Source organism: Nannobrachium achirus (assembly GCF_963921795.1).
Source record: "Nannobrachium achirus genome assembly, chromosome: 7".
Taxonomy (NCBI): Eukaryota; Metazoa; Chordata; class Actinopteri; order Myctophiformes; family Myctophidae; genus Nannobrachium; species Nannobrachium achirus.
In genome coordinates this window covers 53,275,321-53,347,409 of record NC_137816.1, presented here as the reverse complement: position 1 = coordinate 53,347,409, position 72,089 = coordinate 53,275,321, and the positions used below count along the sequence as shown (strand labels likewise).

At 40.9% G+C, this 72,089-nt stretch overlaps 2 protein-coding genes across 2 annotated transcripts in view; one reads left to right on the top strand and one right to left on the bottom strand.

Moving 5' to 3' along the window:
- LOC308289153 (BTB/POZ domain-containing protein KCTD12-like) overlaps positions 1–1,267 on the top strand; it is a 1,823-nt gene extending 556 nt beyond the window's left edge. The window contains exon 2 of the mRNA XM_080730752.1: positions 524–1,267. Within this exon, the coding sequence (XP_080586878.1) occupies positions 524–940 (417 nt within the window). The 3' untranslated portion in view covers positions 941–1,267. The remainder of the gene's footprint in view (positions 1–523) is intronic.
- Positions 1,268–20,034: 18,767 nt separating this feature from the next.
- Positions 20,035–46,320, bottom strand: LOC308288834 (LIM domain only protein 7-like; the record flags this gene model as incomplete). Its single annotated transcript, XM_080730311.1, has 26 exons — positions 20,035–20,163; positions 20,570–20,678; positions 20,904–21,110; positions 21,398–21,575; positions 21,692–21,744; positions 22,307–22,497; positions 22,957–23,046; positions 23,293–23,397; positions 23,515–23,540; positions 27,508–27,669; positions 28,747–28,861; positions 29,801–30,388; positions 31,060–31,225; positions 31,519–31,533; positions 32,270–32,418; positions 32,511–32,679; positions 33,390–33,437; positions 34,904–35,215; positions 37,935–38,085; positions 39,069–39,240; positions 39,326–39,439; positions 40,386–40,416; positions 41,537–41,643; positions 43,077–43,146; positions 43,260–43,330; positions 46,252–46,320. The coding sequence occupies 26 exons, from the start codon at positions 46,318–46,320 to the stop codon at positions 20,035–20,037; spliced, it is 3,597 nt and encodes a 1,198-aa protein (XP_080586437.1).
- Between the last annotated feature and the right edge of the window lie 25,769 nt (positions 46,321–72,089).

Genomic DNA, 72,089 nt, shown 5'->3' with positions numbered 1-72,089 from the left:
GAAAAGACAAAAAAAAACGGCATAATTAGCCTACAAGTCAATATCACTCTTGATTTCAAGTGCTATTGGGTTCCTTCTGTTCCCAGTGAGGGAAGTTCCCACACTTGTTAAGTGTAGCAAAAGTGAAAACTAAGCATTCTTAAAGGGGAATACCACCCATGTTCAATATTGAACTATGTCATCATTAATAGGGTTAGGTCTATACCATAAAGGAGTTCTGTGGAAATATAAAACAAGTCCCATGATATGGGCGATATATTCTTATATGAGATACATGAAGTGGTTCCTGTGTAAATAAGCCGTAAAGCTTACTAGGATCTCCTTTTAGTTGACCTTGTACCAGTGATTTGTGCTGTCATGAAACTATACTCTTTTCTATTGCAAACTGCTAATAAGCTCTTCAACCAATCAATCAATCAATCAATCAATATATTGCTGCCTTTTGCGATACTGATATGGTGCATGGTCATACCACAATAACGATACCATAACGATATATTGTGCAATTTGTGCAACACCACAGGTCAGCACCACCATCACCACCACCACCGCCGGTTCTCCCCAGCCGTCACCGAAAGGCACGCCAGGCTATGTCACCATCGGCTACAGGGGCACCTACACCATCGGGAGGGATATCCAAACAGACGCCAAATTCCGCAGGGTCGCCAGAATAACTGTCTGCAGTAAGATATCGTTGGCAAAGGAGGTTTTTGGAGACACGCTGAACGAGAGTCGGGACCCTGACCGAACACCCGACAAGTACACGTCGAGGTATTACTTGAAGTATAACTTCTTGGAGCAGGCGTTCGACCGACTGGCGGAGAGTGGCTTCCGCATGGTGGCTTGCAGCTCCACAGGGACGTGCGCGTACAACAGCAATGACCCCAATGAGGACAAGATCTGGAGCAGCTACACAGAGTATGTTTTCGCCCGCCAGTGATAAACTATCTCTATTATCAGGCACGTGCACACATAGACATCAAAGGGGGCGTCAGCCCCCATGCCCTTTTATCGGTCTGTAAAAAGTGCCCTCTCCAGACCATGAATGCAAGTTTTTAGTTTTTACTAGCCTATGGTGAAAGAAATGCAAATGCCCTCTTTCCATGGCATAACTGAAGGCAGCATTCAAGAGAATTGCCTTGTCAAAACTCTCCTGAACTTGAATGCAGCATCCTATGTTGAAAGAATTGCCCTCTCTGTGTAGAAATCCATGCCGTTACGCCACATCTCCAGTATTGACTTGATTATGCTTAGTTCAGTGTGGTATCACGCACCAAACATAGCCGACCTCCAAGCTCACGAGTTGTGAGCTTGGAGGTCGGCTATTTTCGATATTTTCACCAAAAGGCCCCTTTAGAAATGTCAGCCCCTGCCTCTCTAACGTTCTCTGCACGCCCCTATCTATAATTTAATAATGTGTATCGATCGCGGGCGTAGCTTGGCAACCATGCAGGAATAATCTTTGATAAAGCTCTACGTGTCGAGATCGGTTCTTGTCGGTGAGCGACACCGTCATAGGCTACTATGCAATAACTGTGCATGAAGTCACAGCTGGCCCAATATATTTTTACGCCTAGAGAAAATTGGGTGTAATTCCATGCATTTTATTGAGAGACACTGATGGAATCTATAAATCATATTCCATATGGATAAACAGTTTTCCCCAATCATAATAAAATACTCCACTGTACAAGTACAGTAGAGAGCATTGTCACCCATAGTATCTCTGAGTACAAGGCATAATCATTTCACATATATAGTTGAATGTGTACAGCATAAAATACATTAGTCACATTATGATTGGACAATTAAGCATAACAGTGTGCATCAGATGTTTTCGTGTTGTGGGCCCCAGTAGCAAGGCCAGATATCATGGCTTGGTAATATCATTTTGTTATCCTGGATCCTGGGCATTGTGACCTGATTGGCATCTCTCAGCGTCATTCTCCTGCAGGCGTTAGTTATTTGTTCAAAACATCATGGCATTGACTTTTAACACTGAAAATGATATCTATACCATATTAAACATTTTAATCTTATCAGACACCCATAGGCCTAAACTGTGGGGATCCTTTGGGCTGAATTGCTTATTTTCTGTGAGCACTAGTGACATTTGCTTTGGTCTATTCCCTATTATTATTATTATTATTATTGTTGTTTTGTTGTTGTAGTTATTTCTTTGAATGTTTACAGATTTTTCTAAGACATTAATCATGAATTTCTCAAAATGAAAGGCTATCTGATGTTTTTATATCTGACATTAATCTTTTCTGTTAAATATTGATTGATTGATTATATAGCCTACCCTAGACCGGTCACAGTTTCACAATGTAGCCTATGTAATTTGCCACTTTTTATTGACTATGATTGTTTTTTATGATGATTATTATCACATTTCCTTTATACTTTAAGCTTAATCAAATAAAGTCTTGATTCCCAGAAAAAAAGGAACTAGCCGAGTCCCACAATTTTCACAATGGGCTGTATTTCACAAGACTGCCTACCAGGAGGAAGGAACAGGGAGGGAACAGCATTTTTGTAAACTGAATGTGTGCAAATGCGTTGGATTTAATTTGCAGACATTCAGAGGTGAAGTATTATATGAAGATAGGTTGAAAAGTGGTGAAGTTGTCCTTGGCTTGAAAAGTCATTAGGCTATTTTCTATGGCTACCATAACCGAGACTAAGGTCCAAATATTAGCTCGGTACATCAGTCAATTCTTTGAATGTGCTGTGTGTGCTATATATGAGTGTGCACTTGTCCTCAAAATTGCCACACATTGTTTAACATTGCATCTGAAAAATGTGTTGATTTCATTGAACATGAACTTATCTCACCTACCTACATTATGTGTACACAAACACACATTTGCTCTGGTGCATTTAGGCCTTTGTGTGTTTTAAAGGTTAGACGTGTTTATACAAAACAGTCAAAATATCTGGTGTCAACTGATGCTACCATCTGGACAGGAAGAGGAAAAGATGGAACTCTTCTCTTCCGCTATACTCTGTAGCCTCTATCTGTAATCGGCAGAAACAGGAAATGGTGTGTTTCTACTGTCTATGAGACAAAAGGACGGCAACATGACTGGAGCTCATTCTGAAGCTACACATTATTTGGCCCCATCCTATCTCTTCTATGCATACATACGGGGGAGACATGCATAGCAGAATGACTATGGATTCTGGAAAAGAGATAGTGTGTAATACCCCCTCACATGCATGTCGCACGCACGCACACATGCACACACGCACACACACACACGCACGCACACATTGTCTGATAACCTCACGCTGTGTTTAGAGAGCAGGAGTAGAAGATAAGGCAAAGGAAATAAAACAAAAAAGTTGAAAAAAGCCCTACTAGCCTGGAATCAGACGAATCCGCCGGTGAAAAAAAAAAAAAAAGAAGAAGTATCCACGCTGTGACTATGTGAGGCTACACCCCTCCACCCCTCAAATAAGCCTATGTTGTCTGTGAGCTAGATACCCGATGTCAAGCAATCTAAAAGGTCTGCAGGGAAGAATGGTATCTTTGCTTTGAGGTCCAATATCTGCAAAACTCAGAAATCCCCCAAACAGAAACAACAGGATCATTGTTGACTGAATGACCAAACTATACATTATGTGTGGACAATTACAGCTGAAAAGATGATTAAATATGGCTGATGCAATTTTCCTGCCAAATAGCTATTTCATATTCATTCCAAGTCATGGGTGGGTGGCAAGTCTAGACAGTCACACATGTGTACTCTGTGTGTGTGTGTGTGTGTGTGTGTGTGTGTGTGTGTGTGTGTGTGTGTGTGTGTGTGTGTGTGTGTGTGTGTGTGTGTGTGTGTGTGTGTGTGTGTGCGCGCGCGCGTGCGAGATGTTTGTTTGTGTGGCCGTTATTTGTGTGGGGATGTGATGAAAATACCCCAAAAACGGTTTCGTATTGTGACTTTCACAGTTGGCAGGAAACTGAGCATAATTCTCTCTCTCTCTCTCTCTCTCTCACACACACACACACACACACACACACACACACACACACACACACACACACACACACACACACACACACACACACACACACACACACACACACAGTCACTCACACAAAATGCCAAGATTAACCAAAGTGAAGTGGATATGAAGTGTCTTGATACTATACAAGGGAAAATAAAGTTATTAACATCAACTATTGATACATGACTGATTGGTGATGGGCTCTCTTTGTATCAATGTCTGTGCCCCTTTATCATGCGTTTCAAACTTCACTTGATACTTGAGGATCACAAGGAATGATTCACAGAGAACAAGTTAAAGGGAGTGTGTGCTGCAGACCCTATGTCTGTCTGAGGCAGAGCAAGTATGTGTACTATGGTACAATGTGAAGTACTGAAAGCTACTCCATAGTCCATAGTGGTCTATGAAGGGAAGTCCATATTTTTTAGAATGACTTGTCCATATTGGATCTGTAAAATCAAATGCTCTCCATCTGTATGATTACGTACAGTCATCTCATTAAGCCATTTCTTAAAACAAGGAGGAGAGGGTGACTTGCAGCCCAATAGAATGATTTTCTTAGCTGCAACCATTCCAAGCATCAAAGTATTTTGTTCTTCTTCTGTGTATCATGGTATTCTCAGAACATCCAAATAAAGCAATTTGAGGGTCAATAATTATATATATTTTTATAGACCCATGGTATTCTCAGAACATCCAAATAAAGCAATTTGAGGGTCAATAATTATATATTTTTTATAGACCCTAGAACAGTGGTTCCCAAACCTTTTAGCTTGTGACCCAAAAGAGAAATACGTTTTTTCCCGGGACCCAAACTAGTGCCGCTCTGACATCACGCTCTGGCTTCACTGTGATGTCACCCTAACAGAATCCCTTTTATGGCCATATATGGAGTTCCCTGATTTCATCAATATTAATGATGCCCTGTTAGAGAGATCCCTGTGATGCCTGGGGGTACACATCCCTTTTATGCCCATATATGGAGATATGTGATGCCAGGGGAACAAATCCCTTTCTTGCCCATATGGAAATCCCTGATGTCCACATCCCTGATGTCCACATCACTATGGCACGACCTCGCCCTGAGGCGTCTTACTAGTATAAGATAATAATAATAAACTCAGGCCAGTATGTTAGCAAAGATGCCAAATTCACAATACTCAAAATGAGATCTGTTTACAGTTGTCTTGCCAGGGTTCCTACACACTTTTAGCAATTTATTTCCAAAACTTTTCCAAAATATTTAACCCAATTTCCAGGACTATATAACAATAATTCAGCTCAATAACGAGTCACTTACTCCTATGCACAGTGCCCAAAGACAGGTAGTGTATGCCAGTGGTTCTCGACCTTTTCAGGCTGTGACCCCTGAAATCATATTTGAACTGGGGACCCCGGCACCCTGACGAGCACTAAGAGTTGAGGAATTTTGTATAACACGGTTTTATTGTGAAAATAGCCCATCTTCATGCTCAGTCACAACGCCTCATGTAGATCTGCTATTTTCACAATGTCTGCCTCTAATATTTGACAATTTGGCCAATGTTTAATTTGTCATTTCAGAGGTATTAACAAAATCAATAACCAAAGACAATACATAGCTATTCTTTCCAGGACCTTCCAGGACCCTTGATCAATTCCAAAACTTTTCCAGTACTGGAAAAATATTTTTCTAATTTCGAAATATTTCCAGGAATTTCATGACCGTGGGAACCCTGTCTTGCACTCCTTAGGAGTCCTGTTTTGCTCATTCATATACAATAGTGTTCCATTCAATTCACAAAGGATCAAAAATGTTAAATGTCCACTTCCACACAAACTGCAGCCAGGCCATAAAAAAACCTATCCTTAAATATCTGCATGGTTTCTGTTAAAATGTAACTTGGGTGGACAAAGTAAATAATTGCCTTATCTAATTACTCTCTTTACATTTCCCTGGTGCTTGCCTGTTATTTGAGCAAACACTTTCTTGTTTGAACAGACCAAGGCAAGCTTTGCAGGCCTCCACTTATTAAGTAAGGTGCTCATACTGTAGTACACATAAAGCTTGCAACCCCAGGGTGCTGCTGTTTGCTAACCATCTAAGCCTGTAATCGACCAATCCAGGAGTTTATGTTTCTACACAGAGTAACCATTAAGAGTTGGCGCTCCTCAAATAATTAACTCATGGGTCAAAGGAAAACCATCATCTCCTGCGTCATGGCAGCATTTAGGGCTTCTACTCACCTTGCTATGGGCTTTGCATGTCAACTGGAATGGATGTGTTTGTGAATTGTATAGTTCCTGCTCTTCTCTGCAATGTCATACCAGAACAAGCTAAGCTTGCACATCCTCTTTCACAAATCCCCTTCCCCAAGGCCTGCAGGCGAAGACGCAGTAGGAGAAGTCAACATTTTCAGGGTTTAAAGTCACGGCCGAGAGCACAGCTATGGTTTGAAAGCTGAATCTCTGATCCATAGGAATTTGACAGACATGTTTATCAGCAATTCTTTAAGCTTTTATTTTTGTTTTGATGGATTTCTGCTCCATTTTGCACCAATACGTAAATGGTAGAGCGTAATGGAGCAAAATGCCCTTTCTGATGTCAAAGCTTAGTCCCCCATGGAAACTAAGGTATACAGGAAATTAAATAAATAACACACTCTGTCTGGTTAGGACCTTACATCCTACGTTAAGAAATAGGAGGTCCTGTGTTATCTTGCCAAGTGATATCCAAGCAAGAAATGCAGCCAATTTTGTCCCCCGCTTTTCTCAACAAAGCAAGCCTCCTTTCTAATGCTCACAAAGATTCACTATAAAACATCAAGCATTGAAGAGCAGTGTTAATTACTTTAATAATGGCCTGTAATGCAGACATCAAGATACCGGACTGTTGCTTTGCTGATAAAAATTGGCTCCATGCATGTGAAATGCATTGTCAAACAATGGATCCAGCATGCATCCACCCAGTACTAAAACGGTTTGCATTACGTAAACACAGTTGAATACAAACAGCTGCAAGCAGCAGACAAGCACATGTTTTGACAGAATATAATAAATCTTTGGAAGGTTGTTAGAACCTCATCCTGGTTAAAGTGGCTTCATCTCATGTTTAAGTTAGTTACATCACTTTTTATTTTGATGTCTATGCCTTTGATATGATTATTTAAGATGCTACATCCAGTTCAGCATCAGCTGGCAAAAATAACATTTCATTCATACAGAGCATTTTATATTTTACGGAGCAAACACATAAAGATTTCTTATTTGAACGAGTTGTTTCTAACCATCTCTCTCTCTCTCTCTCCATCTCTCACAGAATAACTTTCTGGAGTAGTGCTGCCCAGGATACCCCTCTCTCACTCCTTAGTCCTCATCCTTCATTCTTTCTTTTTATTTGTTTCAAACACCATACAATAAAAAGTCACAATAAAACAAGAGCAAAAATACATAATAAAAACTATTCCAACTATCTAATTAAACAATAAATCATAAATGTGTTCGAAATAGGAGCAGGAAGAAGCTAATGCTTATAATATCCTACACCTTCATAACAATTTTATACAGTAACACAAAATCTTATGAGAAAAGATTAAAAAAAAAGGAATCAAATTTACACATACATTAGTACTTCAACATAACTTCTCAATTCTGTACCCTCATAACCTTTCCATCACCAACTATTTCAAATTCCCTCCTCATTTCTGTATTTATTAAAAAATGTTTTTTTCTTCTTTTTTCTTTTATATACCGGTATTTATGTTTAAACTGTGGCATACTATTTCTTTGTTTTATCTCCTCCTGTAGTTCATTCCACAGAGTAACCCTGCAGACTGAAATGCCTTCCTTCTTAGGTCATACTGTCCCTCTTCCTTATCCTTAAATATTGACCTACAGTATCTTCAGAATTTCTCCACCACCAGCTTCTCCAGAACACTCTATCTGACCTTGGTTTCACTGACCACTTCCCCTTTCCCCTTTCCACTAGATCCCTTGGCTGCAGTCACAAACTCTCCTCCTATCACATGACACTCAACAGTTTTTCTCCTACCCTTCCTCTGCCACACATGTTTATCGCTGCAAGTTTGGAGGACATCTTACTGTGGATGTCTTCCCACCAGCCTCAGACAAGACCCGGTTTATTTTCTCCCCTGTAAAGTCCTGCCCCCTGCTTGATCTTTCTATTTCCATTGACAACACCCTGTTCAAACTGCCAAGAAGCTGGGAGCAGGGGTGTCACACCAAATTCTGGGCCCTGGGTACAAGGATTCACTGCGGCCCCCAAGTAAACGTTCTTCATTTTGTCTTTGAATATTTCAAATCCTTCTAAGGTTTTTTTTTTAAAAACCTATATATGTTTCCCATCTCAAAATATTTAGTTCCAGGGACCCCCCCAGAAGCAAAATTTGAGTTACAAATATTTGCTTAAAAATACATATATTCAAAGATTTGCACACATTTTCACGACTTTTCAAAAATAGCAGATCTACAAGCTCGCAGCGCGGCACTCGGTATATCTGCTATTTTTCAATAGCTAAAGTATAAAATAATTAAGGCCCATCCACATTGGGCCCTAGTAACTCAGTCCCACTCCCCCCCCCCTTGTGACGCCCCTGGCTGGGAGTGGTGCTGGACAGTCAGCTGTCCTTCAATGCACATATTGCAGTAAACACTTGATCCGATGGGTTTGCACTGTACAACAGTCCCTTCCTCACCAAGGACTCTGTCCAGATCCTTATATGTACAGCAACTCCTTGCTGGTCTGCCAGCAACCTCACTCAATCTCCTACAGCTGATGGGGAATGCATGTCTGGTCTTCAACCTCCCTAGATTTTCACATGCATCTTCCCACTTCTGAGTTCCTTTCACAGGCTTCCGTTTGCTGCCCACTTCCAATTATAAACACTGGTCATGACATACATACCCGTAGAGAGAGAGAGACACACACACACACACACACACACACACACACACACACACACACACACACACACACACACACACACACACACACACACACACACACACACACACACACACACACACACACACACACACACACACACACACACACACACACACACAATATATAATTTGGTATATTTGTTTTCCGTTCCTCCTGGAGAGTTGTTCATGCTTGTGTTGGGGGGGGGGGGGGAGTAAATGTCGCCACTCTCTGCTGCACACCGGAGGCCAGTACACAGCTGAGCCATGGACCGCTCAGCTAATCCTAAAGGTAAAGGCTGAGAGAGAGAGAGAGAGAGAGAGAGAGAGAGAGAGAGAGAGAGAGAGAGAGAGAGAGTGAGAGAGAGAGAGATTGCCCCTGCTGAGGATGCCGTGGGGGGCATTTTAAACGGAAATACATCACTCTCTCCTCTCAGGTCTCTGTGAAAGGTCAAGAAAGAAAAAAGCTGGTTTCAAAGCCAATTTAGCCTTCTAATAGACTCATATCCTGTTGACTCATATTCTGGTGTGCGTGCGTGTGGTTCACTTGAGCTCAAGCTGTCATAATGATTCAGGACTAATAGTCCATGGGCCATATGAGATGTCGGTATCGGAAAGGTGGCAAAGGTTATCATGCATTTTTGAAAAGCTCTATATCTGTAGATTATATTTTGGTATGATGATAAACCTTTCTGAGACACAGCTAAATTGGTGTTATCAGCTGCTAGAGTTGGTGTCCCATTAACTTTACATTACAAGAGAAAAAGCTAAAAATTAATCTGCTTTAAGTAGCATAACTAGGGGTTTTTCATGATTCCAAATCCATTGCAAGCATCTGTTTTGCACAAAAAACATTCCTTGGGCCAAAAAACGGCCCACAAGAATATGGTTTAGTGATGAAAAGTGACGAGTCATCACTTTTCATCACTTTTGTGGGGGCCGTTTTAGCACAAGGAATGTTTTTTTATGCAAAACAGATGTTTGCAATGGATTTAGAATCATGAAACCCCTAGTTTGACCCCTCATATGTTACTTAAAGCGGCTGATAACACCAATTTAGCTGTGTCTCAGAAAGGTTTATCATACCAAAATATAATCTACAGATAAAGAGCTTTTCAAAAATGCATGATAACCTTTGCCACCTATCCGATACCGACATCTCATATGGCCCATGGACTATAACTAGTAAGATATACAGTAATTGTCTTCAACCATCCTCCACTTTATGTGATAATCTGATACACTGCAATAGAAGAGTAAAGACACCAACTTTACATCGTTCAAGACTATAAAACCTTTATATTAATTTAGCTCTGAGAATGTACAACTGAAACCAAATGGACCTGTAAGGGTCCAAATTGACTTACAGATGGATAAATGAACACTGAAGATTATGCAGTGTGTAGAGAAAAACAGACAAAATATAAGCTAATTACAATATATATAGAACATCCTTAAATTTACTTCCTTCCTGTCCATCACTCTGCCAAATGTTTTCTGGACAGCATTTCAGCAGTAATGCTCTGCAGAAAGAAGACATTCTCCAGATGTCAAGAAGGCAAAGTCACACCAACTTGTTCCTCCATGCTTCCTGCGTCATGTAGAGACTGTAAGAATCTCTTGGTAACTCTGGGTAACTGCACTTAAAGGACTACCCCAGAGAAAGGCACTGGAGCACATGGATCTTCTTTTAAATATTTAATCAAATTCAATCTAGCAAATAATCCCTTCATTTCTCAGTCAATTCAGTGGAAAGCAGCTGAATCATGGGGGTGCTGTTAGCAAGTTGTTACCATGGTAACAAGGGATGGACAGCCAGACAGATTGATACACTCCTACTGACACTTTGAGGTAGCATATCAATGTTGTTAAAGTTCTAGAGCAAGGGTTCTCAAACCTTTTTAGGCCGTGACCCCCAGAATAAACATAATAATTGAACTGGGGACCCCCACACTGACAAGCACTTGGAATTGTAGGTATACATTTAATGTGAATATCGGTTCCACAGATACAAATTTTGAAAATAGCAGATCTACATGCTCACAACGCCTTGCGTTCGCGTTGTGAGCATGTAGATCGTCTATTTTCACAATGTTCGCCTCTTGCTTACTTAATATTTGACAGTTTGGCCAGTTTGGTATTAAAACGGTCTTGAAAGTCCTTCAATTGTCACTTTATATATGTGCAGATACCCTGTATACACTTATACTGTGTTTTGGTTTGTTTACCATGAAAAAAAAGATACATTAAGCTAATCATCTGGGGACCCCACTTGGGGTCCTGACCCCAAGTTTGAGAACCACTGTTCTAGAGCGTTTAAGGACAGGGGGTGCTGTGTGTTTGTGTTTATAACAGTGATTAAGAGCTATATACGTAAATAAACTTGACCGGACTCTAAAGGAAGGAGCTTTATATACACACAAGGAAAGGTATTGAAACCTGATGAAATAATCAGGGAGTGTGATTTACATGCATACCAACATGCAATTATGAAAGCGGTTTACCCTCTGCACATTCTTGTGAAAAAGGTTGAACATGCACACCCACACACTGATACACAAGTGAGTATAGGTGCCAAACAGAAGCACGGGCTACTGAAAGAAAGATAGTCTACTCCACACAAGGTGGGGTTTTGTTTAACACCAAATATTGTATTGAACCTTTTCTAATGATAGGAAGCTATATTTTACTTTCTGTGAATTCCTCTCGCAGTTCTTGAATGCAACCTTGCCTCCGAGATTTGTCTTTAAGAAAACCAAATATCATATGTTGCATGACTGCTATGAAAAGCCAGCATGTGGAAATATGCACAATCTTTCTCCTTCTGTTTTGAATTATTGTGTATTCTTGCATGTGTTAAATTAAAATGATTGTTATACCAGGCCTCATGTTCTTTAATGTACCTCTATGCAGAACTGGATTCAGCAATAATATAGTCTGTTCTATTCTCACTTCTTCCTCTGGCAAAGATGCCATGATTAACTGCCATTCGAGAGTAAAAACACTTCATACATGTTAATGTCAAGTCAAATGTTTATACTACTGAGAATTCCCAGCCTTCTGTACATTTCCCATTGTCAGGTCATTATCAATGGGTTAAAGTGGTTCATCCCTGAGTTTTACAAAATATCTATATTAGGGCTGGGATGCGATTAAAAATGTTAATCTAATTAATTACAGGCTCTGTGATTATTTAATCGCAATTAATCACATTTTAATTGCACATCGATATTTGACCTGAGAAGCATTTTTTTCAAGTAAAACACATTTTGTTGTACGAGTGAATCAACAAGTGAGTTTTTTTTATCTAAATTTCGCATCCACTGGGCCAAGCAAAGCGCTCTGTTTGGCTACTTCTCCCTTTGCGTTTGTTGTCTCTTGGTTGGTGCATCGCTATGATCAGTAATCAGTATGCCTGAAACTGAAGGTTCTGTGGTGCAAAAACTAAGTGCGATTAAAATGCGTTAATTTTTTAATCGCGTTAATTTTCTGTAATTAATTAATCGCAATTAATCAGTTAAAGTCCCAGCCTTAATCTATATACATTAATATTTCATATGGCTGTAATAGTCAATATCAGATCAAAGTATCTGCAGCTAATTGCCCATAATTAGTGATACAATTGACAATAGAGCATGATATGTCAATGGAATCCATGGAATTAGTAATTCATGCTCTTTATATTTTAACTTGGCTGCAGTTGCCCAAGAGGTAGAGCAGCTGCTTGGGAAACTTCTCCTGATGACCAGTGGTTTCCACCAGCAGTGTGTGAATGTGTGAAGATAATGCACATAGTAAAGTGCTTTGGATAAATGCTCCAGTCTATAATATAAATGCACCATTGACCAGTTGACAATATTAGAACATTCTTCAATCTATTATTTTATGAGTTATATTTATTTATTCAGTAATGGGATTTGAAAGCTCAACAAGCTACAATATTGACATGTTAAATGTACTATAAACATTATGCCCCATTAACTAAACAATGTAATCTAAAATATCCTTTTCACATGTGAAATAACCATTCTCCCCAGAGAACAGTAATCAGACATGTCAGAAAATGAGAAATATCCCCACTCAGGCCTCTGTGACACCAAAATAGGTCATGCTAAACTAAACATGGTAACATAACATTCATCTGCCTGGGTGGGGGGGTGGGGGTGGTCTATTTCAAGTGTACAATCCAGAGAGCTCTACAGTCCAGTGACCAATAAACTGCGACGTCAAAGGGTGAAATCCATAAGTGGAAAGGATGGTAGTTCTCAAAAGTACCTCTCAAAATGTGTTTAATTCACTTCATTTACTTTTTTACTTTTACTTCACATGAATCTTAACAGACCATACTGGTGGCCCTTTGACTACAACTGTAAAAACTAAAACAAAAAACGGTACATTTGCAGTACAGCTTCTCCTGCTTCTTTCAACTTAACAATTTTAGCTGTATTTTTTGAATTGCAGTCAATAAATAAGGGGGAGGGGGGGGGTATCAGTTCAATACTGTATTCTTTTACATGTACAACAAGTTACAGCTTTGTCAGTAAATTACTGTATATTTATTTTTTATTAGTGCCTTGAGGCTGAGCAGGATGCACTGTGGCCATGTCTTAGTGGTGACAGAGACTGTCTGGCAGATGTAATCCATAGTAGAAGTTAACACAAATAAAATGCAAGCTGGTATAACAAATCTTTGACAGAAAATAAACATTTTAAGTAACGTGTCAGTTCATCTTTAAAAACTTAGAATCCCCTCTTCAATTTAACCTTCCAAAGATGCTCAACTGTTCTTTATAGTGATGTCCTAAAAATGTCCTCCCAGATTGCATTGCAGTTTGGTTTACAGTATGACACTATGATATTAATAGCCCAGAATACTGTTAACATGTCACTGTAAATGTACTGTTAAAATATCACTGTAAATATCACTGTGCCTTTAATGAAACCAAAGATTTTAAATGCCAAACATTTTCCATCTATCGTGGTTTGTTTGAATTTTGGGAAAGCAATTGGCCTCCAGAAATGTCTGACAGAAATAAACTTGCAGAGAACTGAAACATGAATCTGAGAGAAGAGCCCACACAGATGCATTTATTTCATACTGTAGTGTGGGTTGAATATAAAAGTTTAGACAAAAATAGTCCAACATGTGCGACTTGTTCATTTTTAAAGGAGTAGTTCCCCCAAAATGACCTTTTCTATTGATTACTCACCATATGGAGACTTGAGTTCAATAATATTTTTAGTTTTTCGTCACATTCCTAAGACAAAAATATTATTGAACTCAAGTCTCCACGGGGTGAGCAATCAATAGAAAAAAATATTTTGGGGTGAACTACTCCTTTAATAAACATAAAAAGTATCAATTATGGTAAAATGGTCTATGTTAATGTGCAATATGGCTGAAGCTGTGAACAGACAATGGTACTGTGTTTATGCCAGTAAAGTTCTAAAGCAGTTGGAGAACAAAAACAATTCAACACACTCAGGCACGATAGCAGCAGGTCTGTGTGGGACATACAACTAAGAATACAACCAGTCAACTCCCACAACTTCCTCATGTGGTTGCCAACAATGCCAAGCCAAGTATTTGCATAATAGTGTGCACATAGAGCACACTGAAGACAACACTAAACATCAACTTAATTCAAATACTAGTTTTCTTCATGGTTTTCAGCTAGTCTACCTTTTCTATGACCAATACACCCATTTGTAGACATAATTATCCACACACAATGCTACAGCTTAAGTTAAAAAGGAAAGAAAGAAATATAATCCGTTTCTCTCATTATTATTTTCTCCTCACTCTAGGTCAATTACAGTATGAGTGAATAAAACTTTTTTTTTGTTTTTAATTCATTCACAACATAAGTTAACAGAGGCTGAAACACAGCCAAAGGGGCAAGCACATCCGAGGCCATATAGGCTGGGTGCTTTACAAATAAATAGTATACAAATAAGAAATACGAGTCTGCACACCGATTTGCTGCTCCCAAAGACTACGTTTTACTTGGTAACATTTCCGAGCCACACGGCTCTTCCTCAGACCAACTTAACTCTTTGGGAGCGAATGTGCAGACTCTGATTTATTATTCAACATTAAAGCATGTAACTTACTTCCCTAACAATGATGACACAGAAACACTATTCTCTTCACTTTCAGTTCTCTTCTTTAGAGGAAATGGTGTTACACATAACAGACATGACTCCCTCCCCCTGGGCTCCATTTCTCAGTGAAAGTCTGCTTGCGTTTTAAGTGGTTGCATGATTTATGGATGTCACATACAGTAGAACTGCTGTTAAGTAGAAACAGATGTATCTGTAAACAATTGTATGAGAGGACTTGTGTGGCAAAAATAAAGTTTGAGAGCCTTCTCACATCAGCAGAAAAGGTCCATTCATTTTGGAGTGGTAGTTACCGTGGCATGCAGCAAATGCATGTTACTAGAAAATGAGTATACAGTAGCACCAACTCATTTTAAGTGTCAAGCTCAATTCATGTTTGTCTCAATTCCACACAAGGGTGGATATAAAACATTTAATGTCAGTGTTAAGTGATATTTTATGTTTAAAACAAAGAAGTTGAAAAATGTAAGATAGTAATCATTGTAGCCTATATACTAGAGATTTTTTTAAAGGCGTTTCCCTGACTCTCCAGCCCTTTAATAAACCAGGTGGTTTGCCAATTTCACCAAATCAGGAAAGAACCTTTTATTAGCTTAAAGGGGTGGTGACATCCAAAAATAAATTTTGAGTTTTTTATGCTTTTTTTAATGTTTCCTGGCCTCAATTACACCAAAAAAACACCAACTTTTAACTTGCAGTCGTTCCCCTGTTATCTGTGGTTTTTTGACGATTTCTGCATAATGAGGCTCTGATGCTCTGATCATTGGCTCTCGGACAGTGTCGTCACTAGCAGTTAGTGCACCCCTCCCCCTCCTCCTCCTCCTGGGCTCTACTCTCTCCCTGTTTATATTTCTCCACAGCCCACGTTTTGAGGAAGTAATCTCTACATCATATTGTCCTTTAATCGTAAATATGGGCATATAAAATACATGTGTCCATTCAAATATCTTATTTAGATCAATATCCTTCATATCAAGTAGTCAGTTTATGCTTTTGTGAAATAGTGAAAATCGCTATGTATCGCTATGTATTTTCCGCCCTGGCTGCGTCCTTGGACAGCGCCTCCCTCCTCATTACCGAGGCAGAGGACAGCGCTCTGCTCCCGGAGCAGCAGAGCTCCGTGGAGAGCCTACTATAACTCCATGCTGCCCTGTCCTCCCCCACACACACACGGGCACGGCGACCCGGCGAGCAGACAGTAAAACGCTATGATAACACAAGCAATAGGTGGTTCTCTAAACGGAGGCATTTAGCCGGTAACCTCGGTCCCGGGGTAAGAAAAAACATTCGCGACTCTCGATGCTGTTCGTGTGTGCCTCTTCAGGGCTCAGCTCAGCCTCTGTGTGTCAGTGTGTGTGTGTGTGTGTGTGTGTGTGTGTCTGTCACAGTGTGTCTTGTACCAAAGCAAAGCAGCGAAACAAATGCATCGCGTCTGCGAACAATGCATGCATCTCTCGGTCAGTGTTGGAGCCGGGGCGGTCCTCTGTGTGTGTGTGTGTGTGTGAGTGAGAGAGAGAGAGAGAGAGAGAGAGCGTGCGTGTGAGAGCGTGTGTGCGTGACTGCGTGTGCGTGTGTGTGGCCAGTGCAAGGGAACGTTTGGGTACCATAGTTTGAGAACTGCTGGCCTAAAGGGCTGAAGTGAGTGATTTGTATTAATAATCAAAATCAAAATGATTGTAGTGGAGAGATAAAGTGCATTTGCCTCTGAGATGTAGTGGAGTAGAAGTATAATAATTGAAAATTGGAAAAACTCAAGTAAAGTACAAATATTCAAAATTGTACTCAAGCTATAATAATATTTGTTAGAATGAGTGGGAGAGAGAGGCTCCCCTAGTGGTGATTATAGAGTATTTCAGGTGACAGACCGTTTTTCATGACACCTGAACAGAGAAAGAGACCATGGCTCCATGGAGTGGATTTTCAAGTTTAAACATTTTAAAACATGTTTTTAGGACCAGGGCAAAGACTTTTATGATTGGTAAAAACAGAATGTCATTTAACCTTTAAATCTTTGTAGTGCTCCAGTTCCAATTGTCTACTCATTCCTTTTTCACCACTTCTAATTTCACTTTTATTTATCCTATATCCTATAAGAGGATACAATTGGTATCCGGACCTAAAAATGCATTTTCTAAAATGCTGGGGAGAGCAACACATTTTCTAAGCAGAGGTTCCATTTACTGAAGTATCACAATGACTAAAAAAAAAGGAAAACAGCGCCCTCTGCTGTCGTTTCCGGAACTCTGAATCCATCTTGAGATATTAAGAATCACATGGATATGCCAGAGCTAGTGAAACTTATTTGAATGGCATATTCATCCATATCAGTGGAGTGACTGTGAGTGACTGTGAACTGTACCGTCATGAAACTGTACCTTTTCCTATGCAAACTTCTAATAAAGTCTTCAATCAATCAAAGACTATAATTAGTAAAACACCTCAGGGCGACAAGAGACCTCGCAAAATAAAAGGGATTCTGTTAGTGTAGTTCCCCTGACATCACAGTGATGTCAGAGTGGCAAACCACTGGCAAGGCCACTTGGCATTTGGTGTTGTCCATTTTTTGAGGGTACAAAGGCCAAATGCTAGGGCAGGATGGCCATCAAATATAGCAAGATTTTAGTCCATTGAAAGAATGTGTTGAATTTAAGGGTTAAGGATGATAATCTAATCTGCAGTGAAATAGATAGATTATGGCAATCTGATCCATGCTTGGCCCTGCACCAATCCAAGTCACTGGATTGGTTTAAAGATGGGCACTCTGGGGAGTTAAGATTTCAGAATCACAACAAAAGAAAGAGACAGAGGAGAAAGTGGTACAGTCAGCTGGGGCATTAAGGCCACTGTGGCCTCAGGTCATGTCATTTCTTTGAGGGGCACAAGGCCAAACTGAGAGGCAACGGCGGCCATGGCCTTCATGGCCTCCATGAAATTCCTGCCCTGGTTGCGACAAACAAAAAATCCATGAATTCAATTCTCCATGGGGTGAGTAATCGATAGAACCATCACTTGTGAACCATCACTGGTTAATTCATAATGCACCTTTTCCCTGCCTAGAAATGTAGGAGTAAGTACGGGATCTTTCTTTCTGAAATGTATTGGGGTGAAGGTATGCAAAAGTACAAATTGTCAAGTACAGAATACTACAGATACTCTGTACTCAAGTACAGAGTATCTGTAGTATTCAACAGTATCCAACAGTGGTGTAATAGTGACCCCCCCGGTACGGTATTTTAATTTTAAGTTCTAGCGTGCACCAGCACCATACCGTAACGTTATGGTGCCGTACCTGCTTGTGCACATGAAAAATGGGTGGCCACACACATAGTACCAGTAAGAATCCCTAATCGGGAGACAAGCGACCGCCAGGTCGCATACACAAACATTAGAAGGCAAAGGTAGCCAATCAGGAGGGAATATGGGAAATGGGACAGATCCATGTTGATGACATGACTTACATGATACTGTGTACCGCTTTGTGTGATTTTAGGGCAAAATCTGTAGGAGCAGTGTCCAAAAATGTTTTTTTTTTCAAGAATCAGCCTTATGGTGGCGCTAGAAGAGGGCCATGTGAGAAATGAGGGGTGGAGGAAGTGGTTTGGCAGCCTGAGTGTGTGTGCAAAGTTTGGCATGGATAAGGGCAACGGTGGCAGAGATATGACAGACAGACTGACAGACAGCTGGTGGAGGTTTTGATAGTAACAGTTGCAATCACAAACACAATCATCCTCCTGTACCTGAGGGTGACATGTGGTTTACTTTGAGGTAAACAATGCCACCCTGTGGTGAAATATGGTAATACACCCAAGATTTGTCTTCAGTAGGCTATGTCTTTATTTGCAAACAACATTCCAGTTCTTGATTTATTCATTTCTTAGTTAAGATACCTCCAAGTTATCTAATGAGAAACACAAAGTACCTGATTTATGCCCAAGTGCACTCAGTGCGTTTGTAATAGAGATAAAAGTGCCTTAATACATATTAAAAAGTGCCTTTTACAATTCCCCCCTATTACAGTTTCAGTTACTAGTCTCTCAAAACAATGATATACAGTATCTCCAAGAAAAAGAAAATCACGATAGTCACAGCTAACAAGAATACAACTGCAACACCACCAACAGCTAACATTTAACAAGCACTTACATCATCATTTTAATTCAAATATTAATTAAAATCAATTATTACATTTTTAGCACAGTTATTAGACAACTATAAAAAAGAGTGACATAATTAAAATAAGGCCATCACTATCTCACTGCATAGATTTAAATGGGTTTCAGTCCATTACAATGAATATGGTGACTGTCGGAGAGAAACCTTGTAGTTGTCTATTTCACAATTCTCCACTTTGTCGTACAAAAATGCAACAAAAAAAAAGCAAATATAACAGATATGGAAAAATTGTGAAAGTGGTTAATGTTTCTCTGGGATTTATACATATTTAACCAATGAAAAGTACTGACAAGAGCTTGTGACTGAATATCTACATTGGATCCACTGTCTAGAACACGGTTCTTTTTTCCATTTCCTGAAAATGTACAGTTTGGACATACAAGGTTTCTACAAGACAGTGACGATATATTTAAACGGGTTTCAGTCAATCACATTGCATATATTTAAATGGGTTTGCATAGCAGTATATGGTGTTTGTGCAGTGTTAGTTTTCATTAGAGCTGTATGAATCAATGCGACTTGAAGTTGGCTTTTATTCCTCAATGAGCTGCAATGCAATCTGGTCAGATAGAGGGGGCAGAGCCATCTACAAAATAAATAAATAAACAAATAAAAGTGTTGAAAAACATGATTTACAGAATTTGTCTATGCTCGACATTCCAACTATATTCAGACGCACGACGTTGGTACGTGCCTGGAGCAACTAAGAGATGGTACATCAAACATACTGCCAAAGTACAAAAATGATAAAAATTAGTGAACGATGAGAGGATAGGAAAAGCTGTGGAGGTGGTGAGGTGTGATTTGTCATTGAGACAACATATCAAACTCACATTTGAGCTGGATGTAGCACAGGTCACAGTATGGCTTCCCGCTTCGGATTCGAACCTGGGATCCTGCCTCTGTTCCTCCCAGGTGTTGACCACATTCCACACACTGGGGGGGATTTGATAATATGTAAGAGAAGTTCAGCCGACAAAGATTACAGACCATCGGCAAATTGTTCACCTCAGCCAAGCACCGAATAGCCTTCACTGTTCTATCCAGGCATCAATTCTAATCAACCCAAAGACAGCTGAATGGGGAGATCCGATTCCAGTGACAAATCCACAGTGAACATCTCAAATGCAAAAGTCAAGCTTCCACTACAACGTCAGCCCTTAAAAAACAGAAAGGCGAGGTAGAAAGATCCCACAGGACTGAAAGACTACTTAGTGAGGAAGGAAGAGTTGAAGTGAAGGGAAGGGAGTCTCAGAGGGACGTGCGTGTGCCTATAAATCTAACTGAGCAGCAGTGATCTAGCTCAAACTACTGCACAGAGTAACTCTCTGTGACCTCTCACCTGGAAGCAGGTCAAGTGGAAACAGAGGCCAAGGGTCTCGATGACCATGGCTGCCCCCCTACCCAGGACATGCTCACACACACAGCAAATCCTTCTGCCACTCACCAACCTGGGGCAGGACATGTCAGTGTTGTTAACGCCAACATTATGACAATGCACACTCACACATCAAAGAAGTAGATCCAGACGAATATATCATTTAGTTTTGGTTGCTATATCGGTCATTATTTGACTTTTGACCAAAAAACATGGCGTCAGGCTCCACAAAGAAATGCCACACGAAAACCACAACATGCGCACAATGCCAAAGCCCAGACCGATTCACATACAGTACCTGGTGCCTTGATGAGAACTGGGCAGGGATTGGGCAGATGGCTGCTCATCTCTCATGGTAGAAGATGCTAGTCTCTGTGTCATCTCTGGCCCCAGGCTGTAGCGTGATGTACAGTTAGTGGTAGGGCCACAGTGACCAGCTGCTGACTGGGGACGTGACCAACTGGCAGAGATGGAGGTAGCGTGGATGTTATCCAGGGACTCATACCTGATGGGACAAAAATAAAGTCTAAATGTTTGTCTGTCTTGCTTAGTTACAAAGAATGAAGCTATGAGATGCACTGCTTAAGCACATTCAACCTAGTGGACATTTTCAAACATTACCCCAAATATCTCCAAAATGTCAAACAATATCTAAAATAGATCTACAAGCATGTGTCACGATGCAAGGGGTTGTGAGCTTGTAGATTGGTTATTTTGGTTATCATACGACAAATAATAAGGTTGGGTGGTTAAGCTGATCAAAACTGTTTTTTACCAGGTAGGTATACCCACCTCCTCAGTGGAACTCCAACATAGACAGGCTCCTTGCATGCAGCGGGACTGTGTTGGCGAATCCAACTGCTGTCATTTAGAAGCTGAGTTCTCTTCCTCATCTCCTCCAAGATCTGCTGCCTCTCTTTCTCTGCCTTTGACAAAGTCTGTCCTAGTCCTTTCCTTTTCGATTGATTTCCTGGACCAGTCACACCATGACATTGACATTTAGTCATCACAAAAGACAACAACATTATATCAGGGAATATTTACCCAGAGATGGACCACTGTTTTCCCTCTCCTGTGTCGACTAACCTTTTGCCTGCTTGTGGACGCCACCTAATGTTGGAGTAGACTTTGACTTTCCCCTGTGAGAGGAGAGACAGGGCAAACAGTATACATAATATAAATAATTGCATAGCTATGGAGATTTATTGCATCAGAAGAGTGAGATTACAAATGGCATCTAAAGTCAAATAGAATTACTGTATATAATGGGTGTGGTAAATGTGCCATCCTGCATTGAGAGGTAATTTCTCTTGGTTATTGTTATCTTATTGGATTTAACAAGATGGCAATGAGCAGCAAGAAGCAGTTTGACCGTAGGACCTTTGCACCCAGACCTCTACATTTAAAAAGGGGGTTTTATGACATCAAAAGCCCAAGTGTGCAAAGCATGCACTGACCTGTCAGCAGCAGACAGCTGCACAAAGCCACAGGAGTCTCCAGCACTGAGAAGCAGCATCAGCAGCAATTAGACCCAGCCAAGGAAGCAGAAGGAGCAGCAAAGTAGGAAGGTTGGACTGTCACCACTTTACCAAATCACACATTTAAAATGTGAAGCACTGCTGTGTGTGCTTCAAGTGCCATGATTGCACTCAAGAGAATACGCAACCCGCAGCACGCTCATCAAATCAAAAGGTTGTTTACCTCTGTTGTTTCGGCAGCTTGTCATTTTGCTTTCCTTGCTCATCCTTCTGGGGTTTTGAAACTGGATTGTTAAACTTGGACCGCTCCTTGACAGTGCAGTGGTCAACAACGTCCTTGCTGTGACTGGTCACCCCATTCACAGGGGCGCGGGTTAAAGCGGGGCTTACACTGCAGGTTAACTCACAAGAGCTCTGTTCCAAACAAATCAAGTCAAATACATTTACTATACAAACATCATCCAACGGTGATTCGTAACCTCCGTAACCAGCCTTGGGAATATGGTTTCTAGCTGAAATATTTTACAAATGCTACATAATGAATAAAGACAATAGTTTTCTTGTGTGATTCAACTGTATTCATGGGTTGCATTTGTAGTCCTACACCAGCAATTTTGAGGACCAACACAGGTGTTTTGATTAACGTAGAACATTGGTTCTATGCCAATCAGACAAATTGAACACCTGTGTTGGTCCTCAATATGGCCGTTTTAGGACTACAAATGCAACCCATGAATTGTGGGAACAATAGCATGAAGAAGTAGAAAAAAAAAGATTCCCTACTTTTCAACAATGTTTTTCTCTTTTCTTTTTTAAATTAATTCAGTGACATTCAGTGTATGCTGCCTTGGAAATGTAATCAATTATGTTTACCTGTGGCCTGTGGTGCTCTCCTCCCATAGCATCCTGCTGAGCCCTCTGCCACTCTGCATCCAGCCTCTCCTGATCCCGCTGGTACTGCTCCTACACACGCACACCAAGTAAGACATGAGCAGGTTACAGCTTACAAAATGCATTTGAATCTATAGTTGTATGAAATATACTGTGTATTTTATTTCAGTAAGCAAACAGCCATGTACAGTATTGTGCTAAGCTTGTGCCTTCTAAATCCATTATGGTTTCCTCTTGACTTCAAAGTCTGTGCTCAAAAGTCTTGTTGGGCTCTGTGCAAAGCCAGCTGAGAACTGGCGTGCCATTTATTATTCTGACCTGTAGGAGGCGCTCCTGTTCCTCCTGCCACCTCTCCTGGCGCCTGCGGTCTCCTTCAAGGTCCCAGGAACTGGAGGAGGAGGGATTAAGAGATGGCACCTGCAGCTGGTGGTGCAAAAATACAGTACAAGCTCAAATACAACTGCAATGTCACTCTCGCACGCACGCACGCACGCACGCACGCACGCACGCACTCACTCTCTGCTACTATCTGCTACTTACATCTGATATTGCAGATTCTGATCCTCCTGTAGTGGAAACAATGGAAAACACAATGGTCAGAAAACAAACGCTGTGAAAGTTGCAATAATGTAATATGTTTGTCACATTGTCAATGATACAGATAAAAGGGCACTGCACAACACAAATGCGCAAAGCGGCAACAAAGGTTGAATTTGTGTTCCAAGTGAAATAAAAAAAACGCCAATAGCATGCAATAACATGCACAACATCCTAAATTAAATACACACAATGCAAAAGGTAGCCATTTCTGGGCTAGAAACTGTAGAAATCTAGCATGCTGCTGATGCACACCACACAATTACTGTACCACATAGGTAAACCCATGAGCTGATCCCTTGACAACCTGAAGAGAGAGGTCAGATGTGTGTAAGTTGTATACCTACCTTTTCGGTTGTTTCTAATTTGTTTCTTTTGTTATTTTCTTTTCTATTGTCTCATCACTGACATGAACAGTGTTTTCTTTTTCATTACCAATTGCTATTGTATTACTGACTGGAGTCCATCTTTGTTACCCTCAAATGATTTACTAAACCTTTCATTCTCATTTACCATCCCTCCAAGCCAAGCACCTGCCACCAAAAGCTCCAACAACAACTACTCAAGCTAGTTTTACCTTTCAGTGTGAAAAAGTCTGCTCTCCTTTGCCGGTTTTTCAAAATAATATGTCCATAATCTGTGTGTTGTGCAATGAAGGGTGAGACAAGTATGTACAAGTATACTATACAAAATAATTACTAGCCAGACATCCAACTTATGTTTTAATCTCCGCGAGAAACCAGAGTTAAGTTTGATATTACCTTTACTTCCGTTAGTCCTGCCACTAAAGTCTCCTTCCACTTCTTTATATGCCATCCCCTGGGAAATTAAAAAGAACAAATCTTCACCAGTCCCACATCAACCACGTGACGTCAAACTCATTCTTAATATTCATTTTTGAATGTAAAGTACTGCAGCTCACATTGACTGCCTGTCCATTCCGTTGGGAAGATCTGGCGGTCGCGGCTTCCCTAGAGACGGCGGTTTGGTGATCAGGTCGACCAATCAGCATAGGCACTGCAGCTGTCAAGTTGAGCGTTTTTCTGCTCTGACCTCCACCATTTGTGCCCCAGTCTGTTGATACGAGCCAGCCAGCAGAAACATTGGTTAGATGTACTCACTATGCCAGGGGTCTTCAACGTTTTCAGGCCAAGGACCCCTTAGTTGAGAGAGATGAAGCAGGGACCCCCACAACCTTTTCATAGATTCCATATAGTTTCATTGTTTGACAGCACGATCATCAGTGTATTTTGGATTCACGTCAATTTGTGTTTTCAGATATCTAACCACTTATACTGTCAATACTTAATAAAGTTGACCTTTCACTATGTACTTAGTCTCAAACCTCTACTACAAGGTCCGATCTACAAGGTCACAAGGCTGTGAGCTTGTAGATCTGCTATTTTTGGCAAATGTTCTCAGAATACGGACACTAGGGTTCAAGTGGTTAATATAAAAAAGGAGAAAAAAGTTTCTATGATTTGGAGGACCCCCTATAGTAACTCTGAGGTTGAAGACCCTTGCACTACACTTAGTGGTGGGAAAAGTACTCAAATATTTATTTTTGTAAAAGTATCAATACTGCAATTTAGAAACACTCTGTTACAAGTAAAAGTCAGGAATTCTAAATTTACTTGAGTAAAGTACAAAAGTAATAGTACGCATTGCAGAATGAACTCGTTTTCAAATGTATAAAAAGCCTTTGAAAATAGATCTACAAGGCAAGCTCATGCAGCGCATTGTGAGCTTGTAGATCGTCCATTTTCAAATGTACGAAATGTATCCACATGTTTCCGTGAGAATTTACTGTAGCATTATTTGCGGGACACTTCCGGTTAACAGCAGACATACAAGCTCACGTCGCGTCGCAGATGCAACCGTTGTGAGCTTGTAGACCACTCTCGGCTGTGGCGCCGGAAGCTGCCTGCACAATGCACGATGGGATGTTGGAAAGTTGTGGATATAGAGCTGAAGTAGGTAGGTAATGTATGTTTTGTAATACCGTAATTATAAAAATCTACAAATTAACAAGTCCAAATAATTGTAGTGGAGTAAAAGTAAAGTGGAGTAGAAGTAAAAGTACTAGTAATTGGAATACTCCAGGTAAGGAAAGGTGACTCCACACCAAAGAGACAACAAGCAACTATTTCCTCTCTTTTCCACTCTGTCAAATGTGGAAACACTCTTTCAACCCCGTAGGAAACAAACAATTTACAATTTAGTGTTTAGCAGACGCTTTGAATCCAGAGCGACTTACAATAAGTAGGTAATACATCAATACAATAAGCAAGATAATATGTCAATATATAAACAACAATACAACAAATGCATAGGAATATTAATCGAGAAAAACAATAATGTAGGTAGACCGGGTCCGCGTCAATATACCGACGGGCCGGTATGCCATAATGCCAACGACCTAAACCTAACCTTAACCCCAACCTCAGTAAAACTGACGCTGGTGAAATGCTAACCTGGTGAAATGCTAACCGTCCGACGCTGGTGAGTAGCCAACCTGTGGACGCTGGTGAGTAGCTAACCTGTGGACGCTGGTGAGTAGCTAACCTGCCGACGGTCATCCTACTCGGACAAACAGACCTGTGGAACAATGAGTTCTTCCCGGTAGACCACGCACCTAATCAGTAAAAAACCTTTCTAAAACCTAAAAATGCTATCTAGCGATCATGTATGGTCATCGAGGGTAGGCGAGTGTTACAATAAGTGCTATGGGTTTAGGTGGAGTCTGAAGAGGCGAGTCTTCAGTCCATGGCGGAATCTAGGGAGTGAGTCTGTTGTTCTAAGTGCGACAGGGAGTTTATTCCACAGTTTGGGGGCCAGGAGGACGAACTGTCTACTAGGCCGAGTGGATTTTTGACCTGAGGTTTTTTAGCAAGGGTTCTGTCAGCATCCCCAGCTGATCTAAGTGAACAGGTGGGGTTGTAGGGGTTGATCAGGCTTTGGAGGTATGGAGGTGCCATACCTTTGGCTGCCTTGTAGGCCAGCATCAGTGTTTTGTATTCTGTGCGGGCCGCAATTGGGAGCCAATGGAGGGACCGGAGAAAGGGGGAGACATGTGAGAATTTTGGCTGGTTGAAGAGTCGTGCTGCAGCATTTTGGATCAGTTGGAGAGGCGGACGGGAGGCCAGTGAGGAGAGAGTTACAGTAATCAAGTTTTGATATGACTGATGTCTGGATGAGGAGCTGGGCTAACTCCTGGGTGAGGAAGGGTCTGATTTTACAGATGTTATAGAGTGTGAACCTACGGGACTGGGCGACTCCAGAATCCAGGACCACACCAAGGTTTTTAGCAGTTGGAACCCAAGTCCCCAATGCAAACAAAAGCAAAGAAAATAATTTGCAAACAAAATAATTTGGAGCCGATCCATTGGTATAGAAATTGAGAGTTGAGATTGAGAATATGGTATTTACAGTAGTTCAAATATCCGGTGGGAAATATCTCTGGCTTATTTAGGCTTGGTTGTGCAGCAGTAGCAAACTAAAGGGCCACTCTAAAACCCCATCATTACATTTCCACCAACTGGCTAGCAAAGACCGCAAAAGACTGAACACGTCCAGTTCTTCATCAACGGGTCCCGACGGCTTTATCGACGGCAAGCATATCTTTAAGCTCCCGATGGCTCTGTCAACAGCAGACGCGTTCCGACTTCTTCCGTCGCCGATGCGGTTAAGAGCTGCCTTTTAAGTACCTCAAAATGTTACTTAAGTACAATACTTGAGTAAATGTACTAAATTACTTTACACCACTGTACAATTATGTCATTTATGACTACAATTACCATGTGGCCACTGGCCAGTGTGGCCACATGGTAATCCTCCACCCTTGCTGCTTAGAGTTTCTTAGAAGTTTGATTTACCAAATACAATGACTGAATGAAGTAGGGAGAGAAAATAAAGCACCCTAGATTATTCTCTCACCCTTGTTGCCGTAGCGCCGAATCTCCATGTTAAGATTGCCGATTTGTAAGGCAGAAGTCATGGTGTCCTTCCACTGGTCGTAGCTCATCAGTTTTACTGTGATCCCATTAACATCCACAATCTCATCCCCGACACGAAGCGGGCAAAAGTCGGCTGGGCTGCCTGAGGACGAAATAACATCTTAAGGAATTGTTCAACAGACACAGAGGACAAAGCCACAGAGTTGAGGACTAGACTGCTGATTACAAATTAAGGACCAGGTCAGTGAGGCAAGACTGTTGGCAGCCTAATGCTGAATACTCACACTCACGTCAAACATTCATGACTTAAGGGCTGTCCACACCAAACACTACAACAATCTCCTTCACCGCGGCCGTCGTTATGGTTGTGGCATGGACTCTGCCATCCACTTGAGTAAGAATGATTCTTTTAAAAACCGCATTTATAGTTAATTGTTCTTGGTTGGTGTTGACGGCCCTTCGCCTACATCACTGGAAAGGTTTTGCACTTCTGTTTCATTTTGATTCATATAACGATTTGCATATTGCCCTCAGGCAAACTTTGTATCTACATATTTCTGATTTTCTCTTTTTCTCCCGTAAATGAATGGCCTAGTTCGTCATACAAGAGTGTTGTACTTTAGTAGTGAAAATTGCTGATAGACCTTTTTCCAGAGTGCTGCTTTGCCATTGTCAAAAAGTTTAGAAAGTGAAATTGGAAGTAGCGACGTGTGCCTGTGTTTTTTTTATACATATTGTACGAAGCAAACGTGTTAACAGCTAGCAACTAAACAACAACTACCTTTTTATCCATTGGAAAACAGGCTATATTAGGCTATATTTACATTTCCTGAAAAGTAAAGGCTTTGGACATGCAAGGTTTCCACGTGACAATGACCATATGCTGAGAGGGTATTTTAATGCAATGAGCATTTCACGACAGTTAGGTCACTCCTACAAACTGTACAGTCTCTGAAACATCATCTTTAATTATTTGCACAAACAATCTGCATTTGATACTGTATACTGCTACTGTAAGTGTATGAGTGACATCTTTCTTTGGAAAGAGCGGTTGCATTCTTATCAGGCCAGGTTCGTTCATCATTCGTTATCAGATTACATGGTGTTTATTATACAAAGACCTTTTCAGATTAAAAGATGCATTTGATACGATGTCCCTATAAATAGAAAACACAAGTCAAGTACTATGTCGGGCTAGAGTTGAACAGAAGTGTCTTACCGGGTTGAATGAATTTAACTCTTGCACCAGTGGAGTCCCAATGAGTCTGGAAACCAAAGTCTGGTCTGCTGTTGGGTTTAAGACTCAGACTCACCCTCATGTCACTGAAATGCACCTAGGAGGAAACGCACACGGTCAGTCACACACACACACACACACACACACACACACACACACACACACACACACACACACACGCGCACACACGTAAAGGTGACACCTCATGATCCAATGTCTTGCGCTTCCTGAAGGAAACCAGAGCCGTTGATGAGGGCGCACTACAAGCGTATAGGCAGGGATAAAATGTGTGTACATTTTAAATGAGATACCTCGAAAATGGCCAATATAATTTAAGGGGACGCTGGCAAATAAAATGCATCATATCAAATAAAGAGAAGTAAAAAAAGTAAACATACCTCAGAGGGGTCAGCAGCACGTGGATAAGTATGCCGTTTACACAGGTCCTTATTGTCATTAACCTGGAGAATTATTCAAACAAGGTGTGTCAGTATGGAAATTCACTCTGTAGGACAAATTCATGTTTGCATGTACAGTACTTGTTCTGTGATGACATATTTTCCCTATACAGGGTATATTGATCAACATGAAAATTAATAAACATGAAATATAAGACTATAGATTTAAACATCTACTACAAATGCAATTTAATTATCACCCCATTATAATTTTTTATAGATTTAAACATCTTCTACAAATGCAATTGAATTATTATAACCCCATTATCAAACCTTGTTTTATGCATTTTTTTCTGTGGTCAACAGGTCCTAAGTGCATGTAGGTGAGAGTGACAATTTGTGAGCGTGTAGTGCTGTAAGTCAACACTAGTCACCCAATGATGCAGCAGCATTTCCATTATTAATAGGAAAGGGGATCAGAGAAGACTTGCTGTAGTAGCCGGTAACACAAGATGTGTCACACAAATGCCCTCTTTTACACCAACACTTTGGTAAATTTACAGTGAACAGCAAGTGTGAGCATGCTTGCACACTTGGCGGTGCACAGTGGCCATCGTGACACTTCAAGCTCAACTCACGTTACACAGTCTGGGCAAAGAAGACACTCTGGAGGGCTTGGTCCCAAAGGGTCTGGCAGTGATGGCAGCGGACAGCCGAGCGGAGCCCTCAGACCTCCTGAAACCTCGAGGCAGGCTGGCTGAGCTTGACCCGGACACAGATCTGGAGCTGTACCTGTAGAGGTTGGTGGCCTGCTGACCTCTGCCCCGACTGCTGGAGATTTTCTGGGCATCCTCCTGGGATGGGTGCTCCGTCAGAGGATCCACTGCTGGCTGGTCAACTGGACTGGCAAAGTCGTGACCGCTGGATGAGAGTTCCTGGTGACTTAAACTGTTGTTTGTAATTGATATAGGCCCATTTGTAACCGCTGCCGTGGTGCCATCGGTGAGAGTTGTTGTAGGGCTGTTTAGCGACAATGTTATAGTTAGAGAAGAGATCTGGCTTGGAAGCTCCTTTCCTGCCTGGGCCTTCACTTGTGTCTGTGAGCTGAAGGGGCATTCCAAAGAAGGGGTTGTGACTGCTGCTGCATCTGAGCCAAGGGAGGCAGAATGGATGCCCTCTCCGAAGATGGTGGGTTCAGAGGCAGGCATGGCTCCAATAGAGGGTCCCTGGGTATATTACAGTATTTGACATATGTTAGCTATAGTAGGTTCTATAGAGCAAATAATGTAAACTGCTTGACCTGAGACAGCTTTAACCACTAGACCCTATATTAGGGTGACCATATATGCAGACCCTCATACCGGGGCCCTTAAATCAATGTGCAAGTGTTGCTGTGCACACCCATGCATAAGACACGAAAAGCATATGTTATCGTTTTCTGATAGGTTAGGTGAACATGTTTACATGAAAATAACATGATACACATTAATTCTGGCGAAAACCGGAACAATTTTGTAGTGAATGTTGAAAACTGGGACATAGAGAACCGGGCCATCTGGTCACCACACCCTATATACGCAAGCTCACATGTCGACACGTTGTGAACTTGCAGATCTGCTATTTTTGACCCTTTTAATTTATTTGAACAGTTGCCATTTTCACCCATGACAAAATAGGGACCGCCAAATTCATCTGGTTAATAAAACATCAAGACAAGGGTTAAACACGTCAAGAACCTCAGCATTAATGGCCTCTTTCACATTTTCAGCTCCGCACATATAAAGGTCTACTGTTGTGAAAAATGATTCCAGCAGAAACTAGTATCTACCAACTATTATTTACTACTACCAAAGACAATTTTTTATGTAGTAAAGCAGGACAGAACTGTGTAACTCACCTGCGTGTGGGCCTGGGCACTGGGGCTGAAGGGGGTCTCTGTAGCGCAGCTGCGGGCCAAGGGAGCTCGAGTGTGGGGTCGTAGATCAGAGCCAGACTGCTTTGATGTCGGAGAGGTGGAGTAAAGGGAGTTGGCAGGGTTGCTGCTGCCTGATGACTGCTGGTCCCTGGGGAATTGGACATGAATTGAAAGCCGATAAGGAAGAAAGAATGGACACAAAAGCAGAGATAAGTGGGAGGGGGTGATTGTGTCAAATTACACCTACTGCAGGATCCTCAACAGGTAAAACTTAAGTCCGCTGTTTAACTTTACTTTACTTTATTTATTTGGACGGGACAGTGTATATTAATGAACACTACGTAAAGCAATGTAAATATACCGGACTTAGCAAGAATGCTAAATTCCATCCGTAGTCCCACATGAAACACAAAACAAAACATATACCAACAACAATCTTACATCAAGAGAAGACACCTAAAACACATACACAGCAAGAACCCTACATTCACAAAAAGGATGATTAAAAACTATACTATATATACATGTGCTATACTATTAAGACTATTAAGACTATACAGTATACACGGTCACACGTTTGATTGTCAAGTAACCATTTTTTTAGGTTAAACTTCAAGGATGGAAATGACAAACAGTCTCTTATTAATAGAGGTAGGTCATTCCACACTCACATATATTTTGAAACTATTATCCGTTCGAATATATGAGCTCCGAAATTATGTGCAGTGTGTGGGTTATGGGGTGTGCACTGTGCACACAGGATATGAGGGATGGAAAGTAAGAAATACCTGTTTCGTTTAATGGCTATAGAGATACTGTGTACCGATCTGCGTGATGTTTGGCCAAAATCTGTAGGAGTACTGTCCAAAAATTTGTTTTACTCAAACCCGCCTCCTGGTGCCGCTGTTACAGGGCCAGACAGACACCAAAGGTGTGTAAACAGGTTATGTTATGTTATGTCTGTTCATTTGCTAATGAGCATGCGGATTCGGATCAATTGCTCCAGCCACCGATGAGAAACGCTCGGACAGACACTCAGACAGACAGACATTCCGATAATTATCTGTTTGATATAACAGTTTGGCAGCTAAGACATTTCATTATAAAGCCTCATTTATACTTGAGTTTTGAAAGACAAGTTATTGTCAGAGGTTGTATGACAAACTATAAATGAGCCCTTAGAAGAGCCTACCTCTCAGGCGTCCCACACTTATTTCCAGTCTCTGCCAGGCTAGTCACGGCTCCAATGCTCATCTGAGTGATAACATGCTCTCGTTCTTGTGACTTCTTAAAGAAGTCCAAGCTGGTGCTCCTGCGGCGACTCTTCCATTTTGTCAACTCCTAATTAACATAAACAAATAAACATGCAAGTTACAAACTGTGAAAGCTACTTTTCATTCTGTGCGGAGTTAGCTTTAGTGACGTTGACTTACATCTTGCCACTTAACTTCACCGTCCTTGGCCCTGGCAATTCTGCTCCTCTGTGGGGGGTCTTTGATCCAGTCCCCTGCACTGCCAACCCCTGTGCTCACATCATAGGTATTCTCCCCAGAGGCTTTGCGCACAGGGGACATCATTGGGATGTCACTCGATGATTTACTCCTGTTGGGGAGAAGGAAGAGACAAAACATTTGAATATCAATTCAACTTACTGCTCATAAACTGTGTGAATTAAGATTTCACTTGTGGTGTAACAGCACCATCATCTGGGAAGCAAGTTGCATAGCAAGCATAAAGCATGCAGAATTCCTACTGGCCACACACAGGGTTGCCCTTCCCACCCACCCCCCAGTTGAACAGTACAGTCTTGCATGTGAAGGCCATGAGTGCAAACAATATGAACCATGCAGTTAGGTTCCCAAGATACTGAAGTATGCATAACATAAGAGCGATGATGTCCAATAAGTAATATGGCTGTAAGCCATTCTAATAACCAAGAGCAACATTTAACAGCTAGGTGTCACATCAGAACAGTGACATCATTTGAGGTAATGAGGCTATTAGAGTTTAAACAGTGTACAATCTTAGCATTGTACGGCCAGTACTCATGTTGGATAAACAATAGTATATCTTGGGTAAGAACAGATGGTGGTAGGCTTGATACACATACTGTATAGATTTCTGCTTGGACATGATATACATAGCTTATGCGATAGAAAAGCAAGTAGTGACAACCACAGACATGAAGGTCTTTCTCAGCTTCCCACAACATACTCAGGAATCCTTCTCAATGTCCGAGTTGTCCTATGAGAAGGAAACCCGAGTTATGAAGAATAAAGCAAAATCTTCCAACAATGTTCTAATTAACTTACCAAATCCAGCCAGGGTTGACCTGAGCTGGGGTCCCAGGTTTGAATGTTCTACAGAACCAAAGAAACAAACCTTTTGACCAAAAGAGCTATTTGGCAGGCATAGTTATATCAACTAAATGAGCAGATGTAATAAAATTAATCCTTGTTGATAAATTAAACATTGAATTCAGTGCAATATCCCAATAAAACAGGTATGATGTTGACAAAAAAAAAATAGGCTTTCAAAACACATTAATGCATGAATGAAGTCACTAGTCACATACAACACTTGCATTTCGACTGACACTTTAATGACACCATTTCAATTCAAAGCACACACACTGCTGTTAAACACTTATGGCAGCACATAGGGTATAATGATAATTAAAACTCTGTTATGACTATCACGTCAAGACACCATATGAGTCATCTGCTCTGCTATCAAAATGACAGATGACTCATGATTCAGCAGCATGCATTATTTGGATACAGCGGATACATGCCATCAGTACCATAAAAGGTGGCTGTATAAATACCAGATAACAGCATAGGAAAACCTATTCAAGTTCAAACAAACAGAAAGGAAATGGGCAACTTCACTTGCACTATGTCAGTATTAGGAAACAAAGAACGTATAACAAACAACAGTACCATTTGCATGTCTTAGACAAATATCTGTAACATGTTTTATGTACCAATATACTTTACTGACATGTTCTGAATAAGAGCAGGGTAGATGTGTAGCAGGAAGGATAGTGAAAAAGAGTGCAACTAAGAGTTTGTATGGGTGGAAGAATAAAATACAAACGTGTCTTAAGATAATGTTCCACGAGAAAATGCTTTTAGCAGAAAAGCGGTGCTTTTTGGTGAGCGATGCGATTCTACGACTAAGTAGGCTCAAACGTGTGCATCTATTGGTCAGTAGGTGAAACACTGCATGGTTTTTGGGGGTAGGTCAGGTGCATGTTCAAAAAGAGACTAGACTCAGACACTTGAGATGCTGCAGGAGACAGGTTTCATGCAGCAGCACTGTAGGTGTCACAACGCAGGGATTTCATGACTCAGGCTCAGCGATTGATGAATCTGAGGCCTTGAGGCTACAATCAAAAGGAAAAGTATAAAACATATGAATAGAATCAACAAATTACAGAGATCAGCACTAGAAAGCTGGCAGATAAAGCATTCAACAAATCCATGCAAAGTGAGAATGTTAGACTGAGCATTTTTGGTTCCCAACTCTTAGTTTACGTGATATGGATAAGGCGATTGGTTGATTAGTAGCTAAAGCTCAAATTAAAAAAGTAATAATACAAGACGTACAGTAGAACCACATTATACAGAGCAGGTTCTTGCCGTTTCCAGTGTGTATATTGTCATTGAATTACTGCTAGTGTAGCAGCTGCAGCCAGTAATGCACCAAGGGACAAGAATGAGGATTGTTAATGGTTAATTAAGTAGATCTGCTTCCATACTTTGCCATCCTTCGACATTGCCTTGCATAGCAGAATATTTGCAGACTTTAAGAGTCAACAGACCTCAAGTCAAACAGTTTGCGATACCACGGTCTCTTCTTGGAACCCTGGTAAATCCTCCGCACGCGGGCGGCCTCCTCAGGTGTCCAGTGTCGGGGCATATAACGGTCATAGTTAAGGTTGGTGGACGTCTGATGGTGGCTTAGCCGAACCCTGCGGGTGTACAGGTCATCTAGAACAGGGTCTGGCTCTGTATACTCTTCTTCAGAGTCTTCCTCGCACATGGCTCTCAGGAAAAGCTTGTCATCAGTAGCAGATTCGGAGAGCGACCGACAGAATCGGGGGTGAAGGGAAGGGGCCGCATCTACGTCGCTGCTGGAAAAAGTGATGATATTCATGTTGGTTTATTCAAGAATGGCAGACGTTAAACGACGCAGGCAAAGTCTCTTTTTCACACCATCTCCATGACGAGTTGGATAGTGAAAGTAGAGGTCAATCTCTCAAGATAGCGGCCAAGCCATGGTTGCAAACGTTTTTTTTTTTTTTTTTTTAGATCAAATGCCTTCTATAGTTACCTATAGAAAAAAAGATTAGCAGAACAATGTTATTGGAGTGGCCTGACCTCAATCCCCCAATATCCTCACAGTGCATAAGCCTACTGCCCTGTGTACTCGCAAGATATCGCAATTATTTATGCAATTTTGGCATAAATCGACATAACCGTTTTCATGTTGAAAGATGTTCAGCTGAATCCAGCGCATATTTGTGTTGTGAGCTTGTAAATGGGCTATTTCCACCAATATTCTCTTTGAATATTTAAGTGATTTGTCATATCTGCCCTGTACATTTTGTTTACAAAGCCAAACAGAAATGTAATTTCTATTCCAACATAATGCCAAAATGACAACCAATCGTTATATGACATTTAATTGTCAGGTAAAATGTCATGACCGTGACAACCGTACTGGGGGATTGTGAACATAACATACAACCGGCCAGGTCACATGTCTCCAGGTAGCACCAGCCCATCTGTGTCCTCAGTCACTCGTAACCACAGGCGAATGGAGAAAGATCTTGGCTGTAGAAAAGTTAAGGCCAGCTAGTCTTCATTAAGCAAACACAGAGCCAATTAAGCAACAAAATGACAACTGCTTTCCACCAATGAATTTAAACAACACTATTTGCATGGTGATCAGCCGAGTACCAAACATACATTCTGTATGTATTAGAGCAACAATGTTATTAGTGCTACATAAATAGTTCTATTAAAGACGCTTCAATTATGCAAGGCTAGTGAAGAAATGTTTAAATTTATACTGTATATTGAAATTGCTTGTATACTACATGTCCATCAGAATATTCAACTCAAGTTTGTTTAGTTGTTGAAGCTGAAAATGAAGCTACATTATGGTGACAAAATAATAAATATATATATATATATATATATATATATATATATTATGTAAAGATTCTGAATTTCAATTCAAAAACACTAAGGTGAGCTTGTTGGTGGGTAAACCACCGCTCAGTTCACACGGGTGTGATTTTTGAGCGGTGGTCACACCGTCTCCATAGAGTGGCCGTGTGTGTATCCGTGTATGTGGGTGGGTCTGTATGTAGCCTCAAGTGGTGTAGTACCTTTTATGACCACACATGTTAAGGGAGGGGCGCTGTTTTCAGGCCAGGCCAGGCCAGGCACACACACACACGCACACACACACACACACACACACACACAGGGGGGAAGGGGGGAGGGGTTGGTGGGTAAGAGGGTGCTGTTGAGACTAGCCTGGGGGGGGGCGGGGGGGAGGTGACAGAATTCATAGATCTAGAACACATCGAATTCATAGATATAGAACACAGAATATGTACAGTACAGTACAGTTAGGTACAGTAGAGTACAGTATACAGTACAGTTAGGTAAACCACCGCTCAGTTCACACGGGTGTGATTTTAGTAAGCTAAAGAGGTGCAAAACTCCTGGCATGTGCAGCTGTAGTTCACCTTCACTTATATTTAGCTTTTGTTGAGATTCTCTACCGTGTCTGTCCCGTGCAATGTCTCTGTGCCCATTTGTGTTGTGGGATGCATGCATGCACGCATGGCATTTGCCACAATGTCTCTGTGTGAGTGGGGATGCACGTACATGAGTGTGTTAATAATTAACCACAGTTGCAGTGTGCACGTTTTTGTCTGTGCGAGTTGTGTTGTTTACTGCCTGTCTGACTGAAGACTTGTGAATCTGGTGTCGAAAAAAAGCACGGAGCTTGTAACTATAAACTATAGGTAGTCTCTATTGTGTCTGTATGTTGTCTTTTTACCACTAAACTATATGTAGTCTCTATTGTGTCTGTATGTTGTCTTTTTACCACTAAACTATATGTAGTCTCTATTGTGTCTGTATGTTGTCTTTTTTACCACTGCACAAAAATAAGTTTCAAAAGGAAAATGTAGAGTAAATTACATCACCACCCACACCTGCATGTGTAGCTGATAGAAGGAACTTGGTATGAATGGGAATACACAAGCCTCCTTCCTATTGTAGTCTGGAGGGATGGTAGTTCTGATGTATTGCATAAAATAATCCATGAATTGACTTAAAGGCCCAGTTCACTTCTGGGACAATCAGATCATATTTTATTATTGTTTGGGACAAGATCAACACAATCCTGAGTTATTTTTTGTGTTCAATCTGTTTTTTGAGATATTTTAAGCATAAGCATGAATGATGATGCATTTTGCATCATATGATGCAGCATGATGCATCATAACACAGATTGAACACAAAAAGTAACTCAGGATTGTGTTGATCTTACAATAAAATAAGACCTGGTTGTCCCAGAGGTGAACTGGCCTTTAACAGTTGTCGATGAAGTCTTCCTTGGCCTACTGGCAGTGCACAAAACCTGTGTACTCTAAACTTAAAGACAAGTGTGTCTAAAAAAAAATAGGTCAATAAATACAATTGCAAAAGAAAAGCACAGCATTAAGGAAAATAACTAGAAACTGTAGAAATAAACAGGCCTGAACAGATCGGTTATAGACGATGCAAGTTAACAGCACATGAAACTTGTAGTCGTCATGATATCTGTACCTAGTGAGAGGGCTGGGGCAGCCCGTTCCGTTCTCCTGCCCTCGCTTTCTTCGTAGGATTGCTGTCGGGACGTAGCCTCTGTTTCGCTGGGCTGATGGCTGCGTGGACTCCATCCTGAAAACCTGGTCTGCCTCTGCGTCACTCCCACACCCTGGAGACCACACAGACACGTGGAAGTACACAAAGAAATGCAAGCGAGCAAAAGTAAAGTCATAGAACAAGTAGAGCGAGGCATGGAGAACATGAAGTGAACAACAGAAAAAGAGATGAAGAGCAAATGTAAATGAGGAAAATAAAAGGAGAGGGAAGAGATGAACCTTGACTGGACAATCTTCTCACAACCAAGAGTCTCTGTGCCAGTCCCTCTCACCCCACTTTATCACCACTGTGTGGAGCCTGACAGAATCTCTCACTTACGTATACAGAGCACAAACATGAAGGCGTTGTATTCAGAGGAATGACACATTCAGATATAGGGATAAGGAGATTAGATGGATTCAGAATGATGTAGGATACATTTTCCTATGGGGCTGAAAACATGTTATTCCAAAACGGTTACTTTACAGGAGATGTAAAAAAGTGTTCCAATGGATCCAATGAAGTCTTTAGTCACAAGCAGATCATTTGATCATTAGTTAAATATTTATAAAACCCAAAGTCAAACCCTGGTATCCTTATTTTGGACATACATTTTTTGCAAAAAATAGCTGATCTACAAGCTCACCATTTTCACTACTTTTGTGCAACATGGCAAAAGTATAAAATAAGTCGGCGGGCTCGGCCAGCCTAGCGGTCCAGGCGCATACCAGAGGCCGATACCTGACAGCGCGCCGAGGGTTCAAGTCTTGTTCCTGACGACCTTTACTGCGTGTCCCTCCCCATTTCCTTTCAGTCTATTGTCCTATCAATAAAGGCATAAAAGCCCCAAAACAAATCTTTAAAAAAAGTATAAAATAAGCCATTACATTTTGGGGAAAAGTATGAAATATGGAGATACAAGGTTTCTACCCGACAGCAACTATCTACTACTTGGTAAACTGAACCAGTGTTCATGTAGAATTGTGATTAAGAATGCTTTATGATCTGGCGTGTACAAAAATACACATACTGTATTAGATGTCAAAAAACTTTTACCTTCATTGCCAACGCGAAGGGTTTGGGAATCCATTGAGTGATTTGAGTCAATGCTATCCATGGAGTCTTGTCTCCCATAGTCTGGTCTTTGGCCCTGCACCTCGACTCTCCCTTGGTACCAGGACTCGTATCCACCATCCTTAGCGCCCACACTATGACCCTCCTCCAAAGCCTGCGCAAGGGATAGAGGATCGATGCTCACATAGCCAAGAGCAAGGAACTTACAAATACACACAGAGCCAGTTGCATCAACCTACCTTTGACAAGGCTAGGCCTAAGAGCCCCTCAAAAGCCTTGAAGTTAAGAAGAGGTCCACTGTAGAATGGGTCCAGCTGAGCTTTCCGTCCCAGCCAGTAGACTGTAATCAGTACCTGACAAAAAGAGCCAGAGGCAATTCTCAGTTTTTGTGTTTTATGTGTTTAGTGGTGTGTAGAATAACAAATCCTCACTATTATTTTGGCACTGCCTTCTCATTCGGGTTTATACAAAGTGAATAGTTCTAAAAACATAACGTAGCCTCTTGCAGGAAACTGTAGTAGGGTAGAGCTGCACAATCAACATGGTCAGCCAAATTTGATCTTGCACATTAAAAGGAGTAGTTCACCCCCAAAATGACCTTTTTTCTATAGATTACTCACGCCATGGAGACTTTTGTTCACTCATATTTTTTGGTTTTTGTCGCGTTCCTAAGACAATAATGTGATTACAATGAATTTACCCCCATTGGGGTAAATTTACTATAATCTTTTTTGTCTTAAAAATTAGACAAATACAAAAATAAATATTATTGACTGCAGTCTTCATTGTGTGAGTAATCTATAGAAGAAAAAAGTAATATTGGGGGTGAACTACTCCTTAAGGTTTCATTTCATACAGGAACATAAGCCAAGTCAATACTAGTCTGCAGGTGTGGCACCTGGACCTTTCTTTTTTTTTATATATATAAAAAGAAAATGACTACACGATGTTCACACAGGTCTGTCATTTAAACTTCATATCCAATATCATGATCTTTTAGACCATTCTATTTTAGATGTACCAATAAGTCTGTTAAACCAGTTAACAAATATATATATTCATCTTTTATCTTTCTGAAGTACATGTAGCTTTAATTCTTCCTTATGTTTGTTTGTAGTGCAATGATTCTTTTTTGTTCCAGTTACGATTACTTCTACTTGCATCATTATCACAACTATTAGGGAAGCACTGAGGTAATATACAAGTTCACAAACAGTGATGCACTTTATCTAAATACTTAATTTAAGCATTAAAATATAACATATGTATGTGTATGTACAAATAAGAGCCATTACTTACATTTTTGAGTCTTCGATTACTTTCTTCGCATCTAAAAAGTGAAAGAATGAAATTACCACTGAAATGAGACGCTGCTTTTAGTGAAAATGGTAACCTGATCTATATGGATCCTTTTCAATGCCATTTTGAAAGGTTTTATATAAATGAATTCTTTACATTGTATTGTAGAATGTATGTTCATTATATATGTTGGTAGGATGTGCCTTCCACTCGAGTAAATGCGTCTAGACTGCATATTGACTGATGTTCCCGGTGTTTACTACATTGTACATGCATGTCTGGAACATTCTTTGTTACTCAGCATTATTCGATGAAGGTCATAGCTGAAACATTGTTCTCTCTTATAAAAGTTTAAGGACAGTGTGTGGGAGTTCCATCTTTTCTCAACTATGTATATTTCCTCCAACGCACTACGCACCCATCTACAAGGAACTGAACTGCATGAACTTTAGCAGTCAGGTGAACAAAGTTTCTAAGGCCTCTAAATAACCTAATGCAATTTGAATGACTAATTAACCACAATACATATCGGTGTAGTGGGGTAGTGGGGGGTGTTGGAGCGGCTGGTTTGTCCAATTAATCTGCCAAGGCACTTACTGTAGAGCTAACTGAGTTACTGTAATTCCTTGACAATTGCCCTGCGACATACTAGCGTCATGTCCAGGGGGTGTACTTGTACATCAGGCTGCCTCACACTACAGAAACAGGAGGAGCCTATGGGCCTCATGGCTCGGCAAGGCTTCCAAATTCCTTGACAATTAACACTGAGTTTTGTCATAATGCGCATAGGTGTGCCCTTACAGAGTCAAGATTAACAACTCGTTAGTCATTACCAAACGAAATCTCCCATTTCAGCTTGACCTACCGTACATTATCATTTTGGATCAATTAAAGTGACGTTGCATAATTTCGAATGCAGTCAGTGCATCGGTCCTAGCGAGTTGGGAGTCATCTGCGGCCGTACAGCAAGGGAGGGGTGTCATTTGAATGTACTGTAGCAGATACAAACCTCAATTTTCAAATTCAAATGTTGCATTTTCAATATTCAAATATAGGTTTGAATATTCATTGACATCCCTCATATACTGTAGAAGATTAGCAGTAAAATATCCTCTGACACCTACTGTATAGTGTGTACTATCCAGTTATACCTGAGTGTTACACGAGTGGACAGGTCCTGAAGGTCTCCTGGATGAAACAGCTGGGATTCATTCAGTCCTAGCTTTTCACAAGCCTTTAGAAACACACTCACATTATCCTGAGGGTAAGAACAGGTAAGGTAAAGTTCAGAAGATGTATGTGACTATTGAAAAAAAAAAAAAAGATAGAAAGGCAAGGAAAAACAAGGCATAAGAGTGTAGAGAATTAAGAAGATGAGTTTCCCCATCATCCAGTTTTTATGCACTTTTGATTTGCACAAAAGAACCGGAATGGAAACACATGTTTTTTGCCAAAATTGAGTTAATGCTCTATAGCAGGGGCCTTCAACAAGGGATCCTCACTACGGGGGCTGCCAAATCTTTGTGTGATACGATACAATTTTGAGCTGTGCTAAAAGCTCTCCTACATCAGGCTTTGTGTGTATGCATGTGTGTATGCATGTCTGTCCGTATGTCCCTCCCGCACAGAAGGCACCGCTCACTTCACACTGGGTGCAATTTAGTTTTTCTCCATTAATCACTTGAAACCTAGCATCCCTATTCTGAGGAGAACTTTAGCCAAAAATAGCCGATCTACAAGCTCACAACGCCTTGTGCTGCGAGGCGTTGAGAGTTTGTAGATCGGCCATTTTCAAGAGGTTTGGCGTAGGCGGGAAATGTTACAGAGTGAAAGGTCAAGTTTACCAAGTATTGACGGTTTAAGAGATTAAGGGCCCTATTATGATCCAAGTCTTATGCCTTATGCCTTAACTTCTTTACCTTTTTTTCACTATTTTGAAAAACATTTTTAAATACTTCAAATGCTGATCTACATCTGCACGTTGTGAACTTGCAGATCAGCTATTTGAAATATTTAAAAAACAAAAACTAAATTGTAATAAAAGGCAAAGAGGCATAAGGCATAAGACCTGGATCATAATAGGGCCCTAAATGTCTGAAAATGCACATTAACATGAATCCAAAATACTGATTAAAGTGATGCCTAGAAAATGTCGAATCAGTTGTATACAATATGTAGTGGGGGGGTCCTCGCTTCACCTCCCATTTCAGAGTAGGCAGGGCACAATATAATATTGACAGCAGTGTTGTTTTTTTCATTGTCTGTCACTTAATACTTTCAAATTGTCGAACTTGTTCAAAAAGTGAAGAAAAAAAAGATCTATAAGCTCACAACGTGAAGCAATATGTTGTAGAACAGCCATTTGACATTTATAATATCACAATATAAGTATTGGATGAAATATATTTGATTTTGTCCATATTGCCCAGCCCTACAGAAGCTATTTGTTGTATAACGACCCCTTTCTTTTCGTCTTTAAAAAAAAATACAAGTTAGTCAAATCTCTCTCAATGTCATTATACTGTTTCAGGATGAGTTAACTTGAAGGAAAAGTGTCATTGTTTGTCTCTCACCAACTTACACAGGAAACCACACAATGTGTTAGACTTCCTTGCTACAAGGTGCTGTCTCAGTGTACACTTGTGCAAGACTTTGAGAAAGGCGTTGAGAAAGGCAAGATCCACAACTCACCAGTCCAGCGATGGGAGTAGAGCGCCTGTTGATTCTATTGATGAGTCCAGGTTTCAATTGGTTTATCAGACTTGGAAAAAACAAATAAAGTAAACAAGTTAGGAATTTCATTTCATGAGATAAGTGCCAAGAAGATGACATTGTTTTGTACTGTAGATGCAAGAGCTGTATATAATCACTCACTCGCAAAGCAAGAGTCCATTTTCTAGGGCAGCCCGGAAGTCATTGCAGCCAAATGATTTTTTGGTCACCACCTAAAACAATATAAACATGGCACACTATTACTGTATCTGTAATCTACAGTATTGCCATTAATTCATCAGTAAATCAGCACATTCAACAGATGTAAGCAGCCCAGACAGCCATGATGTTACAATGTATCATAAAATAATATGGTATGGGGACAAGCATGATCACAAACACAAAGACAAGCCGTTCTTGTCAGAGTAACTAACAACTAGAATGATGTTAAGCATGATAGTATCAAGGACAATAAAACAGGCGAAGCGCTATAAAATGGGAACACAGAAAAAAGGGTTATTATGGTTCAGCCCTATGACTAAACACTGAGCCCCAACGGCTGATTCTTCTTCTCACTAATTAATCCCTCCAGGAATCCACACAATTGGGCAACAGCCATGGTATGGCTGGTTCTCTGTGGAATCATGCAGAAAATTCAGTCCACATTAATGCAACCCAATACAATCGGGCTTATGTGGGCAAGCTTGCGCCCCCGCTCCACCAACCCCCCCGGCCCCCGACCCCCTCCTTGCAAAACCTAACTTTAATTGGCCATTTCAATTAACAATTACCCCAGTACAAACAGATTCTATGGATTACAGCCATATGGTTTAACACACTTGTCAAAGCTCTACAGGCACGTTGGTCGTTGTCCATCAAGGAGATGTCTTGTACTGCATGGCATAAATAAGCATGCGGCACACCACATGAGGCCGCGGGCAGCGCAAATGAAAAACAACTACTGGCAATTGATGAAAGGGCACAGTAAAGAAAAAGTGTCTTCCTGAGAAGTCAACGATAAATTTAAATGGTTTTTTTTCTCAAGCCATATCATACACAATGCACATGAAATGATCGTAGCCAGCAGCAATAAGGCCTTTTTAACACAAACATAATTGATATTTGGAGAATATCAATTCTCTATCGTTGAGCAGACCCAATAATATGCTTAAAAGGAAATGGAACACATGCTTTAAAATTTACACTGCATTGTTACATACCATTACCTGCAACCTACAGTATAATCAACATAAAATGGAAGATACAAATTTGCTAAATTTCAAGTATGTTGCATTAGTATTGGCATAAGGCAGGGAGTGGAGAATGTCATAGACCATTTGTGTGACACACACGTCACACACACACAGTTCTTTCTTTCCTGGCTTCACTCATCCTTTCATCTATCATTTCAAGGATACACAAAGGGGTAAAACTGGCATGGGCAGGCTGCCAACAAACTGTTGGGCAGGCTAGCTGTCATAACTGTTCACTTGGGCACACAAACTACAACAATGGCCCCATTTAGACTGTTATTTGTCAACAGTTCTGTGCTGGCCAAATTCTACAAGTTGTGCTTCATGGATTGTAACTGGCGTTCAGAACATCCCACACACAGCACGCAATGTCTATGGATTCAGCACTGAAAAGAAGAACACCCAAGTAATGTTAAAGAGCTACAGTTACAACACAATGTGATGTGAAGTGCCATGGAACAATATTGACTAAGACTAAGTTAAAATGTACAGGAACGGATTGGGATCTTAGTTTGAGTAACAACAATCAGTATTTGAGTGTAGGCCTACTGTACATGTCCATATGAGCTCCTCTTTGAAGCATTATGAGCACAGCTGAGCATTCAAATAATGTCCATGCAAATGTTAACACAGGACTTCTTTATGCAAGAAAGCATGGTAAACCCTTATTAGTTGTCAGTGTACACTTATCAGTGTACATTTGCATTTTAGTGCTAGTTCTAGACAACCGCTTATGAGACAAGGATATCATGTCAGTATGATGAACTTGAACCTGGTATTTAGCACTCTCCATATTAGGCCATATTAGGCCAACGTTCTGATTTCAAATATCCCATGGGCCTGCAGAAGTAGCCTACCCATTTCGTATTGTTCAATAAAAAACATTTTTTCGAAAGGTTTCTCAGAGAGTTAAATGTATCAGAGTGCACTACACCTCCCAACCTCTAGGGACAGATTCTTGAGAGCATTATGGCGAGAAAATGGCCACCGATCGGATTTAAATGCTTTTTATTGAACAAAAGGGAAGATAAGGGTACATCTGCGGGCCCGTACAGTATTGCAACATCTGTGACCATGGGGTGAGCACTTTATATTTGAAATCTGGAGGTTTACGTAAATGTACGGGGGCAAATACAGCAAACACAGCAAAATGCAAGCACAGGCAGCAGCACAGCCTCACAATTTCTAAAAAAACAAATAAATTATAAGTTATAATAACTCTGAATGAAGTTGCCGAATGATAGTCAACTAGGTAGGCTATGCTATTAATGGAATATTTCAAAATGGAAGCAGTGTTGTAAAGTAACTATATAAGTAGCCTACATTTACTTAAGTAGGCCTACTGTAGGCTACTTAAATAGTCTACAATTTCTATGTGTTTGCACTTTACTTGGGTATTTCCAATACTTTTACTTCTCTAGTCTATAGAGGCCTACTCCACCACATCTCAGATCCAAATATTATACTTTTACTCCACTAAATGTACTTGAAAACTTTAGTTAGCCAACTAATAGTAGATTGATAGCCTACTTCGAAGTCATTTGAAAATAGCTATAAGACGCACCATGAGCTTGTAGATTTTATAATTGTAATAATTATATAGGCCTAATTATTGAAATGGGACATTCTGTAGGCCTATAAGTATAGGCTACTTTTACTTTTGGTAGCCTACTTTAAGTAGCCTATACATTTTGATGCGAAATTGCCAATAGCTACTTTTGCACTTGAATTTAGAAATTTAGAAAGACTTTTACTTGTATGTAATGTAACAGTATTTCTAATAGGCCTAGTAGGCCTGATACTTTTACTAAGTAGGCTACAAGATTTGAGTAGATACTTTTTCCACCACATCCTACTGGTCTAAAGTAACCAAATTAATCAAAAGGCGTCACAAAACTTACCTCCATCCAACGCTGAGCCTCGGTGAAGGCATTTACGCAGCTGAGGCTGGTGTGTTCACGCCACTCCATGCCAATGTAAAATCACCTGAAATACACGATTCTGAAGTTGCGAAAGCTGGAGCCTCGGGTTTAATTTTCACGTTTTGTTCTTGGCAAACAACCTGTGCCAGAAAACAAATCTGCTAAATTGACACAGCAAACATAACGCTCAGAACAATTAAACCGTAAAAATGAAATAAATAAAAAGGTATTCCGGATTATGTGTGTGTGTTTTGGTCACAAAATGCAAGATGCTGCTACAGCTGTTTGCTTGCATCTCAAACGCCAATGGTCTTGTCTTGTCTTGACTCAACCCCATCAGTTTATTGACAACTCTAATTGTAGTTGATTGGATAATTCTGAAGTGAGTCTCCACCCACTCTCTCTACTCTGTCTGTGCTGCTGAGTGCTCCAGTCCAAACAGCTGACTCCAGTCACTCCACAACTTTGGAAAGGAGGAGCATGCACAAGGACCCCCCCTAGTGGCTGAAAAGGAGTGTGACCCATGGTGTGACCACTCATAGTCGATAGTCCACACTGGAGTGGAGAGAGGTAGGAGGATTATACTGTAACGCCACAAGTGATGCCACAATGCCACAGTGATAACAAGGCTGTTGGGGAATTTCCTAGATCTTCTCTGTTTCAAGTGCCTCTGACAAGGGAGGGTGTTATACTTATTAAACAAAATATATAGGCCTGGATGATAAATCCATAACCAGAAGAGTTATTTCACACCGAAATAAGACTCAGAGACAGCCCCAGACTATGTAACAGTATTAACTATAAATGTGTATAATTACACAAAATATTATAAATAAGTGCATATACCTGACGATTCTCCATTGTGTACTCAGTGTACTGTATAGTATTAGTGGTCACAGCTCCTTTAAGTCACCTCCTTTCTCCTGTATAAATGTCCTGCCACACCTCCACCTCTTCCCTTTTGTATTTCCGCATTGAATGAGGTGGGTGGCTTCTGTTATCGCTCTGTGCAAAACATATTAATTATTGAAGTTATAAATTACTGATACAGTGTTTGTTTGACTTTGTATAGAAAGGAGCTCTTGTACACTAAAAAAAGACTCACTTGGAGATGTGTGTGTTTCTGTCTTTTGTCAGAATTAAACAAAGACTCACTTGGAGATGTGTGTGTTTCTGTCTTTTGTCAGAATTAAACAGAGGTTGTCTCCAAAGAGAGTTCTGGGTCTGTCTCTAATCCACACAACGCAGAGATAAAGATACACCGGTTACAACTATATTCATAAATAGTTGTATTTGGAGAGAACAGACAGGTGAGACCTACAGTACAGTAAGCATACAATTCCATAGTTGCAGCTCTCTCTCCAAGATGGAGGTTTTAACACGGTATATATGACAGTACAGTACATGACCTGGGACCCTTTGATTGGTTCCTTGAGAATGTGACAAGACAGAAACCCTTGTCCTTATAACCCAAACATGATCTCGTAGTCATCATAACCAGAGTCGCAGTAACCTGTAAGTCAAAACAGTTTCACGGTCGGAATATAACTTCATGGTCATATGAGCCTCATACATGGATCATACATTTATGGATCATAATCCATATCCATCAGAGGGCGAGCCAAGTTTCCTGGGGTACAGAAGAAAGCCCAACTTTAAAATGGACTCACATGCTACTGGGTTTGGGGTGTTGTCAGATTGATATATGAGATACACGCTGAGGAAGATCCGGTAGGGTCGAAAAACTTCCGCTTGTTGCAGCTGCTGGGGCAAAAATTAAATAAAATGGAAGAAGTCATTCTAAAGTGAGTGCTGGCATCTCTTTTGTAAAGTGTCGTCAGATTGGCCTGACCTCAATGACCTCTCGAGGGTATCCCTGCACTGGGTTTGACCTGACTTGGCTACTGAAGCAGTTTCTGATAGGGATACAGAACACCATTTATCACCAGCTAATGCACAGAGGTATCTTGTAATGTTACAACAACAGCAACAACAACAACACTGGACTGGTATAAAACTACAAGGAAAACTAGCTTGCCTTCCTGCTGCAGATCACACCGTCTCTCATACAGTAAAACAGGGGTCTTCAACAGGGAGTCTGGGACCCCTAGGGGGTCCTCAGAGTTACTGCAGGGGGTCCTTCAAAACTTTGTGTGATAGAAACCTTTTTTCTCCTTTTTATATTAACCACTTGAACCCTAACGTCCATATCTGAGAACTTTAGCCAAAAATAGCAGATCTACAAGCTCACAATGCCTCGCGCTGCGATCGGCTAATTTCAGAAAAGAGTTTGGTGTAGAGGGGAAAAAAGAGCACACTAAGTACAGAGTGAAAGGCCAAGTTTATTAAGTATTGACGGTTCAAGTGGTTACATATCTGATAACACAAATTGGCATGAATCCAAAATACACTGATGATGGGGGTCTGTGGGTCTCTGCTTCATCTCTCTCTCAGCTAAGGGGTCCTTGGCCTGAAAACATTGAAGACCCCTGCAGTACAATATATAGAAAATTATGCCGTTGATCAGACTCAATCTTTCTCTGTTAAGGACATAAGTTCATATGTTTCATCATCTGTCAAGTATTCTTGTGTTTCAAGTAACTGCCATGTTCAAACTGTGCAATAATGAAAATGAATGATGCCTTTTCAGATGTACACAGCTAATACACCAGATGTTGTAAGACCAATGTCTTAGGATGCTATTATACAGCTTGGCTACAAATGTAAACTATTGTGTTCATATTTGGAAGCTTCCACAAATGTGTTGTGAGAGGCCTGCAGATTGCAGGAATTCCCAAGCCAGGAGCTAAGACATTGACAAAATTCTGTTCAGTGTCTTTGATCATTGGCAGTCGCCACATATGGAGCAGACGGTGCTTCCAGTATCCGTGATCTGTATACTGAAACAGTTATTTTTGCATTTCCCCAAGTTAGAGCATAGATCTACTATTGTTTGTGTTCAATAATTCTTGTTAAATGTGAACGCAAATAAAGATGGTAAATGTGTGTTTTCAGGTCCTTTAGTGATGAGAGGGTTGATGCATTCTCTCCATTCTCTCAGTCAGATCAAAGTTGTTTGTTTGTTTGCATGAAAATTAATATGTGGTGGATACGCTCTGTGACAAAGGACAAGCCTGTCTAATATCCTGGAAAACAACAGAGGAGGGGAAATCAAAGTGAAAGTGTGAAAACCCTAAAACAATGAGCTATTGTGAGCATGAGGCATAAATAGAAATCATTTATTGCACCATCTGGTTGTTTTATCAGTTGAGGGACAAACTATTGTAAACAGGTACAGGCCCACGAGCAGTGGGTTCAGAATAACAGCACACGTGGGTCTACATCTGCATATCTGCGATCTCAGTGTGATCAGCAGCACTGGCTCATTTGAATTTTCCTTACATGACACTAACTGATCTGTTGTGGCTCTGATGTATATGTCGTCGTCTGTTGCGCTGCCCACATGAGCGCAGGAACACTTTCTGATCATCTTTGAGTGTTTTTGAAATCCACTGTGTTAGAAAATCCATCCATTGTTAGATCACAAGCTCAGTTCAGTCTTCCATGATCATAATAATATTATGATATTATTAGAGTACAGTATATTATACTGTACTCTCCCACACTGAAGGAAGAGATTCTCCAGGAACCCTGTGTGTGTGACTGTGTGTGTGCGTGCGTGCGTGCGTGCGTGCGTGCGTGCGTGCGTGCATGTGTGTGTTTGAGAGATCCTAATTGATTTTATTAATGAAGTGTGGCACACTTGAGAAGATGAACAGACTGATGCTTATCATCTCTAGTACATGCAGGGTGTGTGGTGTTTGTGTGTGTGTGTGTGTGTGTGTGGGGGGGGGGGGGGGCTGCTGTATAAGCTGATCTACCACTGATGAGATGAGATACATCAGAGTCAGCTTACAGTGAGTGGCCAGCAATGCCTACGTTCAAGTTTGTACAGCATACACAGTAAAATCCTGCATGGCTGTCTGTTAGGCCGACAGGGGTCTCCCTAAGTCAGACTGGCTCATTAGATAGGCCTGATGGTCCCTTGTAGAACTCCAGGCACGTGCATGGCATGCAGTGTGCACCCTTACGGGTACATTTGGTTCCATTTGTAAATGAACACTGAGAAGGATTTTACTGACAATATTTAGCATACAATATCCTATTATGTATTCCCAAACATAAAAAGCAAATAGATATTTGCATTTCCTTGAAATCGCCAGATATATTATTTTCAGCTACTGAACATATTCTTTCATATTATATTTTATTTTTATGACTATCTGCAGAAGCTGGTTATACAGTCTGAATGTAATATTGGTCGCACTTGACTTAAAGTTAAACACTCCAATGTGTAAATCACACATTGGAATTTGCCAAGCTTTAGCTGCCTTGCACATTCATGAATAATAGATCTATTCCCTTTAACTGCTTACATGCAATGTCCCCTAACAATGTTTTTACAGCGTGGCTCTGCAGCATTCTAGCTGTCTATAGAAGGGTCTATCTGTCTGTTTGTCTGTCTCTGGAACAGTGGAACACTGCCAGTTGTCCATAGAAGTGGACACATTTTTCACCGCATAGTGTATGTTTATATTGTTTGAAAGATTACAATTTTATGATGTAAGTCAATGGGGCTCAGATTGGGAGTCATGAATGAATTAATGAATGAATGAATGAACGAATGACTGTGTGGACTGTGTGGACAACAAGAATGTTTCCTATAAAAATAAATAAATAAATTGCAAGATTTTCACTAATAAAAATAAACGTTTTTTTGTAAAACAAAATAAAACATTTTAAAGAATTTCTGAAATGTTCCAATAATGTTTCAATACTAAAAATACTTCCATAAATTAAAGACATTTAAGAAATCGTGAAAATAGCAGCTCAACAAGCTCAAAGCGCATTGCAATGCTTGTATTTTTTGGAATGTAGTGTAGCCTATACTTTTGTAAGTTTGGGTCCCGGAGTTATTTCAATGCATCTTTGCTGGTCTGTTAGTAGATCTACTGTAACACAGTCAGCATGGTGCAGGAATACACAGAGGTCTTTACGGTTGTTTTGTGTGTGGTTTTCTGTTAAACTCTATTTGGGTGTTTGTAATCTGTGGGAAGTTATGTAGGCTAATAGCTGGTACAGTTTGCAGGTAGTTAGCAAGTGCAGCTCTTGATGTGGTCAGTCAGTCAGTCAGTCAGTCAGTCAGTCAGTCAGTCAGTCAGTCAGTCAGTCAGTCAGTCAGTCTGTCTGTCTGTCTGTCTGTCTGTCTGTCTGTCTGTCTGTCTGTCTGTCTGTCTGTCTGTCTGTCTGTTTGTCAGTCTGACTCAGTCAGTCAGTCTCTCTTTATCTTTCTATGTTTGTTGCAGTGGGAAGTTAGGTTTAGGTTAGGTTAGGTTTATCTGCAAACTTTCACTGTTTCAAAGCCATACATATCACACTATATTAGTCACAGCCAGTAGGTGCTGCTATACGCCTGTATGTAAATGTCTGTAAATAACACTAAAGGGGTCAAAAAGGATGTTTGTGGATTTGATGGTTGGGTGTTGAGAAGAGAGATAGAGATGTATATGGGGTCTGCAGAGTGAGTGAAAGGGGCAGTGATGATAATCAGACTCGCTGTAGTGTGAAGCAATTATATCCTATCTAATCGTTCCTTTTCCCCTGGGTCAAGCCCTGTGTTATATAGGCATGATATGCCTTAACGCTGCATTTAAAATACCCTCTCCTTCAATTACATCCACGACTACATCACAATTATCGACAACAGCAGCATCAACAACTAATCAGATTTCCATTACTTTCCAAATTAAATTTGAATTGAAAACCAAGGGAGGGACATTTCACCCCAAAGCAATTACCATGGCACACGAGAGTCTCAGCAATATGGAGCCACAGGAAGTAGACTAGCTGGCAAACATAACATAGAAAATGAATGAGGCTAATGGAAAAGTTCATATAAGTGCTTTCACACTCTTCATTTTGTTTTCTTGAGAGGTTTGTTGATACCACTTACTGAACAGCTTACTTACATTCCCCATATTTCCTACAATGTTTACATTATTTTTATCAGCATGATACTCACGGTGACCTCCTTCGTTCCCAGTACGGGGTCAAGTTCCATCTCCATGCTTAAATACTGTACTGAACAGTGGTGGCTAGTTATTTTTTGATGACGAGAGACAGGCTGCAGTGACCTGCAAAATATATGCAGAGTACTGATAAATTATTAACTTTGAGGGTAATATCTATTTGCTGTTCAGTGTTCTCTAGGCTTATATAAAATGCATTACGACAAAAAAACACCACACACATCCAAAGTAAAAAAAAAAAAAAACCTAACAAACCGTATAATATGGTTGTCATAACCTTGTGGACCTTTTCACACTTGACCGCATAAACATTCTAACTATAGGTCCAGGTTTATTTCCTGTTGCAGTGTTTGCGAATGTTGCTGAGTTGGACAAACTGTTCCCTAGAAACGCAATTCCACTGACAAGGTCTTTATGGGGGCAAATGTGCCTTAAGAGCACACCTTAATCTTTTGTCTTTTTTCACAGTAGGAATAATAATAATGCTGTACATTCTTCAGGAGTAAAGTTTCCCCTCAAAGGGTCACAGAGCAAGAACATTTTCCATGTACAGTAGCATTGCCATTTGGGAGGTGTGTTGTAGGCAAACAGGAGCAAATCCATAATAAACATTTCTCCATGCTCTTGGAGGCTAGAAGTTCACAACTAGTCTAGGATGCATGAATCCACAGACTTATAATCAAATGACCATAAAAGTCCCAAATATACTGTATGTTGTCCACGTCAACCTGTAAAATTGTTTATTTATTTTTTTATTCAACCTAATTTAAGTTTAAGGCTGTCTCCTCTCCCCTGCCTTATTTAACAATATCCTGGAGAACATCACAGAAGAATTCCACACCTCCATATCCATCGGAGGAAGACCCATCTCAAACCTCCACTTCGCTGATGACATCGACCTTATGGGAAAAAGCTATGCCGAACTCCGGGAACTGACCACTGGAGCAGCTCTAGTGAGAGCTCTAGTGAGAGCAAATGGCATGGAGATAAGTGTAGAGAAAAGCATGATCCCGGTCAACAGCCACAACCATCTAACGTACATCCTTTGTGAGTGAGGATGGCAGCTCCACAAAAGAAATAAAAACAAGGATTGGCATAGCAACATCTGCCATGACACGACTTGCCAGAGTATGGAGAATAAACGCTGGTCAGACTTTACAAGTCACTTGTACTCTCCACTCTGTATATATGGCTGTGAGAGCTGAACACTCACAGCGGACACTGAGTGCAGGATACAGAAGGTGCTACATATATCACATAAAGAACACCGGATAAATGAGTTGGACAGTTATTTACCGCCCATGCTGGAGAACAGGAGCCTCTACTCTCAACAATAACATGTTGCAAACTGGCCTGGTAGGGTCATGTCACAACACATGATACGTCCCTGTGGAAGACCATGCCACAGGGGACAGTAGAGGGGAAAGTGAAAAAGAGGCAGCCAGACCTAGATGGACAACATCAAGGAATGGCCTGGCTGCAGCTTCCAAACCCTGCTTCACACAGGGGAAGATCGAGAGTGCTGAAAATCCCTGACTGCCCAAGCATCCACCATGACGGCCCCCAGGCCGGTGGTTCCCAAACTTTTTAGCTTGTGACCCAAAAAAGAAATCAGACATTTTCCCGCGATCCAATAGTGAAAACAGCAGATCTACAAGCTCACAACGCGTCGCTTCGCGTTGTGAACTTGCAGATCGGCTATTTTCACTACGTCTTAAACATCTGTTTTCTAATTTATGGAATTTCTTTGATTTTTCTTTTATTTATTCATGAAATTACTTAGAAAAATCATTTATTTATTTTATTCATGGAATTTTTGTGGAATGTTTTTTGAAAATGTTTTGAAATAATAATAATAATAATAATGATAAAGAAATACAAATAAAATAGGAAAATAAAAGTTAAGGGTCCGCGACCCACCAATGTGTCCCGACTCACTGTCTGGGAACCAGTGCCCTAGACCATGGGCCAATGAGGAGAAAGTAACACGAAATGACAAAATGATGAAATGATGACTAGGTGACTCGGTGAAGCGCCGGACGATTCATAGATCAGGTAATTACATATTGCACAATGTTGCTCATAAGAAACCATCAGCAGCAAGATAGTGTCCTACTTCCATTGTTTCAAAGTTGCTCTTTGACTTACATCTTCAACACTCTGTATTAATGAACACTTTATACCTAATGGACCAAATTAAAGGAATTTAGAAAGCATCCATTCTTTCAGTTCTATCCCCACCTCTTACTCTCCTCTAATGCCTGCACAGCAAAATCCTTGGTGTTAATCTAACTCTGAGTGTGTGCTATAGTGGAATCAAATGGACCCTCACAAGTCGATCCATTTGATTCCATTTGCACACTCTCAGTCAGAGTCAAAGGAACACAGAGGATTTGACAGTGTGGTTGGTGTTGTCAGGGCCCAGGGGTGGGTGTCGCACCAAATTCTGGGCCCTGGGTACAAGGATTCACTGTGGGCCCCCCCATGAATGCTTTAACTATTGAAAAATAGCAGATATAGCTCGTAGCTCGGAGCTTGTAGATCTGCTATTTTTAAAGTTTTTGAATGAAGTCTTTGAATATTTCAAATCCTTCTGAGGTTTTTTGAAAAACCTATATTTCTATGTCAGTGGTACTCAAACCTTTTCATGTGAAGGACCCCCAAAATGATATGTATTTGGCCACGGACCCCCATTTCAAAATATTTAGTTCCAGTCCCCCCCCCCCCCCCCCCCCCAGAAGCAAAATTTCAGTTACAAATGTTCGCTTAAAAAATACATATATTCAAAGATTTGCCCACATTTTCTAGACTTTTCAAAAATAGCAGATCTACAAGCTCGCAGTGCGGCACTCGGTGCCACGCTGTGAGCTTGTATATCTGCTATTTTTCAATAGCTAAAGTATAAAATAATTCCAGGCCCCTCCACCTTGGGCCCTAGTAACTCAGTCCCACTCCCCCCCCCTTGTGACACCCCAGGGTGTTGTCCCTGCCAAGGACTGAAACATTAGCACAACAGGATGTGGGCTGGGGTAACACTAAAGAGTGCTTCCTCCCTCCGCAGTGTCAGTCACCTGGGAGCTCCTTCAATTATACTAGGAAGCATTTTGAATGCAACCCCCAAACCTGAGCTGTGTTGGAACCCAGGGGATGCAAGCGGAGCTGGAAATGCGCCACGAACCAGACTTTTTGTAAAAGCCCAAATGTAACTTGTTTTTATGTATTTTCTTTTTTATGTACATCTATCATATAATTAGAGGAGTCAGTCAGTCAGAGGTCACACAATGCATTATCTATTCACTCGCTTCAGCGACTGATCTCAAATTTAACATGGCATTGGCCATTAGCATTATACACACGGTGACGGAGCCCGAATTTCATTTTTCCCAAATTCTAGCTATTTATTAGCGTTTCTTCACTCTACAGCTCTACAGCCTGTTGTCAGGGTTACGGTCCGTTCCTCCAGGCCATGGGATCTGTAGCCCCGGGCCCACACACCTCTCACAGTTAGGAATGTTGCAGTCTCTTTCTCTCTCTCTCTCTCTCTCTCTCTCTCTCTCTCTGTCTCTCTCTCTCTCTCTCTCTCTCTGCATGGGTCACGCATGCAACGGGTGATGTGTGTCTCATCTTCCAACGGGTATGGAAAAATTATGTGGAGCAAGCACATACATTCTCATACTTCTATTCACCTAATTTTGCTGTTACATTATTTGTATCTGCTCATATTTTGCAGCACATATCTTCGAACGGGTAAGGTCTAGTATTTATATAAAATCGTTTTGCTTTTGATTGTACACAGTAATATCCTGTGTGTTAATTGAACTTCTAGAGCAGGGGTGGGCAACTTAAATGATGCAGAGGGCCACTATATTTCCACACTCACTCCAGAGGGACATATTGCATAATTATACTGTACTGTCGGGCAGAAACCTCTTATCTAAGTATTTTAACTTTTGTTCGTAAATTAATGTCCTACTTCGTGTTTCTATGCCACACAAAAGTAGCTAAAATTGCCGCTCTACTAAGTTTTGAGTTTGTAGATCTGCTATTTTTGAATTGGAATCCTGAATATTGATTTGCTATTTTTTAATTGGAATGAAAGTAATATTTTAATTTCAAATGCATTTAGTTATACTTATGTTAACATTATGAAATTAAATACAAATACCGGAACATTGGACATAAAAAAAGACAATCATTGTAATTCTAGTCATTACGCTACTACTGTAATATAGATTGAAGTAATTAAAGCGGTTCTTGTTTGCATGTTTGGAATTGTAACTGCTGAAATCAATAATATATCAGTATTCCGATATTAACCTGCGGGCCGCATTAAGGTGTGCCCATGCATGTTCTAGACTAGATTTTGTACAATCATCTTGGTGTGAGCTGCAGATTATTTTATAAGCATGTGAGATTAGAAAAAAGGATTAAGGGCTACTTGACCATTGAATACTTAACACAGCTAAATAGTTTTTTGATGTACTGTAGGCTACTGTTATTTGCTGTTTGTTTGTAGTCTCTTTTTATGAAACATTTGATGTTTCTTTCATGTCACACTTTTTACTTGGTTCCTTGTAATAGTAGGGTCTCAAACCAAGGTTCTGTGACCATCCTCTGGCAAGGATGGTTTGATGATTGATTTGACCTCTATGGACCCTTTATAAAAGATTTAGCCCCCATGTCCCTCGCAAAAATCCCAGCATTTTTTGCTAGAGGGCCACATTCAAAATGGCGCCCGGCGCCTTTGTTAAAAATGAACTTTTGATCCAGATGACCGAGAAACATGTATGAAGACACTTTTTCATACAAGTCAACCATGAGGATTCCAAATCTGACCCCATTTGAATCATAAGACCTTGTTTAATTAGCATAATGCATGTTTAATTAGCATATATTATGCTAATTAACTCCAAGCAAACATGTGGTCATTTTCTGTTCAGTGTTATTCCAAGTACTTATTTTTACAAATATTATTATTCCTGCACATCTGACCACTACTGAAGCAGTAAATATTCCAATAAAGTGCTCTTTGTTCATGTAATAAGCTAGTATGTCCATAATTATTTTTCTGTACATCAATTATTATGACTTTTAGACCACGTTTGAAATTTAAAAAAAAAAAAATCAAATACCAAACTTCTCACAGTTGATCCCAATGTAATTTGTCCTGTAGAATCAATTTCTATATTTTTGTATTGTGCATATTTAATGACATTTAATTTGCTTGTTTGAGCAAATTAGCGTAAATAAGCATAACACATTGTGTAGGTACTATAGAGTAGAACAATATATGTGGTATTTAGGGCACAACGTCGGCCTAGTATTGTTATCAGATATGACACGTGTGTGTGTGTGTGTGTGTGTGTGTGTGTGTGTGTGTGTGTGTGTGTGTGTGTGTGTGTGTGTGTGTGTGTGTGTGTGTGTGTGTGTGTGTTGATGAGCTACTGTATAATAAATTGTTCCTGCCAGCCATTGTCCTCTGCTTTGGGATAATCTATCTAGCTTAAGATATTGTTTCAAGATATTTGCTTGCAGTTTAGACCTCTTCAAATATTTCTGCGAGCTATGTTTGACACAATGATACATCAATCTGTTAATTACAGTGAGGCTGGTCCACTGCGTGTAGTATACATTGTAGTCTTTGTCCAAAAGTGCCACTGTAGATCACACAGGGAACTGTCCAGCTGGTTCTCCACATTGGTAGCAGCCAGAGCATAGGCCTTTCTTCTGTCTATCCAGTGTCTCTTGTGACTGACTGGTAGAGACTGGGGTGTGGCTCCTGCTGTAATGGCTCTTCACTGTCCCCATCATCATCCACCACACTTGGCTTGTCTGATGTAGGCAAGGTCAGTCTAAACAAGGATGGTAACATTCTGCTTCCTCGAGGACATTGGGGCAATGGGGCATGGGTATTCTCTCTAAAACGGCCAAGAAGGAGTCCTTGAACAAAGGTTTGTGTCACCAATTCCTCGTGAATATTATACAAATTGTGATAGCTGCATTGGATTAGTCCATTTAGCCTGATGGCACATGCCCCCATGCTCTATTTTTCTCCACCTATTTTGCCATCCTCAAAGACAGACTGGCCAAAGGCTCCTCTGGTCTGAGGCTTGGTCTGAGGAGCCTCAGAACAGATGCCAAGGCAAGGTTGGCAGATGTTTTATTCTCAGACAGACCACCCATTGGGTTGATCTGCTATTTCAACCTGGAGGCAGTAGATGCTGATTGGCCCATTTCCATTAGGTTAGGTAACATGGCACCTCATCTAGCACTACCAGTGGGATTCCCAATGCAGAGTCATTGCTCCCTGTATCCCACTCAGACTGCATGGACTCATTGGCTGAACTGGCCTTCAGGCCAGTAGGAAAGGGTGGCATCTTCTGAGATATACACTGGTACAGTACGTCACCCTCTTCTCACTGGCATCCAGCTCTTTCTCTGCCTCTTCCCAGAGAATTGTTTCAAAGACATTTCAGCTCTGATTCAGATTGATGTGTTTTGTGTCTGTAAAAATTACAAACCCCAAATAAATGACGTTTCTATTCAAAAGTTATGTTTTCACTCTACTGGATGGCGCCCCTCTTGAATTACTGCTATACCCGGAGAGCTCCCTGCTTTCTCTTGGGTGCAGACAGCATTGTTATTGGTGTCCTGGATTGTGCCTCCAGGCTGCACGTTGGACAGGTTCTTCTCCTGAGTGCATATCTGATAACAATTATAATATTTTGTGCCATAAATACCACTTATATTGGTTTAGCTTATTTACACTAATTTGATAAATAAGAAGATTATCTAATTAAATATGCACAATACAAAAATGTAGAAATTGATTCTACAGGACAAATTACTTTGGGATCAACTGTGAAAGGTTTGGTATGTGACCATTGTTTTCCAAACATGTGGTCTAGAAGTCAAAGTCATGTTAATTGATATATAGAAACATTTTGTATGGACATACTAGCTTATTACATGAACAAAGAGCACTTTATTGGAATATTTACTGCTTCAGTAGTGGTCAGATGTGCAGGAATAATAATATTTGTAAAAATAAGTACTTGGAATAACACTGAACAGAAAATGACCACATGTTTGCTTGGAGTTGTTACTTATGCATAATATATGCTAATTAAACATGCATTATGCTAATTAAACAAGGTCTTATGATTCAAATGGGGTCAGATTTGGAATCCTCATGGTTGACTTGTATGATAAAGTGTCTTCATACATGTTTCTCGGTCATCTGGATCAAAAGTTCATTTTTAACGAAGGCGCCGGGCGCCATTTTGAATGTGGCCCTCTAGCAAAAAATGCTGGGATTTTTGCGAGGGACATGGGGGCTAAATCTTTTATAAAGGGTCCATAGAGGTCAAATCAATCATCAAACCATCCTTGCCAGAGGATGGTCACAGAACCTTGGTTTGAGACCCTACTATAAGGGAGAATGTGATTCTCAATGGGAAAAATGCATCATAGCTCTTCTTAATCATGGGACATAATGTACTATTAAAACGATTAAAGAGGGATTTGGATGATTTTAGAGAGTAGGCCTATAGGCACGTGACTTACAGTAGGTTTGGCAGCTATCGTGGCTTCCTTCATAAACTGCACACAGAGTAACATAGGCTACTATCAATTGCATAAAGATAGGCTAAAGTTTGAGGACGGTATATTTGAATATATTAATATTTATCGGCAGCTCAATTGAAGGGCTTTTAACTTTGACACAGAGCAGCAGTAGCGGTACACCTGCTAAAAAGGTGCATGGGCCTAATGAAAATTGACTATCCACCACAAGCACTCTGGCGTTTATTGCATTTTATATCACCATTTTAATATGGGTCTCTGCGTCCTATATCCAGTCAACATGTTTCTCCAAATAAAGGGTAAGAGGGTTGTAATATCCTCTTAGTAGGTTAGATATGGCTGTCATTAGTCAAACTTACCATTGTCAGTGGAGTTTTGCTGACACACCCACATCAGTAACATCACATCCACTGTGACTGCTCCCAACACTCCAAGTAATCTCAGCACTGAAAGGAGATTGCATTAGTGTGCCTGCATTGAACTAGGATAAAATACTGCACAGAGCTGTAGGCAAAGTGCACCCGTTTCCCAGCCTTATATGCGTGAGTACAAGATGTCTTGTTTTTTAATGTTCTGTGCCTCTAGAGCAGGGGTGGGCAACTTTGATGATGGCGAGGGCCACTATATTTCCACCTTCACTCCAGAGGGCCACATTGCAAATTGCTACGTCCTACTTTGTCATTCTAGTATCTCATACAAAAGAAGCAAAAATAGCCGCTCTACAAGCTCAAAACGCATCGCAGCACGATGCGTTTTGCTATTTTTATGCTATTTTTTAATTGGAATCCTGAAATGTAACATTTTGATTTAATCTCAAACGCATTTAGTTATATACTCAGGTTAACTTTATGAACCTAAATACAAATACATTGGACATAAAAAAATACATTTTAATACTACTATACTGGTCGTTAAGCTACTAATATAGATTGACGGAATTAAAGCAGGTCATGTTTGGAATTGTAACAGCTGAAATCAGTAATATATTATACAGTAGTATTCCGGTATTAACCTGTGGGCCGCATTAAGTGAAGGTGGGGGCCGCATGTGGCCCCCGGGCCGCCAGTTGCCCATGTAGGCTCTAGAGCATACATGGGCAACTGGCGGCCCGGGGGCCACATGCGGCCTGCTGGTTAATATCGGAATACTGATATATTATTAATTTCAGCTGTTATAATTCCAAACATGCAAACATGACACACTTTAATTACTTCAGTCTATATTAGTAGCTTAATGACTAGTTGCGACCGTAGGTCGCACTTACTACAGAAAGCTGCTCGAGGTGTCCGTCCGTCCGTCCGTCCGTCCGTCCGTCCGTCCGTCCGTCACACACGTCACACGTCACACTTTTGCCCTGCTCATATCTCCGCAACCGTTGCCCCGATCCATGCCAGATTTTGCACACACACTCCTTACCTGCCAAACTACAACCTCCAAGGACCCCCGGAGCTCCAGGGACCCCCAGCTCCCTCGGGGACCCCCAAGTGTAAAAAATGAGCACATGTGCAAAAATTACCAAATGACCACCCCAACGGGGCTGCTCACGGGGCATTCCCGGGGACCACCCACTCCTGGTGCTCCAGAACGGATGCAAAAGTGGTGGCGCCCCCAGTGGAGGACCCCCTGCCACTGCAGCTCACATAAAATGCCGTAACTCGGGCTAGGAGCGACCGGGAGAGCCGGGGCCGGTACCTATTCGTCCGCCTTGGCGGCGCGGAGACCCCACCCCTCATTTCTCACATGGCCCTCTAGCGCCACCATGAGGCCGATTCAGATTTTGCCCTAAAATCACGAAAATCACTACACAGTATGTCTACACTCATGTCATCAACATGGATCAGGAAGATTTTGGAAAAACAAATTTTTGCTCTATTTGTGGAGATAAGTGACCTACGGTCGCTTATCTCCCGATTAGGGAGTCTTACTGGTATAGTATTTTTTTATGTCCAATGTATTCGTATTTAAGGTCATATAGTTAACATAAGAACATATAAATGCATTTGAAATTAAATAAAATTTTTACTTTTCAGGATTCCAATAAAAAATTAAAGCTAAACATAATTCAGGATTCCAAATCAACAATAGCTAAAAGCAGATCAGCTATTTTTGCCTGTATGTGCATTGTGGCCCTCTGGAGTGAGTGTGAAAATATTGTGGCCCTCTCCATCATCAAAGTTGCCAACCTCTATAGAGCAAGGGACACCAGTGAATAACCCCTCAGAATTCTACTCATGGTCAGAAGTTACCCAATGTTTGCGGCATCAGTTTTAGACAGAATTAACATTACACTATTGTCCAAAGCTGGCATTCACAGTATACAGGTTTTTAGAAAGCTGTTTGCCTCCATTTCACAGACAACAAATACAATATAATATACCAATAAACAATTACTTTAGGAATCTTCAAATTGTAGACTATAATATGCAACTAGAATAACAACCTGGACATGACAAGATGTCTAAAAATGCCACCACGACACTAAGATAACATCTTCCCTACGACACTCCCTTCCCCAGACAGTTTTAGATTTTTTAGGAAGAATAAATAAAGACTGCAACAATTCTTGAATATTATGCTCCTGCTCAAATACTTCAAGATAGTGTCTTATACTTAAACTAACTACTAAGCATAGACTAATTCCAAAGACAAAATACATCAAGTATACTGTATTTCCATCCAAGCACCTTACCTATATGTGACAGCTCAGTGGAAGCCAACCACTGTCTTGTTTTTGGCCCCAAAGTCCAACCATAATGGACTGACATATTTGACACAATATCAAGCAGAGCCCTAGCCGTCCAACTAGGGCGAGAGCCTTTATTAATAATTCTGTGTATACTGTATGTATCTGAGATGCTCAGAGAGCTCAGAGTGGCTTGACCGAATTTTCCTCTCTTGCCTCCTGACAGCAAAAAGACTGAAAACTCCTTCCACACTCTTCTTTTTTGGAAGAAACTACAAAGAATGATGTGGCTTAATGACCTAACCAACATCTTGTTATTTTTTTAAGAAGAAGAAAAACAACCTGGTCACCTTAAAAGTTACCTAACAACTGCAGATGTACCGGTATCATGTTTTTGTAGGTGTTTGTTACGCTGATGTTTGTTGAGATTGAATTTTGAGTGTTACAGTGTGGACCACAATGTAAACAAGCCTTTGACGTTTATGTGTTTTTATTCACATTCATGTTCATTTTTTTTTACTGTTCTACTGTTCCCTATTCTGGGCATCTCATTATAGCCAAACTGTCAGCAAAAACATTGTGGGTGAACATTCTGCAAAATAGGTTCAACATTTGGTGAGAATATGCAAACATTTGGTGATTGGCTGTTTTCACTATTTGACGTATAATGACGTAGCCTACATGGGGTTTAAGTGTCTACTACTAAATAATGAACTATACCGTGATGACTATAGCATTCTCTAAAATGCTTATTCATCTGTGGGAGGAGAGGGTGAGCAAAAAAGGGTAGGAAAAGGACATCAGCACGATGGAAGAGCAGGGTGGGTAGAAAAGGTGGAAGTAGGGCTGTAAATCAGGAAGAGGAATGTGCTGGGTGGGCCGGGAGGCTGAGTAGAAAGGGTGGATGGAGGGCAGTAGACACAGGGAATAGAAGGTTGGAGGGTAAAGTTGGGAAATTGGGGGAAAAGATGGAAGGGGTAAAGGTATAACAGCTTTGACCTTTTTCTTTTTTCTTTTTTCTCCTCTGCTTGTGGCGAGGCTCTGTCCATTGTCTTTCACAATGTCAGTCCATCCATCCCGTTGTTGTCCCAAACCAACCACACATTTTAGAAAACTAATGGCTGGATTGTCATTTTGTTGACCCCTTGGCCTTTCCTCTTGTCTAGCCATTTTTGCAAACACGGTGTTACACTGTATAATCTAATGGAAAGATTGCCATGATGAAACTAGATATCCATTCTCCCAGGAGGATGAACTTTAACTACAATATATCTCATTGATGAACCTTCGAGATTTTGGTGATTCAATGGCTTTTCCTCTGGCGCCACATTTTTGATAAAAAATGTCCAGTTGGGGACAGGGACGTGCAGAGAATGTTAGAGGGGCAGGGGCTGAAACTTCGAAAAGGGCCTTTTTGGTGAAAATATCGAAAATAGCAGACCTCCAAGCTCACAACACATCGCGCTGCGACGCGTTGAGAGCTTGGAGGTCGGCTATTTTGAAATCTATCTTGGCATGGAAAGAGGGCATTTGCATTTCTTTCACCGCAGTAAAAACTGCATTCATGGTCTGGAGAGGGCACTTTCTACAGAGGATAAAAGGGCAGGGGCTCAAGCCCCCTTTGATGTCTATGTGTGCACATGCCTGGTTGGGAAGCAGCACGGGAGGAATACGTCAGTCCGACTTCTCATTACTCCGACGTGGCTACCCGTACGGTTAGGGTTAGAGTAGGGTTAGTAATGGCGAGAGTCGGACGCAAGGTATGATAATTAGGCATAGCTTGAGGTATAGGAACTGTTTCTATATTGATTGGTCATCGATGGTTTGCTCCCACCTACCAGAGTGCAGCAGAGAAAACAGTCCATGCCTGAGTGGTTGGAGTCATTGATTATTTTACCATTTACGGCAGATGGATGATGGAATCCGATGTCCACTCTCTCCCCTCGGTTGAGATATGGGCAGTGCAGTTCCAAGAGCAGGTGGTAATTCAGCTGGTGAGAATGCTTTCTAACGGCCATCTGTAAAAGTTCCTCAGGGAAAACTGAAGGCTATGGTGTAATTCCTGCTCAGATGTGGCAGATCCATGTTAGCTCCTCTGTGATACAGTGGCTGCGTGTCGCGTATAGCCACGTCGTCGGAGTAATGAAATGTAGGGCTTCTGGACAGTGACCGAGGAACCAGTAGATCCACTTGTGTCCTTACAATCATAACATCGTAATGTTGAGGTCATAAAACAAAATTAAGCCGAATTTTAAGAGTGTATATATACAACAACTGTATCCAGAGAGGCACCCTGGTAGGTTTCGCTTTCTAACTTCTGCCCAGAGAGACAGAGCAGATGAAGTTTGCCAAGGTGGATGTTGCAGTCTGTCAGTGCCTTCGTCTATAATTCATGTAGTGAATCAAAGTTTGAGAATATAGAGAGGTCAGCCCTCCTGATTCTATTAGGCCCCTACATGTCAGCACAATCATGGGAAGTGTGAATGCACAAGGGTAATTCTCGCCCAGTGCCTACTGTTGCCAATGCTCATTTCTCACAGCGCAGGCATAGACCCATCCATCAACAACAATTCTGTTACTGGGAAGTGGCGAGCCTAGTAGGCCATCTGGCTGAGGTAAAGAGTGGCCGGAGAGTGGAGGTCTGCAGCCAGACCTCATTGGCAGTGAGAGTCACAGGGAGGGAATGAATGTCACCACCAGCTCTCTTCAAATAATCCTTGACTGGGAAATTCTGCAGGGTTGGTGAATGTCATTTCCCCCTCGCTCTTGCTCTGCTTAGAGCAATACTGGACAGCTCCCAGGAGTGAGTGGTGATTGTGTGTGCAAACTGTGCATATATTTCTAATGTATATATCGTCGTTGTCGGTTATAAACCTTGTATGTCCAAAACCGTTATCATTTTAAAAATAAACTAAGCTAGGGAAAATAGCCGATCTACAAGCACACAACGCCTCGCGGTGTGAGGCATTGTGTGCTTGTAGATCTGCTATTTTCACTAGTTTTGTGCGACACTTTTATATGATGAAGCAGGGCTTTAATTTACCATAAAACATACACATTTGAAACGTGGAGATAAGAGGTTTCTGCCCAACAGTGACGATATGCAACCATGCACACACACACACGCACGCACGCACGCACGCACGCACGCACGCAAGCACGCGCGCACACGCACAGTAGCACACGCACACACACACACACACACACACACACACACACACACACACACACACACACACACACACACACACACACACAGAGGATGGGATTTGTGGACTGACTGAATGACTGACTGAATGATGTGTGGTTCTTAATAGTGACTTCGCGAGAAAGACACAAAGTCCATGTACTAAGAGCAAAATACCACTCATTTGGTTGGCAGGGATTAGAGCAAGGATTTGCTAGTAAGAATACAGCGCATGGATGGAATAGTAACAATGGTATGGCACCTGCCTTGGGACGCTGAGAAGTTGATGCAGATGCAATATGTTAATGATGGATCTAAGAAGAAGGGGCATTAGGATGCATCAGCACATTTGACTCCATCCTGCACAGATGGAGGGGGAAGCAGAGATCAATTACGGTAGATTAATTACATTGTTAAGACAATGCAGGGCTTACCATGCACGTACTATGTTCTATGCAGGTCGAAAGGAGTTTAAAAAATGACAGTGCTGTTGCTGTATCAGCTACAGCTACACAGTCAAGCAGAAATGTTTTTTTTTATCATCTCAAACCATTCATTACTTCAATCAGTGTTAATCAGTGGCCCTGTAGTATTTCTTTTTTTTTGTCATTGGTGGGATGCTTGAAAATAATTATCTGCTAACTTGACAGGTAATTAGTCATAGTAACAGCATTCAAGGCATCGTGCTATTAAAATTGCGTTCACGGGATGGGGTGTGGCCCAATTATTTATTGTGCTGTTTAGGTGAAGACCTACATGTAGGTGAAATTCTCGTTCACTAGATCTGTAAAACCTGTCCTAGAGGTGAGTTGGGGCGGATGTCATTGGCGTCGCTGATTAAAACTATCCTGCATCCTCACTGCTGACAGCCGGCTTGAAACAGCGCCTGCTTAGTAGTTCAGAAACTAAAATGCGGAAACAACTGCCTTGAAACAGCCGCCCATTATTTCAAAGACCAAAATATACCAACAATAAATGTGCCTTCAATGTAAAAAGTAGCTTCGATAGACCTTATCGATCCTGTGAGGGAAATTCTGTTGTCAATGAAATACCACAATTTCTACTTTTATATACAGTGTATATACTGTATATATCTTTTTTATATTTTCTATAAGAGCCACTGGCAACTCACAAGTGCTGGATCACTATTAATATTTTCAGATTTGCCACTTACTATAATTGTTTCACCCAGATAAGATTCAAAATTCAATATGATTTCATTCATTAGCACCTTCAGTTGCTATTCCTTTGAAGCACAAAGTATATAGCCGAGTCAGACCTCCGGGAGCTTCACCCTGTGATTTAAATCTGCATAGTGAAGCACCTTTAATTTCCTGAGGAGTGAGAGGATTGAAGCAATTATGGATAAAAGGTCAAATTAGCAGCAAAGCTGAGTTAACAGGAGAGAACCATAGGTATTCTGTAATGAATAAAAACATCAGCTTTGGTATAGCTTTTATAAAACGTCTTTCTTTCTATTTAGTCATCTATATACAGTACATATCCATTACGTATGACTCAATTTCTGGCAAGGTTTCAGCTCGATCAGAGAAACCCTTGTGGAGGTATTCTGTGACCTATACTGGCAGTGTGCACAAGACATTTGGTGCTGAATGGTCCAGAGGTTTGTAAGATTATTTCTGGGCACATCGAAGCCAGACAGACCCCTTATAGATGGCTTCCTGCAGAACCACGCCATGAAAAATAAATAAATAAACTAAAACCAGCTCAGCGGCCTTGTGGTTAGAGTGCCCGCCCTGAGACTGGGAGGTTGGGGTTCGATTGTCATGCCAAGACAAATGGGACCAAATGCCTCCTTGCTTGGCACTCGGCATCAAGGGTTGGATTGGGGTAAGTCCCTGCGTCATGTCCAGGGGGTGTACTTGTACATCAAGCTGCCTCACGCTAAGGAAACAGGAGATAGACTCCTGCCCTATGGGCTTCGCAAGGCTTACTTATGAGTAACTAAAAACTGTCAAAACTAGAAAAGTATGCTCCAATGCTCCTCAGGGCGCAGATTTCTCCCAGGCCTGGTTACCTACCCAGGGCTGTGTGAGTCGTGCGGTGCAGCCGTCAGGAAACGAGAAAGCTCCGGGGGGAAAAATAGTTTGTCATGTTTGTGCATGGTGCCCCGGCAGAAGTACATTAATTTTTTGAGGTGCACTGTATACAGAGGCCCCTCAACACGATTACATTTTTTTTACTAGTCCCTGGAGACCTCAGGAACCACGCAAGTTTGAAAGAATGTAAATCGGGAACAATGTAAGTTACGAACAAGGGTGAGATGCCGTGGGCTCGGTTGGGCTCGGCGAGCTCAGACTTATTTAGCTGCACGCACGCGTGCCTCACATGCACGCACATGAATCATCACGTCACAAATTTAGAGGGGTACCACTTCTAAAATCCATATCACACCACTGGTTACGAATGTATGCCCAACCCTGTTATGTACCCGTTGTAAGAGTACTCGCTATATCCGTTGTTAGAGTACCCAGAGTGGTATCCAAGGGATTAAGCGTACTTAGGAACGATGCAGGTTGGGAATGATGGAAATGAAGACCAATTATGCCCAATTTGGTGTGTGTTGGGGGGAAACATGTTTCTGCAACAAACAGTGACATTTAGCATTTGTAGCGGATGTGTGATTCAATTTGGGGTAGACTGAACCCTGCGTTCATAATGAGTGGTATTTATTGCAAAGCGGGCCCCTCCCGCCAACCGAAGACTGACTGGAAAACCTGGTGTCGCTTTCGGACAGAGTACTTAATTGGCTTGAATTATACTTAAAGGACAGTCAGGGCCTACTTTGTGTCTATAGGTAATTACACATCTGAATGGGCATGCAGATTTCCCCAAGACTCCATTCTGGGGCATCTTCTGTTCAATATTGCTCAGATTATCGAAAACAACAAACTATGTTATTACCATAATGCAGATGACACAGAACATAACCCTCAGGGGACTATTGTCCAATACAAGCACTGAGTAAATGCATTTATTAACACATCAATGTTTGGATGTGCCAGTATTGTCGTTGATAGACAAAGCTGAATTAATTATTTTTGGAGCCAAGGAAGAACGATTAAAAGTCAGAGGTCAGCTTCAGTCGGTAAGGTCTGCTAAATCTCTTTCTTCTTTTCAATCAAAGCTGAAGACCTTTCTGTTTGCCAATACCTTTTTTCTTAGGTTTGTGATTAATTTATTGTGCACTGTAATTTTGTTCTATTGTTTTGTTTTGGCTTAGTTTTTAATCGTATTCAATGCCCTTTTATGATGCGTTTCTTTTGCACTTAATGTCTTAATGTCTTGTGTTTTGTGTAAACTACTTTGAATTGCCTTGCGTATGATTATTTGCTGTTTATTGTATTTCTTTTTTGTTGTTGTTGCCAAGCAATGTCTGTTGTTGCTTTTTAATGAGCCTATTATTTGGTTTTTAATGCAAATTCAATATTGTGGAGGAGGTGTAATTTTCTTGCCTTTCAGGATTTATCCGTACCTCTTCGTTCTGTGTGTCAAACCAATTTGGTCAGCCAGTTTTAGTCAACACAGTTGGTATTGCAAACTTTGCAATATGTAAAGAAAATACAGCAGTTATACAATGTATTGTAAAATAGTACAATGTTACAGGCAATGCTGTCAGCAAGACACTGCATCTGATAAAGAATTTAAGCTCCTGCTGATCCAACAATAAATCCAGCCACCAACATCCCTCTATAGTTGTCTCCTATAATAAAGAAGAAATACGCACACACATATCATATATTCTCCAAAGCTTTGAATGTATTAAAGTGTTCCCACAGTCAGTTCCCTTTATTTACGACCTCGGAAGATAATGATCAAAAAATAAACTTTTGTCTGATTTACCCTTGATGAAATCAGAGGAACAATGTAAGCATCAGCAAGGCTTCTGGAGGAAATGCATTTTCACGGTATATTGGCCTCATGTGTACCTTGATGGGATTGTTGGAGGCAGGGTAATAAACACAGCCATGATAATGAATCATGTACAAAATAAAGGTCAACACACACATGTACAAATGCAAAATCACACACAGACGCGTGCGCGCGCACACATGCATGTGGGGGGTTTACAGGTGGGAAGAGGAGGGGTACCGGTATATGAGGTGTCGGGGTGTCAGGTAGGAAACTGCTGAACACACACACACACACACACACACACACACACACACACACACACACACACACACACACACGCGCGCGCGCGCGCGCGCGCGCACACACGCACACACGCACATGGGCAAGCTGGCAGAGACAACTATACAGATGGTGAAACATCATAAAACAAAGTGCTTATGGAACAGCTGGGAGCTACAGTGCCTCTACAAAGGCTCAGTCACCCTATAGTCTTAAAGGGATATTCCTCTTTCAAAAAAACTTTTGGTCATTTTATCGTCTAATCAGGCTTTTATGAACACCCTGAACAGTTTTGAATTTGCTTGATTCAATATTTAGATATTTGATGTAAATGTTATCAGGCCCTCCAGGCCCAGGACTCATACTACCCTATCCTATTCCTAATACGTGAGCAGGCCGCGTTTTTTCGATAACCTTTTTCATTTATTTGTAATAATTCTTTGGGAAAATGGAAAAAATTCAATACAAAACAAATAAAAAAATAAAAAAAATAAAAAAACACAACCTGCTCACGTATTAGGAGGGTAGTAGTCACCAGAAAAGAATAATGTGTGTTTTTAATGAATCTATCATGGTTAAAATGGAGTTTGAAGTTAAAATGGGTGTGTATGGGAAGAAGCCCTGGAGGAGGAGGACTGATAACATTTACATCAAATATCTAAATATTGAATCAAGCAAATTAAAATCTGTCCAGGGTGTTCATAAAAGCCTGATTAGATGATAAAATGACCAAAAGTAAAAAAAAAAAAAAAAAAAAAAAGTGAAATATCCCTTTAAGCCTAGTTTTGGGGACAGCCAGAAGGCATTGGTCATAGAAGACCTGAGAGATCTCACATTGTCACGGGGATGCAGTCATTCATCATGTAGTATGTGCTTTATTAGATGATTAAAAGGATTTAAAAAATCAATTCTACATTCAATAGTAACCAATGTAGCACAGCCAGCACTGGTGTAATATGTGATGTTGTGAATTGGTTAGGACTAATTAGCGGATGCATTTTGGCCTACTGGAGCCAAGACACAGAGGAGCAACTCAGAGTGGTAACTATTTTCGTGGTGTTTTGATAGTACATACATGTATGAGTTATCTGGCATGCACTTTATCATAATATTACATGCAATGTATTATTGAAGTGGAGCATGTTATTGTTTAATTTGTCAGAGTGAAGTGTCACTGTTTACAGACAGATTACCATTGAATGAAGATATACGGTAGCTCAATTTCCACTGCTGTTTATTGCTGCTGCTGGATCCAGGGCTCATGGGGTGATGAACCTTCATTTTGTCACAAGGAAGGGACTCGTTTGCTTAATTTAGTTTCCGTGTCAAGTTCAGCTGACCTTTTATGTCTGACAGAGCGATCCAACCTGAGTGGCATTGAGACACTTCCACTTGCCCTTGACTAGACACCGTGGAACGCGGCTCAACCACTTAATGTTGACTGACTGACACATGCTCTGAAAGAGGGTGAGCATTCATGGTTTAGGGCAGTGGTTCTCAACCTGTGACACAAGGGGGGGGGGGTGGGTCCCCAAATTATTTTGGGGGGTCCCCAGATGATTAACTTAATGTGCAATGTTGTTTTCTCACTCAACAGTGAACAAACCAACATAAAGTTTAAGTGAAAAGAGGGTATCTACACATTTCTAAAGTGGAAATGTAAGGACTTTTTAATACCTCTAAAATGACAAATTAAACATTGGTCAAATTGTCAAATATTAGAGGCAGAAATTGTGAAAATAGCCGATCTACATGCTCACAACGCCTCGCAACGCGAGGAAGATCTGAAGATCTGCTACTTTCACAATAGAACCGTGTTATACAAAATGTATGCTTCAACTCTTAGTGCTCATCAGGGTGTAGGGGTCTCCAGTTAAAATATGATTATTTTGGGGGTCGTGGCCTGAAAAGGTTCAGAACCACTGGTTTAGGGGTCCGAGACCACATCAGTGACAATGTTTAAAAAAGAAAAAGAAAATGTTTTTTTTTTCTTTTTTTCCCACTTCAATCTTCTAGTCATCCCTACACCTACAATATACATTACCTTCATTATGGAAGGCATCCACCATGTAGGGCCATAACAGCCAAAACGTTCTTCATTCGTTCCTTCATTCCTTTC